The 72,089-nt window shown below is 36.2% G+C and overlaps 1 protein-coding gene across 1 annotated transcript; it reads left to right on the top strand.

The window, feature by feature from the left end:
- Positions 1-28,838: 28,838 nt before the first annotated feature.
- Positions 28,839-30,575, top strand: KCNJ16 (potassium inwardly rectifying channel subfamily J member 16). Its single transcript, XM_036755304.1, has one exon. The coding sequence runs from the start codon at positions 28,839-28,841 to the stop codon at positions 30,105-30,107; it is 1,269 nt and encodes a 422-aa protein (XP_036611199.1). The 3' UTR covers positions 30,108-30,575.
- The last annotated feature ends 41,514 nt before the right edge of the window (positions 30,576-72,089 follow it).

The following is a 72,089-nucleotide window of genomic DNA, read 5'->3' as shown; positions in this document are numbered from 1 at the left end:
GGCCTCAGACATTTACTAGCTGTGGGACCCTGGACAAGTCATTTAACCATGTTTACTTTAGGTTACTCATCTGTAAAATGAACTGGAGAAGGAAATGACAAACTACTCCAGTGTCTTTGCCAAGAAAACCCTAAATGGGGTCACCAAGAGTTGGACACAACTGAAATGACCGAACCACAACAAGATTTCTATTTGCTATTGCCTAAGAATCTGCCCTCCTTACTATTCCATAAAACATGGGATAGTAGTTTTGCAGAGCACCCAGAATCACCCTTCATTATATGAATCTGATATTTACTTCTTGAGATGCTCAAGTCCTGTCCATAATGGTAGCAGTGCCCTTGAAAAGAGAAATACGAATATCCTTCTAAATTCTTCAGTACGAATGGGGTTAGCATTTTGCAATATGTTTCCTATATTTTTTGTAGAGTTCTAAATACATAATATTACTTCTCTCTTTCTCTACTCTGCCTTATTATTCCTCTTGATTTTTCTGTTTATTCTCCATCCACATGGAATCGTTTCTAAGACCCCTATTCACTTAGACTCTTTTCTTTTCTGACTTATTTCCTGAGGATTTTTTTTCACCTTCTCCTCTAACAAGGTAGACACATTAAAACTTTGAAGAGAAAAAAAAATGTGTAATCCCCTTAAAAAGGAAAACCGGCAGAACAGATGCATAGGTGGTTCACTGCAACAGGTCCCTTGAGGTTCATATTTCTAGCATCTGTATATGAACTAACAATCTCTGGTGATTCTCCCTGAGAACTGTTAACAGACATGGAAAACTGTCTGTTTAGGCTCTTGGGAAATCTGCTTTTAAGTCTGCCTGGTATTCCCCCATGTCCTACTTCTCACCTGTGTCAACCTTCTAGGACAACTAGCAATTAGCATTTGCCAAGACATTTATACCTTCCTCCTCACCCATTTTAACCCATTTTAGTTTCCTGGTAGAGGGTACCACTAGGCATCTAATCAGAGTGTTTGAAACCTTGGAGTCACGTTCCCTCCTTCCTTCCAATGAATTGCTAGTATTTATCTATCTCAGCTACATCTCTCACATTTGTCTCTCTCCTTACTCACAAGGCCACCAGGCTAGTCCAGAGTCTCTCTTATCTGCCATATTGGAATAGCCTCCTATTTTCTTTCAGTCATCCACATATCTCTAATCCACACTCCAAAGTGATTGCTGCCAAAGTTGCCAAAGTGATAGTCCTAAAACAGATCTGACTACATCTGCACTCCCCTGCTCAAAAAACTTCAATGACCCCCTATTGCCCCTAGAATCAAATACAAATTCCACTTTTTAGGATTTAAAGCCTAGTTGCACTACCTCTTTTCAAAACTGATCTCAAGTGTCATCTTCTATATAAGATATTTCCTTATCCCCTCTCCCAGCAATGTCCCCTCAAAATAATTTTATGTGTAATTTGCATATATTTTATTTGTATATGTATGCATTGTTTCCCTAATAATGCATTCCTCTAGACCACAGGAATTATTTATTTTTGACTTATGGCCTAGAGCCTATTATACTTCCTGCCACGTAGCAGGTACTTAATAAATTATTACCAATTGACTAACATAAGCCCCACCTTAACAGAATTCTCCCACACCTCACTGATCACTTGATAAGCAATATTAAACTCACTATTTCTTACCTGTTCCTTGTTGCTATTGGGAATCCATCACTGACTTAACAAAAGTGAAATTAAATGAGGCCAAGTATTCCATGTCGTTCCAATCATTTGCTCTACCTTGCTCCCCATATCTTTTTGCAATGTCTACCTAGTCAAATTTAATGATTATTGAGAGGACTCCTATGCATATATGATTATCAATGAGATAACTTCATAGAACAAAAGCACCCCCCCAGAAGATCCTAGGGTGTGACAATAAAGATAAGTAATAATAACATTACATTCTTTAAACTTGTAGGGCCCTTTTCATCTGGACATCTCAAAGGAAAGATGGAAATTTTTTCCTTCCTCTCCCAGGCCCAGTTTTCTTTTCATCTTCAGTTTAATCTAAAAAACAGATCCTCCTTAGTCATCTGCCTATGGCATGAGTTTCCCCTTCATTATTGATGCTAGGATTCCACTGTAATAAAGTCCTTTTTGTTTTGTTCTTCCTTCTTCTCTACCCCAGCCTGACCCCCACCCCACCTCAAGCTAATGTTTACTTTTTGAGATGATCAAGTCCTGTCCATAACAGTAACAGTCCTTGAGAAGAGAAATACAAATATCCTTCTGCCTTCTTTGGTACAAATGGGGTTAGCATTTTGCAAGATGTTTCCTAAACAAGGCGGGGGGATAGAGAGAAGTAGAAGAATTGAAGTTCTGAGCCTCTAGCTAACAAATCTGGATCCTGCCTTTACAAAATGACACCCCTCCCTTGAAAGAGTTTGAAAATAAGATGTATATGCTTTCTTTGCTTCTTTTCTCATTCAGCCTTCATGTTTGATCCCACTTCTACTATAACTGTCAAGCTTCAGCTAACAAGGATGATTAATTCCCAGATTTTTTTTTCAGATCTGTGTGACCTGAAGTGTTATCCTTTCTTCTTTCCTCAGGATGCCCTGTGACATCATAGGACCTCAATTGTTTTCCCCCTAGTGTTGTTATGACATTGGTTCCTTTCCAAATGGTTTTCAAAGACACTAAAGCTGGAAAGCTAGCGTGTGTCCAGGCAAACTCACTGGTAGAAATGCAAATTTTCCCAGAAGCTGCGTCGTGAGACTCTATCACCTAATTTACTCCTGCTGACTGCATTTGCTGCTGCTATGAATTCTGCCTTCTGCTACTTTTCTATGCTGTAATCATAATTTAGGTTGCTTTGAGCTTCTATTAACTGTAAGTAGCCACTTGTCTATGCAGGTGTTCTTGCTTAGACCTTATGAGTATGCAAAGCAGGTGACTGCTGAAGAGGTTTAGGGATGGGAGGAAGTTAATCTTCCCCCTGTCCCCACCCCCACCCCAGCCCCCCACACATGCACAAAGATACTACCAGCTGGCTCACCATTTACTGGTACCTAAACTTATTCTGTTCAAGTTATATCCTTTTACCTTCATCCAAATAGGGCTTCAGTTCTCCATTACTATGGTATTTCATATCCTTAAAAGGTGACACATATGCTTCATTAGTCATTTATATTTAAGTGTGAATTAATTTCACATCTAATCCTTTGAACAGACATTTGTAGAAGGGAAAGGAAAGGGAGAAAGCAGAGAAAACTGAGTTCTGGAGAGATGGGAAAAGAGCATGCCACGAAAAGGAAAAACAGTGTTCCAGAAAAGGAAACTGAAAGCATGAAAAGCCAACTATTTCACAATTTCCCTACAAGTGTCTACTGATATTAATAACATGACTATACTCAGTTGCCTCATCTCAGTCATTGTCATAGTAATTCACGGCTATGATTATTGCTCTTAAGCTGGCCATTGACTACTAAAGAATATACATATATATATATATATGTATATATATATATATACACATACATATGGAGAGAGAGAGAGAGAGAGAGAGAGAGAGAATCTGATCTGCCTGGTTAGATAAGGTCCTATATTACCCCAAATGCCCTATGCTATGTATAATCCCAAGAAGAAGACAGGCAATAAGCATTTTTTAAATGCTTACTATGTGCTAGGCACCATGCTTAGAAGGCAATCTAGAAGATACAAATTACAGGGCTTATCTTCATGAGTAACCCTGACATGGTGAGACAAGAAGGCATGAAGCCCATTTTCAGGAGCGGACTACCCATTTCAAAAAAGGCTGCACTCCAACACTTACCTGTACCTTGATCTTTCTAGTGTCATGGATTTAAATTCAACTCATCGAAACAGATCTAGAGTTAGAAGTGACCTCAAAAGTCATATGGTCCAAACTCCTTTTCCAGATGAGGAAAATAAGGCACCATGGGCATACCAATAGTGTCCCAGATCCCTTACCTATAAAGCGAAGGGACTAGACTTGGGGAATTCCAAAATCCTTCCAAATCTAAAATCCTATGGTGTGATAGACAGTTACCCCAGAACAAAGTGAAGGCCTTGAGAAGAATAACCAGGTAATTTTTATTCTGCCAAGTGAAAAAATGCATTTTGTCTCTAAAGGATGCCAGTGACCAGAACTATAAAGTTCCACATAGGAGTATTAAACATGCTACCACATACTTATCGGCAATAACAATTTAATATACCAGCTCTTCTCTTGAAAGCATAGGAATTGGGGAACATAAGGTGGCCCCAAATAGCAAGACATCTATCTGTCTTTGAGAATTTCCAAGAATTTCCTCAACTTTGCTGTAGATGCATGCTCCAGATGGATGGGGAAAGAGGAAACTACTCACATGTACCTACCACACCAGATCATGGAATCAAATATTTAGATCTAGAAATGCCCTTGGAAATTATTTAGTCCAGCCACCTTCATTTTATTGATGAAAATTCTGAAGAACAAAAAGACCATGCCCTCATGCAATCTCTGTTGGGTCCTATAACTCCAAATCCAAGGGTCTTTCTACCATTCCCCAGAGTAGTAGGTATAACAAGGAAAGAAGAAATGATTTTTAAATGAGGAAGCATACATGACTTTGCAATTAGTTTTGTGTTAATGATACTGTTGCTTCTTTTCATCAGGTAAAGGTCTGCGGTTCACAGGAAATTCTTTCCACTGAGATTTCTAACTTGTATGTTCTTGCTCAGGTTCATTAGTGGAATTATTCATGAATTATTCCTTAGAAATATCTATCCTATTTGAATACATAATGGGTGTTTGGCTGGAGGCAAAAGGGAACTTTTACAACTACAGAGATGCCCCTACTCATTCTTTTCTTGCACAGGGGGGACTATATTATTCCTATGGGTTAAGGTCATAAAGCCCATCTTTGCTAGCAAAATATTGTCAACTACACTTTAAAGAATCCCCAGAAGATGTTGAGAATCCCTCTCACTGAGTCTTGCATTGAAAACCTTCTAAGAAATTGTTTCCATTTGGGAATATGAAATGCATTTGGATACCTCCAATCTACTCCATTTATCCATATGAGGATTAGATATTTGCCTTAGAGATCTACCTTGACAACAATTAAAAGAAAAAAAAAACCACAGAAACCTGAGACATCATTTCCTTAAAACTCAGAATATATGTCTAGGTCAACTACCATGCTCATTTTCATATCTATATGATTTAAATTTAATTAGTTAGGTAAACCTGCTTCCCCCTTCCTGAATCATATGTGTTATTCAAAGCCAAGTGGAAATTGTTTCATAACCTCTTTAATACAAAAAAAATCAGCCATACAGACACTAACTTCCTTCATTAGCATAGATAATCAAGAGTTGATATAAGCAGGGAATTGAAGCAATTGCTTTAATAAATGATAGGAAAGATCATGGGAGAGCGAGGTTTCTTGCATTCTACTGCAGCATATTTTCAAATTACCAGTAAATTTTCCATTCTTGGCATGCCTCCTTCGCCGAAGGCTTAATGCATGCAGGGCATACACAGGGCAGCTAGGTGGTACAGTGGAGATAACACTATGCTTGGAACCAGGAAGACTCATCTTTATGAGTTTAAATCCAATTTCAGACTCTTACAAGTTGTGACCCTGGGCAAATCACTTAATCCTGCTTGCCTCAGTTCCTCATCTGTAAAATGAGGTAGAGGAGGAAATGGCAAACAATTCCAGTATCTTTGCCAAGAAAACTCCAAAATGAGGCCATGAAGAGTTGGAAATGACTGAACGACAACAAGATATATCACACGCTAACCTTACCATCCAGATTTCCAAAGTGATTGGTAAAATGATTTAGGTCACCTGAATTGACCTTGTGGACCATCCACTAGGCTCAAATGAAAATGATCCTTACCCTTCAAGTTGAATGGACACTCCATGTGTTGGTATTTGTTTTGATTGCTTTATTACAATCTTTTAATAACACTATGAAGTTAAAAAAATTAATGAAACATATGGAAGAAATAAAACTTTAAAATTCAAGCTAGTTACATTTTGATTAGGAAAAAGCAACAAGAATATAACAGGGGCAATAGCTATTCTTTGGACTTGTCCCTCCTCTGCCCATTTAGATCCTTATAAAGTTTTGTTCCTTCAAGTTTATTTTAAATGATTATAGTTAATTTGTCTGTTGTCCTTCTTACTCTATGTCCCTCATTTTGTGTCTTCTCACTGATGTCTCTCCATGTCACCTTGTCTTCTTCATATTTGTCATTTTTGTAACATAAGTCTTCCATTATATCAATATATTATAGTTTATTCAGCCTCTCCTCAGTCATTGCTAATTGTCCCCTATTATAAGTAAAAGAGGTAGGAACATTTTAGATTTGATAGATGCTTTTTTTAAAAATCCTTTTAATAATAACTTTAAGGTATTGTCCTAGCAATGAGACCTCTGGGCCACAGAGCAAGATAAGTTTTGTGACTGTATACTGATAGATCACTTCCCAAAGCTTTCACCAATCTATTGATACCCCACCCACCCTCACCTCCCTCAAATAATGTCTGTTTGCAACTGAGCCAACAATAAGTTTTACCCATTTTGGTAAGCTTTGCCAATTTTATCAGCATAAAGTGGCATTGTAAAGTTGTTGTGATTTGCATTTCTTACATTATAGCCACAAAGAAAGCTCTCTGTGGGTGGATGATAAGAGTCTTTATTCCCCTCTTCAAAAACCAGCACTTTTATTTGCATTATTTATAGCCAAAGTTTAAAAAGAAGTCTACCTAATTTGCATTTCCAATACTGGTACTCATCAGTTAGGAAACTTAAAGCCCTGAGCTCCTGACAGAATAATCCATTCTTCTGAAGCTCTGCAGTGGCAACAAAAGCTTACCTGATAGTAGAAAAGGGGATTTTGTTGAAAGCCTAGAGAAGTGTCAATTTTATACAATGACTAATGTCAACCACCAAGTCCTCTATTATGTGTTTGAAGCAGCAGATCTTTCAAAGCTCTAGCTTGTAAAAAAAGGAGAAGTTATTAGAAGTATAAATGAACACTATAGGATATTTATCAGTCCGAAGCATTGTCTTGAGATACAATCTTCCAGCAACAATCTGAAGTTCTTTTGTATGTCTTTTCTTCAGTGCCCATTTATTCACCCACAACCCAAAGGAAACCTAGAAAGAAAAATAGCTATGGAAAATACCAGCTGCTTTATTTTCAAGTTGAATTTGCAGCTTTGGTGTTGACTGAAATTGAAACACTTAAACATAGGAGAGTGTCAGCCTAAGGAAAATTGTTGCCCTTGTGCCCCAAAATAGCTCTGCCTAAGTACCCTTCATTAGACTAAATATGCCTCCAGAAATAAGAATAAATCAAAATAGCATTTGAATAACTTCAAGCATATACAAGCATATATATAACAGGAGACCTTCGTCAAAAAACTTGCAGGTAGTTCTAACATACAGAAATGATATCTTCACAGGGAAAGGAATCAGACTTCTTTGGGAATATTATAAATTCTAAAACTGAAAAAGTCACAAGTCAGAGTTTGTAAGCTATACTCAAATTAGGTTTTTTGGTTTGTTTGTTTTAAAATAAACAATAAGGTTAGGTAAGGAGAATGTCCCAAACACACACAGAAACAAAGAAACAAGCAAATGTTGGGACAAATTCAGAAATAATCCGACAATTGCAAGGTGTTTGTGGTATCCATTTGAAATCTGCCCCAATGATTAGTTTACTCATGAATCTTCCCCAGTTTCTTTTTGCAGGGAGTAAAACTGAACACCTTGGTAGGGGTGGGGGGGGGGGTGACAAATACCTAAAACAAGAAATACAAAAGGGCTTCTGACTTTTAGTCATTTCTACCTAGTTTTTTAGATGACAAACCCAACTACTAAGTTAGCTGACTGGGGGGACATAAACCTGCCATTCTTGACTATTAATTGGGAAAAACGCTAGAGATGGGTTCCAGAGGAAGGTTTTGGAAGCTCTGACCATGGAGCTTTTAAGAAACAAAAACTAAAACCAGACAATTACCAGCCTTGGAGGGTTTAGAAATCATCTTCCTGCCTGAATTCATCTCATGGCTAGGCTTGGTTATGACAAAGCTCTTCTCAGCAATATAATTCAACAGCACAACAGAGAGCATTACATGAAGCAATCCAATGATTCAGTTGACTTGATATGAATCTTAAAAATCTTAGTGTATACCCTCAGAGCTCATTGTATTACTTCACAATGTGGTCACTTCAACTATATATTGTTGGGTTTTGTGATTGCTTCCTAGTGCCACATGGTTTGGTTTGGCTTGGTTTTCCTTTTTTTTTTTTTAGGCACACCTAAAATACAGAAAGATAATTAGGGTTTAGAGGAGAGAAAAAGAGGGATAATGATAGAAGTATGGATATTTAAAAGGGGGAAATTTCATAAATACAAAATTTTTCCCTCCCCTTTCCATGTTATTGTAAAAAATAAGATTGAAGAAATATCCCTCTAATATTCATGGGAGAATCAAACCAGAAAAGAAAGGAAAAATAGGCTTTATCAGTTGAAGATTTGGATAGGATTGGGGATATGATGGCAGAGCAAGGAAGTGTTTTGGGTCCTGTTTAATTCTAATCCTGCTTTCTATCTCGCTGATATGTTAACAAATGCTTTCATGGTTTCTTCCATAGGCCTCCAGTGGCCAAATCTTCCCCACCCCCTCTCTACTCTCTGCTTTTACCCCACTTCCTATTGGTTTTTACTTGGGTCTGGTTTTACTTAGATGAATTAAATGTCACTATATTTGTTTCTGTGAGTTGTTCCAGGGCAGACTGAAGCACTGATGCCTGACTTTACAAGTCTGTAAGACCGTCTGCTACCCTTTGCTATTTATAGTTATGTTTTAAAGGTTCTAATGAATGCTTTTAATATTGATAGTTGATCTTGTCTCCCTTTTTTGAGGCTCAGTATTGGCAATCCTCAAAGTATTATATGCCATACAATAGTTCCAGTTTCTGCTAGATTTTGTTTTATATTTTGGCTGAAAGTATTTTATTTTTGTAAGGATGAACTGAACATTTTGTAAGAATGAATGAAATGAAAGAAGGAAACTATATGGCCTCTCAAACATTTTTTAAGAAAAACAACCAAAATCACACAAAAGTGCACCTAGATCTCTAAGACGGCCACTGCTGCCAGCTTTGGTGATATACACTTGTAATCCTTCTTACTGGGAGAGGAGGCTGAAACTTGTAGATCACCTGAGCTCTGGAGTTTTGTGCTGGAATATATTTAACAACTTGATCTCTGAAAACACATGACATACAGTTAAGATTAATTTGCATTAAGGTTTTCTTCATCACTCTCTTAAATCTAGACAACTAATGCAATAAAAAATCAAGACCCTATTTGTAGCATTTTCTAATTTCCAAACTGTAAAAACTCACACTGAAGATTTAACATTTTTCTTATGGGAGCCTGTACAAACTGGCTGCTGAGCAGTCCTGGACCACAAGAGCCAATAAAGTGGGGGCTACCTAAAGAGGGTTGATCAGGTTGGAAATGTAGCAGGTCAAACACTTATGCCTATTATTGATGTGACATATATAGTGTTTTAAGAGTTCCAGGACTGAAGAGAAGAAGAGTCAGCTTCCTAGGTTCAAATCTGGTCTCACACACTTACTATTAGAGTGACCATAGCAAGTCATTTAATTCTGTTTGCCTCCTCTATAAAATTTGCTGTAGAATGGAAAGGCCAACCACTTTAGTATGTTTGCTGAGAAAACCCCAAATGGGATCACAAAGCGTTGGTCATTGCTGAAATAACTGAGCAACAGCATTCCTTTTGTTACATTTGATCTTCACAAAAACCTTGGGAGGGAGGAAAGATAATATAATTCTAGTTTGTAGGTAAGAAAATTACTTGCCCAAGGTCACGCTGTGAGTCATTGACAGTGCTTGATACTAGAATTCAGGTCTACTGATCCCCCAGCCCTGCTCCATTTCCACTTGGACATTCTTTGCCAAATGCCTTGCAAAGATTTACAAATAAAAATTTAAATTGATGCTGACAGATATTGAGATCTGTGATCTTTCAGCAATTATTCCCTTCTCTGTTGAATAAAGTTAGAGCTAAACCAGTTATTCCATTGGTGTAGGAAGCTCCTGGGAGAGGAAATTCTATAGTCCAGGGATGGGGAACCTGCAGCCTCCAGGCCACATGTGGCCTCTAGGTCCTCAAGTGTGACCCCTTGACTGAATCCAAACTTCACAGAACAAATCCCCTTAATAAAAATAATTGTTCTGTAAAACTTGGACTCAGTCAAAAGGCCATACCCAAAGACCTAGAAGGCCACATATGGCCTGGAGGCTTCAAGTTCCCCACCCCTGCTACCAAAGCAGGTCAGTACTTCTGCAACTTATAGCATCCTCAAGCACTACTTGGATCACATAGCTAGCATTTGTCATGGGCAAAACTTAAGTTTAAGTCTTTCAAAATACTGTGTTCTAATAACCTTTTGAGAGTACAGATTGTGGGTATTTTACCTATTGTTTTTCTGGAGGCAATCAGGGTTAAGTGACTTGCCCAGGGTCATCCAGCTAGTAAGTGTCTGGGCCGGATTGGAACTTAGGTCCTCCTGACTCCAGGGCCAGGGCTCTATCCACTGTACCACCTAGTTGTCCCAAATAGCTTACTTTTTGCAGTTCTGGAAACTGTGGCTAAGGAAGGTAAAGATAAAGTCTTAAAGTATTAGTACTAGGACTCAAACAGAGGTTTCCTAACTGTTTACTTCAAGTAAAATACTCTTTTCACTATAACAAAGTGATCCTCACAGTAAAACCTGTGAGATTGGCAGTTATCTTTATAGATGAGGAAATTGAAATTCAGAAATGTAGCCAAGTTGGGCTTTGGGTGTGGTGTGCAGTATGTCCATATCTTACCATTACTTGCCAATTTTCTCATTAATTATCTCCAGGTTCACAGACGATCTGGGTTTTTTCATGGCCTACCTTTTTTTTAACTTCTGAAGCTCAAATTCCTCAGAACTTTTTTTCCCTGCCTTGATGAACTCCCTAGAAAGTATTTCTTGTTTTTTAAAGGGTCACCAGGGGAATAGTTAAGCCTTTAGTTGTATTATAATTCTTTTTTAAATTTTTAAACGTCACAGTACTATGGCTTTATTAATACGTTTTCATAATTCTCTGTCTTAACTCATAGTCTCTTTTAGCCTAGATACCTGAGGAAATTATTGTTTTAAAGCTTCAGTGTTCATTTTTCCAGAGAGCTTTTTCTCCTATTTCCTTGTTGGTCCTGTGCTTAACTTACAAATCCAGAATCATACGGATTGCTCCTAGGGACTTTTCATTAATTGCAAGAAATTTCAAAACCCTTGACATTGTAAAATTAACTACTTCATGGCATTTCAATATTGATCTTTCATTTTACCAAATATTAAATTGCTTACAACATATTAGCCAAAACGACCAGGTCTACAAAGACAAAAACAGATCAGTATCTGGAGACCAGTAACATAGAGCAAACAAAAGAATAAATTACAGAACACCTTGTATACTTTTTGCATACTAAACAACACCTTTCTCCCCCATTAGTATAGAGGATGCTGGCTGGGGAAATAGAGAAAGGTGTCTAGGGGAGCTCATTCCCATCTGCTTCAGTCCTTCCCCCATAGTGCCCCACTATAAATCTAACTCCCCTTTCTACTGGGCCCTCTGATGCCCTCTAATTCTATCAAGTTTATTTGAACAATTTCTTCACACGTCATAAAGGGACATCAAAGTATAAATATTCCTTTATACCTTTATACCTTGTTGTATCTGTTACATGTTCCTTACATTCTGCAAGTTCATCAACTGGGTTGGATATCCATTGCTCGGTAATACCCTGATCAGCTCCCCAACCGTGCTTCATTACACATTTTTTAAATAGCTACTAAAATCAAGTTAGTGTGCTAGATGTGAAGATGAAAACTGAAATAGCCCTGGAGAGATAGGAGAAAGAGGCAATTCTAGGGAGGGTATGAAGCCAGGAAAAGCTCAGAAATGTTTGTTTTTCTTCCTAAATCCTAGGAAGGTTAAAGAAGTGCACCACAGAAACTGGTACTATGGTATGGGAACTTTAAGACTGGCAAGATGAGAGAACACATGGTTGCATGATTTGGACCTGGTAGAGGAGATGGGGTTGGTGGTCAGTTGGGTGGTCAATTGATTCCTTTACACTGATTCTGGAGTCTAGAGAGTGGAGCATTAAACTCTACCCAAATCACAGAACTTTGCAACTCACCCCACTTTTCATCTGTAGCTCTGCTTGATCTGAACTCCAAGACACAACACCCACCCCACCCCTTTCCAGGTTTCTTTTGTGTGTTGTCTTCTATCGTTAGATTAGAAGCTCCTTGAAGGCAGGGACTGTCTTTTTTCCTCCCTTATTTGTATCACCAGTGCCTGGCACATAATAGGTGCTTAACAAATGTATATTGAATTGAGTTGACTCCTCAGTCTCTCTAAAAACATGTTAAGGTCTACCCAAGAGTAAAACTAAAATAAAAAACTTCCTTTATTTTCCTATCTACGACATTCATCTACTGTTACATCACTTTGTTGTCTTCTGATTTCTGTATCTGTCATTCTACCAACAAAGCAAGGTCATCAAAGGGTGGAAGATCAAATGCTTAAGTGGAATAGTTAATGCTGAACAAGAAAACATACACTTCTTCCTCTTACATGTGGGAGGAAAAAGCACAAGTAAAAATACTGAGAAATTTTGAGATGGAGGGAAAGGAAGCTAAAGGAGTAAGAGTCAAATGCTTTCCATATTCTCAATGTAGCAGGAGACAAGAAGATCTCACGAGATAGAGGGGGACAAAGCTTAAGATAGATACTTTGAGGATAATGAAAAAATCAATTAATTAAAAAGTTATAGCCATCAGATCCTAATTTTTTCTGATCTTTGAGTGGAGAATCTTACCTTGGGTATACTTTGTTTAATGTAAAACTGTGATCTATATTTTATTTCATCAATGTAGGTTCTATCTGTATCCACCAACATATACATCATAAGCACTTCATACCTTAGCAGAGAGTTTCATAAATTGTTTGAAAAAATTTATAACCAGGTGGCCAACATAGTAATGATTGTATTTTTTATTAACTTAGTTGAATTGGTCCTTCAATGACACCCCATTACAGACCTATACTTGAAGCCCTTTTACCTTGGAAGGACCTCTCAAAACTAATGGAATATTGAAGTAACCTTTAATGAAGTAAGATTGTCTTTAGGGTGAGGCATCATAGTAGGCTTCTAGTAGAAGAATGATAAAACTTTGTTGGATCCACCATCTCTTTTGTGTAAACACTCCCCAATCATTTGAATCACAATCTTTCTAAGACCCCTTATCCTGTCTCATTCTCACCCATATCTGTCCAGCAATCCTCCAAAAGTAATTCATGCTATATCCTGGGGAACTTCTGATTATTGTCCTGATATTTCTTGAATATTAGTGAAGTACTTGGGCTATTCATCCCTTATCCCCCATTTTTGTTACATGACTGGCCTGCCTCTTTTTCCAGTCATACATGTCTTGTTGATGCTTTTTATACAACCTCTGGCACAAGCAATCATTGGTAATATGCTTCACTCTGCTTATATTTGCCATGTGTCTTTCCATTGCATGGAAGAATAGGAAACTAATAAAAAAATGAGTTTGAAAGAAAATCCATTATGAAAGTGCTTTCAAAGTTTCAAGTCTGCACGTTTCATTATTTCCTCTTGCTTTTATGTGAAAAGCATCCAGTGTTATATCATTTTCTTGAAAATAGGTAATGGTGGAAATCTTTCACGCATCCGTTCCCCCACTGAGTGAAAGGAAACTGATGCCAAGTCTAAAATCAGTGTTTGTGTATTCTCTGATTACTGATACAGTCAATAGAATTTCTTCTAGTCTGTTTTCTTTACAATTCAATTTTATCTTTTCAGAATTGTATAAAAGCATACATCACATTTTTTTTTGCGTTTACAAACTGAATACTGAGTGAATCATCATTAAAGCCTAAATCAATTCTGTTACAGAAATAGGAGCATTCTGATTGTAGTTTGAGTTGAACCTATTTATGGCTAAGATATGGAGATCTGGAAATAAGACCTTACTTTTGCCCTGATGCTATTATCTCTCAAATTCCTTTTATCCATGAAATCAGATTATTCTTGTATTTGTTAGCTTTTAGACAGTGTTATAATATCATATGGTTCTCCTAAAAGGTCAAGGGGATGATATGCGAAGCTTTAATGATTCTTCAAATGGTAGTCCACAAACTATAACCCTAAGAATGGTTTTCACATTTTAAGTGACTTTTTATTATACTTATAAATGTAAAATTACTCTGAAGGATGAAATCCCATCATACTCTTTCTCTAATTCTGCTCCTATCCTTCAGAATGATATTGGCAGAAGTCACAGAAATAGTGACTGTAACAGCTACAAATATGAAGTTCTGCAAATTTACATATATATATATATATATGTGATATGTGTGTGTATATATGTATATATGTGTGTGTATGTATCTATGTATTTGTGTATATATGTATATACATGTGTGTATGTGTATAAACTGGGATCAACTAAGCATTTGTGCTTCCTCAATCTTTATACTTTTTCCTGATTAGCTCTATCACACTCCCACAATATTTGTGTCAAACCTTCCCTGCTCTTCTCAAATCACTTATACCCTATACTCCCCCTTTTCTCAGCAGAGGACTTCAATTTACATTTTATTCCAGAGCTCTCTTCCCTCACCAAATCAACTCAACATGATTTATAATTCCCTCTTCTTTTGCTTTAGTGGTTCTCTTTCTTGCCAATGACAAACCTTCTATTTGTCAATTAGATGACGCAGAGCTGGACCTGGAGGGAGGGAGACCTAGGTTCAGATCTTACATACTTCTAGCTGTGTGATACTGGGAAAGTCACTTAACCTTTCTCTGCCTCAATTTCATCAACTGTAAAATGGAGATTATAATGGCACCTATCTCAGAGGATTTTTGTGAGGTTCAAATGAGATCATATTTGCAAAGCAGTTAGCATAATGCCTGATACATAGTAGAGGCATGATAAATGCTTGTTCCCTTCACTTTCCCCTATTTGTGCTCCCACTTATTCATTCTTTTTTATGCTTCCTTTCTTTTAAAATTATTAATCTAATAAATACAAATTAAATTGATCATTCCTATATATGGCATAGAACAAATGGAGAGGATTGCATGATATATGGCAAATTTATTAGAGCTCATTTTTTAGAAGTTCATAATAAACATTTAATTTTAAAAACTTCTGCCCATCAGTGATTTTTTTATTCTTTTTTTGGAAGGGGGGAGAAACCATATTGCCACCCTCTCCCTTGTCTTCGATTTAAAAAGAAAAGAAAACAAAATTTATCATAGCAAATCTGAATAGTGAAGCTAAATAACTTCTCACATTGGTCATGCACCAAAATATACGTCTCATTTGGCATCTTGAGTCCATCACCTCTCTGTCAGGTGAACAGCATGCTTTATTTTCAGTTCTGAGAAAGAGAAACAGAGAGACAGAAAGAAGTAGCTGAGTGGTTCGTGCTGGACCTGGAGTCAGGAGGAGATAAATTCAGATCTCAGCTTAACCTCTTATTAGTTGCATGATCCTCGGCAAATCACTTAACCTCTGTTTGCCTTAATCCACTGGAGAAGGAAATGCCAATCCACTCCAGTATCCTTGCCAAGAAAACTCCATGGACAGTGCTGGCATGTTATGGTCCACGGGGTCATGAAGAGTCAGACACAACTGAACATTGAACAACAAATATCCTTTGTATATAAATATCTATCATATATATAAATATACATATGTATGTATATATATCCTACACATCCTAATTTGATACATATATATCCTACAATCTTAACATGTATCCTAAATATAATTTATTGTATATATGTATGTATATGCATGTGTGCATATATATCACAAATATATATATGTAATATATATGCATAAGCACCTACTAATGGATAGACATACGTGTGTAAATATGTCTATATACGCATATACACACAAACATATATACCTTCCAGAGTTATAGTGAAGATCAAATGAGATAATATTTGTAAAGCACTTTGCACAGGCCTGGCACATAGTATGCACTATATATAAATGCTTTTTCCTTTCCTTCCAATTCATAGCTCCACTAACAGTGTGTTAATGTGGCTGTTTTTCCACTGCTTTTCCAATAATTTTTCATTTTTCTCTTTTGTCATCTTTGCCAATCTGATAGGCATAAGGTGAAACCTCAGTTTTTTTTTAATTTTCATTTATCTAAGTAGTAGTTATATGATGCATTTTTCCTCCTATGCTTGTTGATATCTTGGATTTCTTCCTTTGAAAAGTGTCAGTGCATATCCTTTAATCATTTATCCATTGCAGAATGCCTTTTTTTAGTCTTTGAATCAGGTTTTTATGTAACAGGCATTCTGGCAAGTTATGATCCAGCTGGCTTGTGAAATAGATTTAAGTTGATATAGATCCTCAAATTTATGTTGCCTTCTTTTTAAATCAATACTGAATACCTTTGAAGATTATTACTTTGCAGTCTACTACTGTACAGTAATATAGTTTGAGACTTAGTATTGCTTCCTTCACTTTTTTTCATTGTTTCCATTGAGATATTTTTTAGCTTTTGTTCTTCCAGACGCATTTTATTATACTTTTTATCTTAAAGGAATTCTGTCTTTATACAGTAATTCTTTAGTTGTTTGTTATGATTCTGATTAAATAAGTAAATTATTTTAGGATAATACTGTCATTTTATTATATCAGCTTAGAATATCCATGAGCAATTAATTTTTACCATTTACAGCATTTATAAAAATTCTATAGAATGTTTTATAATTGTATACTTATGGTTCCTTCCTATGTAACTTGGTAGAATAATTTTCAAGCATTTTATGGATAATATTATAGTTATTCTCTATTTCTTCCTGATTGGATTTTCTTTGGGGGGAGTGGGGTTGTAATATGCAGATTCATGTAGATTTATTGTATATCATGCAACTTTACTAAAATTATTACTTGAATTAATTTTTAGCTTACTTTTGGATTTTCTAAATAAATCATTAGAGAGATTTTATTAAATGTCAGTACTTTTATTTCCTCTTTCCCTATGCTAACTCAATTTCTTTTTTCTTTAATTTTTAATTTATTTTTAGTCTTCAACATTCACTTCCGTAAGATTTTGAATTTTAAATTTTCTCACCCTCTCTCCCCTCCCCCCTCCACAAGATGACATGCAATTTGATGTAGGCTCTACATATACATTCCTGTTAAACATATTTTCACAGTAGTCATGTTGCAAAGAATTAGAACCAATGGGACGAACCGGGAGAAAGAAGAAACAAAACAAAACAACAACAAAGAGAGCAAATAGTCTGCTTCAATCTGCATTCAGACTCCATAGTTCCTTCTCTGGATGTGGATAACATTTTCCATCATGAGTCGTTTGGATCAATTTCTTTTTCTTCTTTTATTACTATAGCTAGAATTTCTAGTATTGTTTCCAACACTAGTGTTGAAAATAGATGTCATTGCTTTATTCCTGATTTTAAAAAAAGGTTCTAGTTTAAATTACATAAAACTGTGGCTCTTGGCTTTTTTAATAGATATTTATCCTATTAATACTTTTACTTTTTCATTCAGAAATGAGAATTGTATTTTGTCAAAATTTTCCCCTGTTTCTATTGTTATAATCATGTGTGAATATATATATATATACATATATATATATGTATATATATATATGGATATGTATGCGTGTGTGTATATATATTTATAAAATATATATTATATATGTAAGAATTCAGAGCTCTCTCTCTCCTGTCTTTAATCCCTTTCTTGATGATCTCAACAACCCTCAAAGAGTCAGCTATCAAATAGCTCCTATCACTTTTCTCAGCTTCAGTCCCCCATTTTCAAATTTCTGCTGGATACCTCCACTCACTCACTGGAATCTCAAATTCAACATGTCAAAACAAAATGCATTATCCTTTCCACTAACATGATTTCTTCTAATTTCCTGAGGTTTTCATCCTAGGAGTCATCTTCTCTCAATCATATTGCACATTCAATTGGTTGCCACATCGCATCCTCTTTTTCCCTCATATCTCTTCCATACACCACCTTTTCTCTGTATCAAAATTTAGGTTCTAATTTCTATTATGGGAAACTGCAATAGCCACCTAACTTCCCCTCCTCTCTCACACTTCTCCTCCAAACTGTTGCCAAATTTAAATGATTAAAGGACAGGTTTAATCATGGCACTCACTTTCTCTGGAAGCTTTGGTTGTTCTTTATTACAGCTAGGATAAAATATGAATCCCAGTGTTTGGCATTTAAAGACCTTCATAATATGCCATCAGGCTGTCTTTTCAGGTCCCTTATATAGATTACTCCAAGTACTACACTCCAGCCAAATTGGCCTATTTGCTGTACCAGGTACACAGTTTTCTATCTTCAGGCATTATGACTTTGGGTGAGTTGTCTCCCATGCTTGGAGTGTTGTTCCTGATCATCACCAGCCCCTTTTCAAGGTTTGGCTCAAGCACCACCTCTTATAATTCAGGATGTGGCATGTAGTTGTTCATCTTGTTGTTAGTGATGTTCCCTCCCTCTCTGTCCCTCCCTCTCTCTGTCTCTGTCCCTCTCTGTCTCTCTCTTTCTCTCTGTCTCTCTCTCTGTCTCTGTCTCTCTCTCTCTCTCTGTATATACATATATATATATATACATACATATATTTGTGTGTATGTGTGTGTATGTGTATGTGTATGTATATATATATATATATATATATATATATATATATATATATATATATATATGCATTTATGTATGTATCTCACCAGGAACAAAATGGGTACTTAATAAATGCTTGTTGATTTATCCTCTGATGAAATTTTGCTGAAAGTAAACCAAGATAATTCATAAGCTAATATATTCATACATTCCTCCTGATGGAAATAGAGAAACTGGGGAGTAAAATTTGAATGCTTTGATTTTCTCAGTAATATTAGTGATCTAGGCATTTGCAGAAATTGTTCCTTTCCTATCTTTCAATCCATAGCTCCATTTGCAGAGGTTGGTGGATGAGATTGAATTTAGAATTAGGTACTGGGGGACAGTAAAAAGCCATTATTTGTCTCTTATAACATTATTTAACCTTGCATGTATTTATCTCATTTACCCACTCTAGCTCAGGGACAATGTCTTCCAGTTTTCATATCTCCTATACCTTTGATACTTCATGAATATCAGCTAGTAAACAAACAAAATATTATCATTCCTCCCTTGCTCACCAAATTGTTGTTTAATCATTTTCAGTCACACCCAACTCTTCATGACCCCATTTGAGGTTTTCTTGGAAAAGATGCTGGAGTGATTTGCCATTTCCTTCTCCAGCTTCTTTTATAGATGAGGAAACTAAGGCAAAGAGGGTTAAGTGAATTGCCCAGGGTCACATAGCTAATATCTGTCTGACACCAGATCTGAACTGAGGTCTTCCTGTTTCTAGGCCTGGCCCTCTATCTACTGTGCCTCCTAGCTGCTCACCAAATTACATAGTATTAATTACATCTCAAAAACACAAAGTTATTGGTTCTAGAGGTTCAAGGGACTTTACAGAAGTTGCCGTAGAGTTTCTAGGAATGCTTTTTTTCTTATAGAATCAGTTTGGAAAATCAGAGCCTTATTATGAAGTAAGAGACTTATGAGAAGTTGAATGTGGCTCTTCAGATTAAGGATAATTTCATTTTTTGCCTTCATATCCTGAGCACACGTATAGTTCCTGAAACATATTAAGTGCATGTGCTACACCCACACACAGGATATTTATTGCATTGAAATGAACCTAAGAAAGGTCAAGTGACTTGAATATGTTCATACACCTGAGTTCTCAGAGAAAAATTTAAAATCCAGTTCTTCTAACTCAGATTAAATTAATTTCCCTTATTTAATATATGATATGATATGATATGATATATTATAATTTACTTAATTACCTCAAGGTATTAATTAATTATGTTCAGTAATGCCCACCAAGGACCTTTGCACTTCTTTTTTCCCCTTGAAAATGTCAGGTCCTTTAAATCAATTAATTGCATTTCAGGTCATAAGATCACAGATATAGAACTAGAAGGGACCTTGCAGTGCATTGAATCCAACTACCTCATTTTATAGATGAGGAAACTGAGGCACAGCAAGGTAAAGGGACTTCCTCAGGGTCAACACTTAATAAATGTTTTAGCTAGGATTTAAACCCAGGTAGTATTTCTGACTCTAGCACCAATATCCACTATGACACCTAACTTCCTTGTGGCTTACAAAGTCACAAGACCATCATTTATATCTGGATCAAGAGGTGTAAAAGAGTGGTATTTTTTATTTTAATTTTATTGGCACATTTTGCAAAAAATATTGAGATCCTTTACTTTTTCATCACTCACATTTTCCAGTGTTTTTTTCCTCCTCTTCCTCTTCCTCTTCTCCCTTTTCCTCCTTCTCCTTCTCAACCTGCCAGAGAGCCATCCAATATAAAAAAAGAGGAAAGAAGAGAAAGAGAGAGAAGGGAAAGTAGTAACAAAAACCTGATAAGCTATATATTTCTGCACAACATACATTCAGAATTATACATCCATAATACTTCACCTTTGCAAAGAAGCCAGAAGGAGGTACATCTCTTCTTTGGGGCTAACACTAGTCATTATAGTGTCACAAAATTTCAGTTTCAAGTGTTCATTTTGTTGTTCTTTATATTATTTATGTTATCATAGTTGCCATACAGGGGCAGCTAGGTGGTGCAATAGATAGAGTGCTGGGCCTGGAGTCAGGAATATTCATCTTGAATTTAAATCTGGCCCCCCACATTTACTAGCTGTGTGATCTTTTGCATACATTTTTTGCCTCAATTTCCTCATCTGTAAAATAAGCTGGAGAAGAAAATAGTGAAACACTCCAATATCTTTCCCAAGAAAACCCCAAGTGGGGTCATGAAGAGTCAGACATGACTGAAAATGGATGGACAACAAAACTCATTATGTATCTTCCTTTCCTATTTCACTTCACTTTGAATCAGCTCATGTACTTCTTCCCAAGATTTGCTCCATTTTTCATATTCCTCATTTCTAACGGGATAGAAACATTCTATAACCCAGCTTAGACAATACCAGCCCCATAGAGATGCTTAATAAGTGCCTGACTGACATTCAAGTAGTGAGTCATTAAAGAAACATTTATTAAATGTTTACTACATGTCAGGCACTATGATAAGTTCTGGGGATATAAAAAGAGGCAAAAACTATAACCCCCTCCCCCCACACACACACTCCCAAAGGGCTTATGATCTAATCAGGGAGATAAAATGTAAATAACCAGGTGCATATAAAATATACAAAGAGCAGAGAGAAGGCAATTTCAGAGGCAGGAAACCGAGGGACAGAAAGGCCTCTTTCTGATCAAATCTCAAATGCGGGATTTGTGTTGTTTCGTTGTTCTTTTTTGTTGTATTTTTAATTCCGTGATTTTTAAGAATGGCTGTTTCTCTAAGGAGACATGAAAAGCTGTAGCAATTAAAAAGCACACACTTCAATGATAGCTAGACACCACTGTAGCCTTTGGTAGGGGGAGATCAAGAATCTCAATGATCATTCAAATTCAGAATGAAAGAGAATGAAATGTACTAAGGCAGATAGAACTTTGTGGTCAAAAATGAGAAAAAGAGAAAAGAAAAGAAAAAGAAAAAGAAGTGTCAAGAACTAATCAACTATTGAAACAAAATCAGTTAACTAATCCTCAGAAAATATGCAATAACTTTCAGAAAGATCTGACACACAGAGGGCTAGTTTGGCATATATTTCTTGAAGCTGGAAGAACAGTGAGAAGGATCGTTGTTGTTGTTAACTAATTTTGTCATTATTTTGTCTAGCTCTGAAAAGCAGAGTTTGACTCAGCTTGATTAATGTATTATGCAATTTGTGAATTATAGCATTTTATTATATTGGCATGGAATAGAAGTGAGTACTGAAAATTTCTTATGTTATTCCTTATTTCTTTAGTATGTCTTAGTAGATCAATTCTCAGATATTTTATGATTTTGAAGTCGTTTTTAATTAAACTGTTCTATTATCACCTTCTATACTGTGTTGTTACTGAATGGGAATGTTGTTCATTGTCATGGATTCATTTTGTAGACTTCAACTTTACTGAAGCTATTGTTTCTCTTAATTAGTTTCTTTGCTGATTATCTAGGATTTTCTAAGTCAATCACTAGGTTCTCAGCAAGGAGCGATAGCTTGGTTTCTTCTATACCTATACTTATTATATTCTTCTTGTATCATTATTAGTACGTGAATTTCTAGAATCATATAAAATGACATCAGGAAATGGGTCATCAGCACTTTACTGCTATATTAATTGAGAAGTCCATTAGTATTAAATATAATAGTAGCTCTTGGTTTTAGATAGGTACTTTTTGATCATATTCAAAATGCAGCCCTCTATGGCATAGAGTCTGTTCCGATACATTGCATAATTGTTGGCATAAATGAATATTGTGCTTTTCCAAAAACTTTATTCTGCAGCTATTGATATAATCTGGTGATTTGGGATTTTGTATCTTAATATAATTATCCTAATTATTTTATTAACGCTCAACCATCCCTATATGCATGCTATAACTACAATTTAATAATTTAAATTCTTTAATACATTTCTATAATCTTTTTGCCAGGATTTTACTTAATAAATTTGAATAGATATATATTAGTTACCATATTCCTATTGTTTTACTTTATGCTTCCCCATTTTAAATGATCATATCATATTTGAATGCCAAAAAGTTTTGCTAGAGAGCTTTATTTCTTATTTTTGAGAATAGTTTGCTTACTATGGGCAAAAAATTGATAATCTCATGCAATTTCACAATTTCTCCTTCCATATTTCCTTTATTGTTCAAATTTTCTTCTCTAGAAATTGGGTTATTTTAGTTTTCTATTTGATGTTCTTTTAATTGAGGGATTTCTTATTTGTGTAAATTATTTCTATTTTGAAGTTCAAATTTGTTCATATAGCTGTATAGTAGAATCTGATAATTATTTTTCTTGCTCCTAAATTTTTTGTAATTCTACTTCATTCATTAAATATATATACATATATATATATATGTATATATATGTATATATATATGTATATATATGTGTATATATATATACATATATATATATATTTCTTTTCCCTGACTTTTAGTCAAGTTGGTAAAAGCTTTAATATTTTTGTTAATCTTATAAAAGAACAAGATTCTACTACTATTTGTCATTTTTATAGACTTTTTGCTTTCAAATCCATATATTGCTTTCCCAGTTTTCAAGATATCTTCTTTTGTGTTTATTTTGGATTTGTAATTATTTGGTTGGTTTTGGATTTCATTTTCATGTATAGCTTATTTTTTCTTCTATTTTGTTGATGAATGCTTTTAGAGAAGTCTATGTGTGTGTGTATAGTGTGTATAGACATATATGTATATATGTATAGACTTCTTAAGATTCATTCAGAAAATTTTTCATGTTATCTTTTTCATTGTCTGCCATATAATTATTTTTTTCTATGATTTATTTTTGTCCCACTCATTGTTTATTTTCATTATTAAATCTCCACTTAGGTCTGTCTTTTAATTGTGCTCCCTGTATTGAAATTTTTAAAATGTAATTATAGTATTCAAAGGATATGTTTAGCAGTTGGTTTTTTTAAACATGTATTCATAATTTCTCAGTGCTCTATTTCTGTGAGCATGTCATATGATTCTGAGAAATAGGCATATTCTTTAGTGGTTCTAACCATAAAGTGTGTTTCTTTAGTTATTCATAAACTTTTTCTTCAAGATATTTCTTAAATACAGTTTTGTGATCTCTTTTATGATTTAATGATTATAATTATAGTCTTAAGATCCTTTATGTTGATTCACCTACTTGTGCTCTGAGTTTAAATTGAATTTTTTTCCCTTGAATTCTTTGGCATTTCAGCCATTTTTCACTTTTCATTTTTTACCATTCACTTTTCAAACTCCTCCACTTTTGCTGCATAATGTACCACCTAATCCTTGGCTGGAAAGTGCTTCATTCTCCTTCTACTTCTGTGAATCCCTTCTGGGGACATGAAAGTCATAAAGGGTGTGCTACTGAGTGAGCACTTAAAGGATTATTGTATGTTTGTAATCCTGAGAAGGCCAAGACTAGTGAATTGCATGAGCTCAGGAGTTCTAAGATATAGTAGGGCTAAAGTGGATAGACTATCCACATTAAGAGCAGCACCAATATGGTAGGCCCCAGGAGAAGGCAGGGAGGGGGGGCACCCACAGGTCTGCCTAAGGAGAGACAAATCAGCCCAAGCTAGAAACAGAGTAGGCCAAATCTCCCTTACCAGTCACCAGTGGGGTCAGGTCTGTGAATGACCAGCTTGAGTGAGATGGAGAGCTAGAAAGAGAAAAAGAGAGAGAGATGCTAGAGAAAGAGAGAGAATAAGGAAGGGAAAGAAAGGGAAGGGAAGGGAAGGGAAGGGAAGGGAAGGGAAGGGAAGGGAAGGGAAGGGAAGGGAAGGGAAGGGAAGGGAAGGGAAGGGAAGGGAAGGGATGAAAAGAGCAAGGAAGAGAGAAAATAATGATCAAATGTAGCTCCTAGTAGTCACAGAATGGTTTATATTTTTTGGTCTGGATGTATTCTTCTCCACTTAGTTTATCTAAAATAGTATTCTTCTCCAGTTAGTTTATCTAACATTTACATTTCTGGTAAATTTGGATCAGTTGTGTTGATGAGAAGAAAGCAAAACAGAGTAACTGATGTTTTTTATGTTTTCAGTGTTCTCTGAAGGAAACCTCAATGTAACTCAATGCCACTAATTGAGAATTAAACTCTTGTCATAGTCAACCTATAATAACTCCCTAAAGAGTAGTTTAGAATGACTTTTATTTTCTTCTTCTGTGAATGAATTAGTTCACTGGTGTAGTCTGAAACCAGAGTTGGAGAATGGGGGTAGAAACGGAATTAGGGGAATGAAGGGAAGGAAATGATGCATTCTACACTTTGTAGGTTTATGTGCTATGGTTTCCCAGACTTATTTGATTCATTTTCTAGTTCCCATAAAGGAAGCACTTTTTAAGCAAAAAATAAACAGCACAGGTTCCTAGAGCTCAGGAAACATGCCATGCAAAGAGAAATACTCCACAGCAGCACTTTTTTTTGGTGGTAGCAAATGGGTAAGCACTGTGATACCTGAATATCCAATGAAATGTTATTGTGCCATAAGAAATGACATAAGAATTCGAAGAACACATAAAAACAAATGAATTATTATAGAGCTAAGTGAGCTAAATTAAGGGGAAAATCTGCACAAATATTATAACAAGGTAAAAGATTAAAACGCAATAAAAGAAAACTAAAAGTATTGTAATTCTATTGGGACTAGAGAAGAATTGAGAAATTGCACCTCCCTCTGTTCATTGCTTATGTGGAGAGCTATGGTTGTGTAGTATTGCATATTTCTGTCAGACATGGTTAATCTGTTGCTTTATTTTTTGAGCCACTTTTTACTCTTTAAAAATATTTGTCATAAGAGGTGACTTACTGTGTGGGAGAGGGAGAAGGAAACATTCAGAAATAAATGTGATAAAGAAAACAAAAGGCATCAAGGAAAAGAGGAAGAAGAGAGCTTTATTCCTTTAGGTCCTTTAAGATGCTTTTTGATTATGATGATAACAAAGTTGAGAAATTAGAGATGATGACTTTAAACAAAAATGTCAGCATTTAATTTTATGTAACAAGTCTTTGAAAGAAACCAACCAACCAACCTTGAACTCAATGATACAGTGGCAAACATTTAAAATGGGATTGATCTCACATGTGTATCTGACAAGCCCAGAGCAATATGTTGAGTGTTGACTAGTCTGACAATAGGATCTTCTTTACTCACTCTGCCCACTGAAAAATGGTTGTCATTAAGCATTGCTAGTTTGTGTTTTGTTTATTTATTTGTAGCTACTTTATTTAGCATAATTTGTATCAAGCTATAAGACCCTGGGAATCCATCTTTTTATTGGAACACGTCCATTGGGACATTCATCAGTTAAATAACTAGGGGATAAAAAGAAAAGATAATTAAAAATCTTATTTTTTAAAGGAGATTTGCAAATGTTCTGATGATTCTAAAAACAAACCACAGCCAGGGGTTGATAGGTTCATTCAAAGGAAGAGAAAACAGAATTCCTTTGGTCCTGGCTTGTTTCTATGATAATGTCAAATTCTGGAAAGAGACCATTCAAATGTTCAGCTATGGTAACTGACATCTAACATATGAAATATAAGCCCATAAAAGAGAATAGCTTGATTTGAGCATTACGAGTTAGTACAATGGCTCAGAAGGAATTGCTACTGAGTACTACCTGAATTCTAAATGATACCAAAGGAGAGCCATTTTAGAGAAGAACTTCTTCTGTTGATGGCATGAAAGAACAAGAGTCAAGAAATTACTCATGATTTATGAACTGTTTCTTTGCTCTAACTCTCATCATGTTTGTGGTTCATCTAAAAGAATGGTAGTTAGAATCAGTCAAGATAAAATTAATCATAATTCTAAATGTATTTCTCAATTCAAATTGTATTGGACTTTGATAAAACTTTTAAAAAAAATTTCACACATGGTATAATGGGGTAATATGGAATGGGGGAGGGGCTTGGAAATAGTATTACACTTCTAGTCCTTTGATGATGTCATTATGAAACGTCAGGTCAGTCAAATGATTTTCTTCAACTGATAGCTCATGATATAGATAAAATATTTCTAGAATTTTTCCAAGTTCCATATTAAAATAAGCCTTTTGGAAACCCCGAGGGCCTTTAACAGCAAATTAGTCACATAATTTATGCATAAATATACCCCTCAAAAACTTTATTTTAATGCCAACAAAGGAGATGATATAACTACTCCAACTGATATGGGGGAAAGTACAAACAAACAAACCTTTAATGTGTGCCTAACTGGTTTCTTGGCATGGGAAAGATTTTCAGCTTGTAAGCATGTAAGCAGAGTCCATCCCACACAAATGTTCCATCAAACAAAGTGTTTATTGTAGAGTGGGCCTGATCCTGAGACAAGGGAGTAAACTGATGCCTTTTGGTAGGTACATTAACCATTTCAGAGAACTCAGAAACCTGGGTGCTCAGTAACAGCTTGTTAAACCAAACAACCCTCAACAGTTTTCACATCAGAAAAGGTTCTTTGCCAACTAGGATCTAGTGATAGCAATTTACTTCTTCCTAAGTCTCCATGCACGTATAGATAGGCCAAAAGCACAATCAAAAGGAGCAAACCATTTCCCAGTTGCAATAACTACAGAATTAAAACTCTCTAGAAAATTAAGAATGGTGTCATGGGGTTATTGTGTTTTCTTCCTTGATATTGGTAGCTGAAGGAAATTTCTATTTTAAAATGCTTACTTTCACTTTCAGATGTGAAATTTGAAGCTCACTGCTTTCTATTTGGGGGACCAAAATTATTGATGAGTTATACTTTCTACAGTGATATTATAATGACCATTTAAGAGATGTCAGTGAGAGGAAAGAGGTAGTCGGAAGTAGAATGGGGAGTTTTTACCAATTAAATTTGGGGAGATGTAGAGAAGCAACCACAGTGTCTGAGAGTAGAGCAAATCGGGTATGCTCCCTTTAAGAGAGAGAGATGATTAGCCCCTTTGGCAAAATTTTCTCCTCCCTTTCAGAGGGGAAGTGAAGAGCTGGCAGTGTCAAAATATGAGTGAGTGTGATGGAACAAAAGCAAAAGCAATTTTACACCTTACTGAAAGACACCTGGGAGTGGTTTTACCTCCCCTGGGCTCAAGACAGAATCTCTCAAACACGCCTAAAGGTGGATCTTTGGAAAAGCAAGCTCCATTTGAATGAGATGTAACTTAGTTCCCTGTCAGGGAAAGTGCAGCAAGAAGCAAGATAGTTTCAGGAAGAGTGGGAACGGAAAAGGTGCTGGAAAGTGACAAAATTACTATTTGATCAGCTATAGAGACTGGGCATCTACAGTTGTATGTAAGTTTCAATGGAGTCTGGAGTGGAGAAAATATTTCATGTTTGTGGGATAGTTTTTTTTTTTTCCCCTTACAGCTGAGTTTTGAGAGATTTGCCTAATAAGGAAAAAATGTGCATAATGTCAAATGTAAGCTTAGAATTTTGGAAGGTTTGTAGAGCTCTTAGACAAAATCTTGGAATAATTGTATTACTTCTTAATTGTAGCTAGCTAGAAACATTTCCAAATGTTTTTAATACAAGAGGATTGTATTATAAAGGAAGTCAAAATATTTTAGTCATTTCAGGTCAGAGAAAGCAGAGTTGTGCTTCAGAGTAATACATTCTGAATAACTATGATGTTTCCCAAAATAACATATATATGTGTATATATATGTATATATATATATGTGCATATATATAAATATATACACATACATAATAAGGTTGTTATTTTCCCTTATTGGATGTCTGCTTTGTTGTTGTTGTTATTGGCTTTTTTTAATTGTGTCAGATTCTTGAACTTAAATACATAATCAATCCTGACTGCCTATGCCCTTTAAATGGAGTTATATAACTTATATAATGTGTTATAAATGCACCAGGAATGACACTCTGCTAGAAAGAGGCCAATTGCCAGATAAAAATTTATTTCTATCTCCCTTTTTAGGTTTTGATTGAAAGCAAAGACATTGAACTATTACCCTGCCAGATGATCTGAAAGTATAAGAACAAAATGAGTTATTACGGCAGCAACTATCGGATTGTGAACATGGAAGGGAATGTGCCCAAGTACACTAACTGCCACCCAGAGAACATTATAACTGAGAAGCAAAGAGCAAGAAGACGATTGCTCCACAAAGATGGAAGTTGCAATGTGTACTTCAAACATATTTTTGGAGAATGGGGAAGTTATATGGTTGATATTTTCACCACCCTTGTGGATACCAAATGGCGACATATGTTTGTGATATTCTCTTTATCTTACATTCTCTCTTGGCTGATTTTTGGCTTGATCTTTTGGGTGATAGCCCTTCACCATGGGGATTTGTTAAATGATCCAAATATCACACCTTGTGTTGATAATGTCCATACTTTCACAGGAGCATTTTTATTCTCCCTTGAAACTCAAACCACTATAGGCTATGGCTCTCGCTGTGTAACTGAAGAGTGTTCTGTGGCAGTCCTTGTGGTTATACTTCAGTCAATTTTGAGCTGCATCATAAACACCTTCATCATTGGAGCTGCTTTGGCCAAAATGGCAACAGCTCGAAAGAGAGCCCAGACCATCCGATTCAGTTACTTCGCCCTCATAGGCATGAGAGATGGAAAACTTTGCCTCATGTGGCGTATTGGCGACTTTCGACCAAATCATGTAGTAGAAGGAACAGTGAGAGCTCAGCTACTGCGATACGTGGAAGACAGTGAAAGACGTATGACAATGGGATTTAAGGACCTAAAGCTGGTCAATGACCAGATCATCCTTGTGACACCAGTGACCATTGTCCATGAAATTGATCATGAAAGCCCTTTGTATGCTCTTGACCGTAAAGCAGTAGCCAAAGACAACTTCGAGATTTTGGTGACATTTACTTATACAGGGGATTCCACTGGGACTTCACACCAGTCAAGAAGTTCTTATGTGCCTCGAGAAATTCTCTGGGGCCACAGATTCAATGATGTTTTAGAGGTGAAGAAAAAATACTACAAGGTAAACTGCTTACAGTTTGAGGGAAGTGTTGAAGTATATGCTCCCTTCTGCAGTGCCAAGCAATTGGACTGGAAAGATCAGCAGCTACACAACCTTGAGAAAACATCCTCAGGCAAAGGATCAGGAATCACTGAAACCAAGGTTAGACGAAGGTCATTTAGTGCAGTTGCCATCGTGAGCAGTAGTGAAAATCCTGATGAAATGACCAAGACCGTAGCTGCTGAAAATAATGAAACACCTTATCAGAAAGCTCTTCTGCAACTAAATAGAATCTCAGTAGAGTCCCAAATGTAGCCTGCACTGGCAGTGGCAGTTATAAGTGGATTACTCTCTCCACCAAAGTTTTCTCAAGATAGCCACAATAAGGCAAGTGGCTTGAAATGATCTGAAAAGAGAATGACAGTCTAGATTTAGAAAGTCAGTTTTTGTTACTATATACCTGGATAGGGACAAGAATAGAAGAGGAACATGATTAATAGAAAATTCAATATTCTTTCACAATCAAAATGTTTTGAAGTCTAATAGACATGTTATATTTAGGAAACAAAATTGACAGTTCTTAACTGCATCTCCTTTCACTGTCCCTGACCATTATCCAGTGAAGGAGCCATCAAACAGTAAAGTAATAATAATTAGAATTCATTTATATAGTGCTTTATGATTTACAAAGCACTTTCTTAATAGTAATCTGGGGAAAATGGCACAATTATTATACCAATTTTACAGAAAAAGCTAAGTATCAGAAAGGCTAAGTGACTTGCCCAGGGTTACATTTCTTCTAGTAACTATGGTAGTTGATATTGGAATGAGAATTTTAACCTATGTATATTGACTTCAAGTCCAGGATTCTTTCTTCTTTATCTTCTGCTTATCAAAGTGCCTAAGACACCAGTTGTACTAAAAGGCTTTGGTAAGTGCCATCTGATCTCCCCTTGCTTGATTAGCCCTAGGTTGCTCAAAATGATTTTTGCCGTTACTGACCCTTGAGACAAGTGGAGAAAGATCCCTTTCTTTTATTCAAAACAATGTTTTCCCTCAGTTTTCCAGTGGCATGAATGGTGAGATTGAGCTCATGATATGAGATTGAGGTGATTGATATGCTTTGAGACCATGGTGGACTCATGGGAAACTTAAAGCCAATGTTTTGTGGTCCCCCTATTTTTTGACCCATGATTGTCATCAATAGCTACTCTCTTCATGGTAGTGATAGAGAGAAGGGACAGAGACAACAAATTATATGTTTGTTGACACCCAAAAGTTACAATAGGGAGGAGGATTAGGGAGTGGTAGATGCAGTGACAGCTAAGACTGTTTTTATCTTTTGCTTGGAATTAAAACATTGTTGTGCATACCTAAAATTTGTAATCATGGCTGTTTATGGACATGGTTTGGAACTTGGTTTCATGGCCAAGGAAAATATTGCTCTCTATAAGACTCTTGCATCTGCCACCATTGAATAACATACAATGGCTGAGTTGTAGATTGGAGCAAACTTTTTTCTAATGGCTGAAGACTCACATTTTGATTTTCAGGTTAAAGAAGTTTTATTTTCTTATCTATGAAAAGTCTAAATTGTAATTTTAAATGGTTACTGCAAACAGTTTATCCTAAACAACATTTTTATCCATGAGAAGTGTGGATAAAAATACTTGAAAGCTGTATTTATGTATGACAAATTGAGTGATTAAGAGGTGATTATGGAGAGAAGGATTATTTTAAAGGGAAGGGAAGATAATCATGATGATTTCTTCTATAATAAATTCAATTATCTAGAAAGAAGAGAAATGTCATTGTAAAACTTGCAGTGTACTCTTATATTAAATCACTGAGTACCTTCAGAGTTCTCTGCAGTATTGAATTGATTTTTATATAGGCTATAATCTATTTTTACTGTCCCTAAAATTATTCATCTAGAACGAGAATTGATTTACATAAAGTGAAATTGGGATAATTAAGATAGGCTAGATAGAAACTTATGGATTTCTCTACGCCTCCTTACAGGCAATTAAAGGTCATTAAGGAGCATAATCAAACTAGCTCCATTGTAATATGAATTAGAGGAATGTACAGGTCACAACCTGCAAAGAAAACTCTCTGCAAAATTGTTATGAAGTCTAATTCCCCTGATCCAACATTTAGAATTCTTGCTTCTTTCTTGCCTAAGGATACCTAGGTAATATTTGCTTTCATAAATGTATGTGTCCAGGGTTACTAGCACCAATTATCCAGCTAAATAAGCCCACAAAATCTGCTTAGTTGAAAAATTACTTTTTTTCAGCCTGCTTTATCTAGATTCAGCCCAAATTCTCTTGCATTTTTACTTAGATAGATTTTGCCCATTCATGCTATTTGTTTCTATTGCATTTTGTTCAAAATTGGCTTGTTATATCTCCTCTGCTAATAAATTGAATTTTGGAATATAAGACTCCCCAAATACATCCATTTAGCTTGAGTTCAATGTAAGCCATATCTTAAGTCATAGCATCTCTTGTCTAGTTTTAAATTTCTTTATTGGTCTATCTTCATACCTAAATGTATTATATAACAGTAAAAATATTAAAATAAAGAAATTAAATAAAAACAGTGCTTGTGTATTGCTATCTTTCACATATTGTAAAAGATATGATACTTCTATAGTTTATCATGCAGTAACACTAGGAAACTCAGGGCAACCCTGTACCCAAATGACTCCATGAAATTGAACAAAATGACTTGTAATAAGGTAAGTGACAATTGTCTTAATGCATTTTTAGTGTGCCCGCTGCAAGACTTGCCTAACACCAAAGCATCAAATCATATTTTTATTAAATTATTTTTTCACTTTATTAGATTAAAATCAAGCGTTAGCACAAAAGCACTCACTGTTCTAGATAATATTGTTCCCAGAGCCTTAACTAGGGTTGGACGTATAGAACTTTTTTTCTAGGGCGCCTAATTTAGAAGGTACTGACAGCACTTACAATTGTTTAGCCGAATAAAAATGGCAAACCTTAGCAGCTAGTTAGCAAGACTAATTACCCGAAATGAGAAGCTTCCAGTTAGAATTCTGGGTGGGTTAAAATGCCCCACAAGGTGGCCACTTAAGTAGTGGTCTTCCACTGTTGTCTCAGGGTCTCTGTTCTATGTTCTCAGCATAGAGGAACACCCACTGCCCTCCCCCCCCAAAAAAAAACAGCTAAAAAGCCTAAATAATGACATGACACTTGCTTTTGGTGTAAAAATTCATTATTACAGCCTTGGTGTTCACATGGACTATTTGCACTGTATTGAAGGTTTATTTGGAATGGGGCTTCAAAGGCAGAAGCTAAGATTGCCAGATGTTTCAAAGTACTATTTGCTTCTAGCCAACAGTCAAATGATTTAAGCCATTGGCATGCCTATTGATTTTATGCTGGGAAGATATAACTGGTTCTATATTTAAAGTACAGAATACCTGAACACCTCCCTAGTTATCCATCTTTTTTTAATTCCAGTTACCTCCAGCACTATTAAGATTGTTTACTAATAGAACCAGGTCTGTGCCGGGAAAGTAGATCAGAAGACTTATCTAACTTCCAAGGGGGCTTTCGGAGGATACTAACCCTTTGAAGATTATTTCCCCCCTAGGAAGTGAGGGTAAAGAAGCTTAAATTACCTGAAAGAGTTGTTCCTATATTAGAAATTTCTTTGAGATACTAAAAATTGAATGGTCTTGAGAAAGGAACTAGTGATTTCATCTTCTTGCCCTCCCTTTTTCCTTCCCCTCTGCAATGGAATTACATCCAGTTTTGCAATCTAGACTTCAGTTTGGGCTAGGGATCTAAAAAAGCTAGACTAATCTTATCACTGGAACCATAACTGGCAGCAACCCAGTATTCCAGCGAAAGGCGTACTGTCAGTCCTAGGCAAAAAGAAACCTAGATGAATGTTGTATTTCATGATGTCCAGAAAGCCATTCTACATTAATTCAGAAAATCTGTAAGAAAAAAACATCTATAAATATATAGCCCTCCCTGAAAAAAAAATGAACATGCTTCCCAATTGAGCACTTTTGTTAAATATCCTTCTGAATTGCGCCAGGGAAAGTGTTCAGGGCTCCTCTTGTATACCTCCCTTTCTAAGGTTAGGATATGGGAATTCTATTCAGGGTAGAAAATCCTCTTGCCTATTGGTCAGATCCATCAATCCGTTGTAGTCCCTACATAAAGAGTGTATTGCAAAGGCATGTGTCTAGGCTTGTGCACTATTTGAGGTGAGCTCTGTATTTAGACTTTCGGAAAGTACCTTCTACGCCTGGCATGCTGCAATTTACTGTTTCAAAGTAACAAATCGCTATCTCAATTCCAGAATCAGATTCACTGGTGTTGCAGTTTATTTTGTTATTGTTTTTTTGTTTTTTGTGGGGGATGGGGGGTGGGAGTAGTTAATAATTTTATTCGTGCCCTAAGAGTAAATGAAAGCACAGCATTGTAGTGATGAGGGTACAAGACTCACAGAACACTTTGCAGAGAAGCAATGGACCAGAGCTACAGAATCAGACAGCTATAGCTGTTGTTTTGTTTTGTTTAATGACTATATATATATATATATATATATATATGTATATTATATATATTTGTTATAAGGAAGGACTTCTACTTAAGAGGGAATGAAAGTTAGTTGGTAGTGATATATATGAAAAAGAACATTGAAAAAGCATTCTAAAAGTTACACAAATTGTACACAGAGAAGAGAGGAGAGGTGCAAAATAGAGCTATTTCCTATTACCTGGTTAAGCTCAAATAGGTTTATTAAAAAAAACACTATGTGGTAGAAGTTCACAGTTGTGTATGTGTGTCTTGAAAAGTGTGACTGTTCATTATATTGAATTCGCAATAAAAATGTTCTTTTTTGTTTTTATTTTTTAAAGAACAAAGTGATGGAGTTTGGGAGTCAGAGGTAGATCAGTGAGAACAGGGATCTCAGAATGGATGTGGTGAGCTGTTTTGGAGGAGATTCTCATGAAAATGCAGCCTTTGAAATTTGAAGCTGTCTATGTGACCCAATTCAGATGACCTTGTGGGCAGAGAGCAAACAGACATCCAAAGGGATCAGTTTCCCTGAAGGGATGTTTTAGCTGTGTTGCTGAGAGACCCTTGATGGCCTAGATTGTTAAGGGACTTTTCCAAGGGTAAGAACTACTTATCTCGAAATGAATTCTCAAGTGATCCTTTGGCTGCTCTCATGTTACAGCATAAACTGAAATCAATCCAATTGCAGTGATTGTAGGGGAGAGAGTATTGGTTTCAGGGGGAAAAGACCAAGGGTTGAAACCCAGTTCAGCATTTACTATCTGAATGATCTTGGACAAGTCACTTTATAAGTCCGAGCCTTGATTCCCTTATTTGTGAAATGGAGTTGGGCCAAATAATCTTCAAGTTCCTTTCAAATTCCATTATATTGTGATTCTATGTAGTTCAACCATGAAATCTGACCAGTACGTAAATGATCTCTTGTCATTACCACCTTTCTTCTCCTTTATTTGGGGATTTCTATATCTCTTGGCTAAGAATTTCAGTATAGATTTTGGGAAACTTGAACCTAGCGTCTTTTATTAGTTTAGTATATCTTCTGGTTTCATTGTAAAGATAAATATCTAGAAAAAAGTTTTTCTCTTCATGTGCTCTTTAGCACCAATTTCATTCTTTTCTTTCCTCCTCTCCTCTCCTCTCCTTTCCTCTCCTCTCCTCTCCCCTCCTCTCCCCTTCTCTCCTCTCCTCTTCTTTCCTCTACTCTCCTTTCCCTTTCTTTCTTCTTTTGTCTTTCTTTCTTTCTTTCTTTCTTTCTTTCTTTCTTTCTTTCTTTCTTTCTTTCTCTTTCTTCCTCCCTTCCTTCCCTCCTTCCTTCCTTCTTTCCTTCCTTCTTTCCTTCCTTCTTTCCTTCCTTCCTTCCTTTCTTTCTTTCTTTTTCATTCTTCCTTCTTTCCTTCCTTACTTTTTTCCTTTATACAATCAGGATTGTGCTTCCATCACTGAAGCAAATTCCCAGTGTGAAAACATTCTCCATCCATGGAAATTGGCAATTCATCTGTAAAGAGCTTGGCAATGTTGAGTGACTTATCCATGATTCCAACAAGTATCAGAGGCAGGCCTTGAACCAAGGACTTAGCTATAAGAAGATTATGTCAGTGTATTAGGGACCCCTTCAATTTAGTGTGACTCCAGAAAGTATAATTCTGAGTAATGAAAATTTGGCTCAAGTCCCCATTTATTTCTTTACCAAGAAACTAAATTCAATGATCAAAATAACAAAACTTTTTATTTTTCTAGGCCAAAAAATAAGAGGAACCTTAGAAATCAGTGCTTGTCTTCATTAATCCCAAATATAGATCAATACCCTCTAAAATAATGTATTATAAAAGTATAATTTAATTTACATAATTTAGCTCTACAAATACCTTTTTAAGGGCATCTTTTTTTAGAAAAAGAAGGAAGGAAACAAGTATTTATTAAGTACCTATTATGTATCAGACACTTGTGCTGAGTACTTTACAAATATCATGTCATTTAATCCTTACAACAACTCTAAGAAGTAGTTACTATTATCTCCATTTCTCAGTTGAGGAAACTGAGGCAGAGATTAAGTGATTTGACCACAGTCACTCAACCACTTAGTGTCTGAGGCCACATTTGAACTTAGGTCTTCTTGATTTCCAGGCCCAGCCTTCTATCCTTATATGATTATACTCCCGTACTATTACACTACTACTACTACTACTACCACCAGAGAGAGACAGACAAACAGACAGACAAATAGAGAGATGGAGAAAGAGAGAGAGAGGAATAAAGACAGACAGACAGACAGATAGACAGACAGACAGATAGACAGACTGAGGCAGAGATGAGAGATTGAGAACATTTCTATTGTCACTCAGGGAGAAGTATACCAACTCTTCCCTCACCACCCACCCAATTTTTTTTTAAAATCCATTGTTCATAAGTTTATCTCCTTATTAATTCTCTCTCAGATTATTTCCTTATTAACTCATTTTCTATATTCAAAGTTAATGTGTAGCCCAATATTTTTTCCTCATCACCTCCTGCTTTCGTGCTCTCATACAGGGGAACTTTAATGTACATATTGACAATACCACAAAAATGCTGATGTTATAGGTCATTAATCTATTCAATTTCCATAGCCTACTACTCAACTCTGCCTCAGCTATCCACAGAGATAGTTATTTTGGCTTTATCTTCATTCACAAGTGTTGCACTTCCATGTTCTTGACTCTGAAATATTTCTGTATCTGATCACAATATATTATCGTTCTATCTTTCCCTGTCTTGCGACCCCAATCCTGTTTTTGTTTCCTTCACATAATGACCTACATTACCACTTCCCCTCCCTAATTTCCCAGGCTACACTACCAGGCTACACAACCAGGCTATACCTGGCTGTACTCCCTTCTCTATTTTGACTTCTTTAGTGAACCAAATTTACTCCACCCTTGAATCCCTTGCTCCCCTGTTTTATCACCAATCATAACTTCCCCAAACCCATACTTGGATTACTCCTTCTCCTCTACTTTCGTTCACATGCTGCTGAATGGAGCTGGAGGAAATCATGAAACTGGTAACTGGATCCTCACTTGGAATTCATATCCTCCAATGTCAACTGGGTCCTGACTTCAGAAAGGCAAACATTATATTTCTCCCTGATTTGTTCTCTATCCTGCTCTCTACAGTGGCTATTCTAAACTTTGCCATCTCTCATCAGATCTCCTACTGCATTCCCTCTCATCCCACATATTGTCATCAGAGGACTTCACCTCATGTTTCATTTATAGAAGTTCAAATTTCACCCAAAGTTCAAGCCTTATGGAAATGCCCTTTTGCAAAAGGCTTTTACATAAGGCTCTCCTAATTGTCAGAGAGGATGATTTGGGACCCTCCAAGCTTCATAAGAAGTTGAGTTGGCAAGACTTTAGAGGAGATTTCTTCTTTTTTTCTGCCTTCTGGATTTGAGAGAGAACATATAGTTTCAAGCTTTATTCAAGAACAGGCATCTGGAGGGAGAGAAAGACTTTGGGAAGAAGCCAACATATAGAGAAGCTGGTACCTCCCCAAGAATGTTTCTATATTCATTTTGCCACATTAGAGACTTGGGAGACACACACAACTTATACTAGAGACACTAGAGAAACATACACCTTCCCTATCTCTCCCCAAACTGAGACCATTTACTGAGGCCTCACCTTTCCCCCTCCTCCTCATCACACATCATGCAAACATCTGCCCCCCACTATCTCCTCTTTCACTCTTCTGTCAGTTAAATAAGGGATCTTTCTCCTTGACAAGGTAAATCCCTTTAAATGTGTCATTGATTCTATCTCCTTCTAGCTTCTCCAGCAAATTAATTCCACTATATTCTCCACTCCATTTTCTCTTCAATCTCACTCACTCCTCCCTTGCTGCCTCCAAAATATAACCATGCAACCTCTATCCTTTAGAAAAACACAAAATACCTAAATTGACCTCACAGGGCATAGTTTACTTTCTATTATGAACAACCAAATGCAGAATATGAGAAAAATCAATTTAATTGCTATGTAATTTATTAGAAATACCAAATTTCATAGAAAAATTCAAATAGGCAGTAAAAGAATACATAGCCAGCTGCAAATGACATTGCATCTTAGTTGATTCCTTTTCTCTCCCTCCCTTTACCACTCTCTTCCATCATTTGTCAGGGGGTCAAGTAGGTAAAAGGAATGATGATTTCCCAAATTTATTGGTCTGGGTAATCAAGAAGAGAAAGAAATTGTGAATTAGACTTTGTTAGTTCATACCAATTATACTTCCTAATTTGGTTAGATCTGTTCTCCCACATTCCCTGCCTGGCTCAGCAGGAAAAGTATGGAGACCAATTTTACTTGTAGTCCTTTCCCTTCTTCTCAGCTTCTTTGCTTTGAGTTGCTCTTGGAAGGAAATCCCCCTCAAAGCCCAAGGTCTTGGCAATGTGAGGAGCTTTCGGTAGTGAGTGAATGGGCACTCGTGCAAACACACCAGTATACCACATCTCCATGATATCTCATTGAGAGAGGTTATCTAAGCCAAGTTACAGATAAATAGATATATCCATCCTTTTGGAAGGTAAGTAGATTGTAGGGTGTAGAGTAAGCAATGAGGTATATCTTCCATTAGGTAAGCAGTTAGAAATCCATTTTTATTTTTCTATATTTAGCTTCTCTGAGATCATTTAAAAATACTCCCCCCTCCCAATTCTAGGTTTACCTCTTTCAGTAAGCAACTCACTTCTAATTCATCTCACTTCATTTTCAGTGAGTTTGTATTACATACTACACACTAATTTTAACATTGATATAAGGAAAATATGTCAAAGAATAGCTATTGAAAAATAAAGCACAATCTTTTAAAAGATTACCTATGAGTGATGTTTGTTTAAGCCCTATTCTGTTGGATCAGCCACCCCGTGGTTCTCCTTTATTGGTATAGTTGAGTAACCTCTTATTGAATGGAACTTGGTGAACAGATCTACATTTATGAACAGATCTATCTACTTAAGAAGCAAAAGGGGCCTATGGTTGTTAAACCATGGCAAATTATTTGAAAGAAATGTTGTCAAAGCATTGTTCAATGCACGGCAAACTCTTAACACTTTTCTTGATCTTCTTAAACTCTCAAGCTTGAACTTTTCTTGCTTTGGCTCTTTGATTCTCTCATCCCTTCTCCTGATTCAACAAGTTCTAATATGGCTTTGTTTCATGCTTTCCAACAATGCCATTCTGGCTGTTGCTCTGGTTTTGATACTCTCTTCAGTGGCTCTTGGTTGTGACCATGCCGTCCTTCTTCTATTTTTATATTGCCTCTGTTTCCAGAATGAATGCTGCTGCTGGATGCCTATCTGACTTTCACTTACATGTCACTCTACTGGAAAAGAAAATTATTTTAATTTGTTTTGCGATGTTGAAAGATTACATGGCCCACTAGTGTAGTTATTCCCTCTATTGCTTTAAATTTCAGCCCCTCTAAACAGATTCATCATACAGCAGGCAATCATCTGGTGATGAACCTAGTCTGACAGGGACTTACTAGTATTGGGTATCACAGACATAGCTTTTGAGAATTCAGGTTCACCATTACACAATACAATGAGGCATAAAATAAAAGGGAGACGTTAGCAGAAGAACAAAGTGTTTCTTCCCCTTAAATTTGTACCGGGTTCAGAAAACATTAGCTAACTATGGGAAAACAATTTAGACCTTGAACCGAATTCCCCTAATGAGTAAGCTACTCATTTAAAGGTAATTCAATACAACTTCCAGAAGTTGTATTAAGAGGCATTTTGACTATTATAATATTCAAGTTAATTATTAAGGACCTATGAAGGAAGACACTATCTGCATCTAGACAAAGAACTGAGAAATAGAAGTATGCATATTTGTGTGTGTATGTACATATGTGATTGTATGTATATCATTGTCCTTTCCCAGGCAGCTAGGTTGCACAGTGGTTAGAGAGCCACACTGGAATCAGGAAGGCCTGAGACTAAATTCAGCCTCAGACACTTAATAGTTGTATGACTAAATGACAAGTCATTTAGCTTCTGTTTACCTCAGTTTCTTTATACTTAAATGAGGGTTATAATTGCGTCTACCTCCCAGCATAGTTGAGGAATGAATGAGATATTAATCGCAAAGCTCTTAGTACAGTGCCTAGAACGTATATAATAACCCCTATGTAAATGTTGGTTTATTATTATTTTCATCATCATCATCATCATCATCATCATCATTATTGTTATTGTTTCTTCCATACTGTTTCAATGATCCATAATTTCATTAGCATGAGCACACTCTACACTGACTCCGATAACAAACTTCCAGTTCCTGAGTGGGTGTCTACTGTTCTCTGAGGAGGACCTTTGAACTTAGCTAGATAGATAACAGAAACATAGTCTGTCATCAACCAGATAATTGAAGTCTTTGTGGTTCAGCAGAACCTGATAGAGATTGTATTAAATTAGCAAATCTTTGTCATTTCAGTGCAATGATGAACCATCAAAATAGGATTTGTTGTTGTTGAGTCATTTCAATCATGTCTGACTCTTCGTGACCCCGTTTGGGGTTTCCTTGGCAAAGATACTGGTTTGCCATTTCCTTCTCATTTTCCAGATGAGGAAACTGAGGCAAACAAGGTTAAGCAACACAGCTAGTAAGTGTCTGAGGCCAGATTTGAACTCACAAAGATAAGTCTTCCTGCCTCTCTGCACTCTACTCCAGCACTCTCTCCAATGAACCACTTAACTGCCCCTAAATAAAATTAGTCAGGCTCTAGTGTTTGCTGTCAGCACTTGTAAAAGTTATTCTTCCAAATCCCCTCACTCCCACAAATGATTTCTAACACTAATTCTGTCATTTATGTTTTCAGCATCCCTGGGCCAGTCACTTTACTTTGCTGCACTTTGGCCTCCACATCTGTAAAAATAAGAGTGTAGGTTGAGAAGTTAGGTCATTTTTAAGGATCCTTCCAGCAAACCCATTTTGTTTATTTATTTATTTTCTTACTCACCAGCAATGATTTTTTTTTTCCTTTTCAGAAAATGTATCAGTGTATATACCATGTAGTATATGATTTTTGTTTTAAAAGAGTAAGGTGAAAGAGTGCTACATAAAGATATTAAATTCTAATAGATTTACCTTATGAAATCTATTAAGAACTGATTTCTGCATTATTCTAGCAGGAACAGATAAAATGCAAAGTAGAGCTTTAAAAATACAATGCTTAAGTAGAAAATTGATAGGGGCAAAACAAATTACTTATAGGAGGTATACCATAACTATCACCTTTTCTATCAACTTTTCCTAAAGCACTAAGTTATAGAATTTATTGAGGAGGAAGGGGAAGTAAAGATTCAGCAGTCATGTGGGCAAAAAGAAAACATAAGGTTGCTTTTGGACATTACTAAGTAACATTCATGATTGTTCCTCAACAAAGTGTCTATATTTCTTCTAGTTTTTTTTTGATTCACCTCATTTCTTGATCATTCCTGAGAAGGTGGCCTGAAGATCCAAACAATTTCCTCAATGAAGTGCAGGGGTTAAGGGGTAGGGCAGGTAATGTGAGTTGAAACTGACTATTGCCCATGTGGTTATTAAGCAGCCCCAGAGAACTTTCTGAAAGCAAGATTATTACAGCTATTTCAGAAACTTTGCAAATAACTTATACTGAATATTGATTAGACAGAATTTTCTTATGTTCACAGGAAATCCCAGGGAAATTACTTTTAGTGTTATTATTTCAAGCAGTGCCACAGAGCCATGAAGGAAGACATTTTCATTTAGAGACGAAACTAAACCTGTCAAACAAGAGAAATGCAAATACACTCCTTACCTTCACCCCTACGAAAGTGAGCTTTTCCACATGTAAAATATTTTCTTGTACCTCTCCAAACAGAGTGGACTAGGTTGCTAACTATTCCTTCACAGATTTATTGGGGTGGGATATGCTTGTGGCAAAAGGGACAAAAAAAGAGCCAAATCTTCTATTCTTTCTGAATATTACACTAAACCTACTTGCCATATTATTAATAATAACAGTAACTAAATGAAAAGCTCTCTGAGTTTAGGTCTGTTAAGGAGGCTGAATATTCTGGGTCACCATCCCGCCACCTTGTGGTCACAGGAGAACACAAGCTTTTCTTTCAGCAAATTCAAGATTTCTTTGCATGACAATTAAAGTGTTCCCAAGGAATCATTTTTAGAAGCACTTTCCCATAATGTCTGTAGATTAAAGATAATTCATACAGTTCACTCTGCGAGTATTAAATCAGGGACAACTATTTTCCTATAAAAGAAAAAGGAGTTCATGCACTAGCTCTCTTAGGCTATTGATTCTTAAAAAATAAAATTTGAGGTTATTTAGTTTGCAACCTGAACCATATAAAATATATTATAACCAGAGAATTCTGGATTGTGTCCATTGGGATCCCAGGAAATAGCACAGTAAATTTTCAATTCTTAATTGAGGGAACAAGTTATATAGAAAAGTTGAACACAAACTTCAAAACATGATTAATGATTTTACTTTTCATTCTAATAGAATTAATGGAAATTTAAAAGTTACAACATTTATTTTGAAGACCCTATATGTTTTCTAAATTCCACTTCTTCCAGCAATCACAAGTTCAAAGCACAGTGACCAAGGTGGTAGCTACCACAAACCACACTAATTTCATAGGTCCTAAATCCATCTTGGGCTACAAATCCATCTATAAATGGTCAAACTTATCTATGTTTATTGCTTATTAGCCATAATGATGATATAGTATTGTTGTTATTATTTTAACCAGAGCTATAGAGCCATGCAGCAAGACATTTCCTTTGCACAAAGGAAAATAATACTGTGTTATTAGTAAACACACCTTTATAAATGCTTTTAGAAGGGTAACTAGGAATAGTTCAGTTCGACCATACAAAAGTACTTTAATGTCTAATATGGTAAGGATTCAGAATTTCATTGTTATGGGAACTTCCTTTACTAATGCAAATAGCAACCCGTCTACAACTTAGTAGATAAGTCTTAGAGAGTTGTCTGAGATTCATAGCAGTTAAGTAATTTGCTTATGGTCTCACAGCTAGTAAGTTTTATACACAGAATTTGAACTTAGGCTTTTATCATTCCAAGTCAAGTACTCTATCTTCTATAATATACTACCTCAAGAATTTTAGAATTAATCAGAAAAAAAAAGAAATCCCGGGTAAAAGTCTATACTTCTCCAACAAGAGTCCAGTGTCAACACCAGAGTTACCAGGCCATAATCTTAAAATAGTTCTTTTCTCTCCCTTTTTCTTTTTCACCTTCTCCCTCACCTATAACGTCAGTCTGCCTTCCCTTCAAAGCAGGGTCAAAGAAAAAAGTGACCATTGAAAACATGCAGTAAAAATTTTAAATAAAGAGAATACAAAAGTGTCTATGCTTTCAACTCTATGATACAATGATGAATCAAGAATGTTTATGGTCACATTTTCTTCAATCTCATTTATAAGAGACAAAAGTCAAATAAATAACCACACTGATATCATCATGGTGCCATCAATTGTAGCAGATTTTTCTCCACATATGACATGTTATTGACCATGAATTTTAATAATGGTACACTTGACAGCTTAACAAATCTAGGGTTTAATTAAGATATACTATGGTTCAGAGCTAAAATATTACCTCAGGCAATCCAAATGAAAGTGGTAATTCATTGTTTATGTCATTCAAACTTTATTTCTACAAATGTAGAAATGAGAGTCTAGGAGATTTTTTCTGTGAAGTTTGGATTCAGTCAAAGGGCCACTCTTGAGGACCGAGAGGGCCACATGTGGCCTCGAGGCCACAGGTTCCCCACTTCTGGCTCTAGATCTTGTTTTGAGCCTTACTGGCTCCTGGTAAAGGAAAACATCTTACTCAACGAGAATACCAAAGAAGAACCTCTGACTTAATACCATTTGCTAGCTCTCCCTCTATTTCATTTTCCATTGCAACCAACTGTTCAGGGTAATGTTTAAAATGTGCTGGGACTCTATCAAAATGACTGATCCAGTCCTATGGATCTGTATAATATTTCATAGGCTTTTAGTATACCATATTAAAACATCATAAAAAGAAGCAGTGATGAATGTAAGAGTTGGTGAATGTGGGGTTCATTTAAAATGAGTTTATTCTAAATGAATAGCCACCTGGTTGCTTGGAATTGGAGCTGAGTCAACACCATGCTAAAACTATATTGAATGGAAAGTGAAAAGTGCCATCTATTGATTGGCCTACAGGATGTGAAACAATCAATTTGTCTAAATTTTTTTCCTCAGACTGGCCTGTTTTTATTTTTTTTTTCATTTGGCAAAAGGAACCAGATGTTTAGGCATCATTTAGGTCTATATACCTTTATTTCCTCTCTGGTAGAACCCAAACTACTAGATTGAAGTAGCTTTACTTCAACAAAAAAATGGAAAGGATATTTTTTTAGCTTAGAATACTCATTAATGCCCCCTAACCAGAGCTGGGCTTTTATAGTCCTTATTTTGCAATTAGCTATATAGGCTACATTAAAGTGTTTGCACTAAATAGAAAATATATTTTATATAGCATATTCCTATTTGCAAAGATAGTGTAAAAGGGAGAAAGCTAATAAACTTAGAAATAGTCTTAAATTATTAATACTTTTGTGCTTTTATAGAACTATGCATTAGTCCATTGATGCAGATTGCAAACTTTCCATGTCTTCTTATCCTCTCTGATTCATGTTCATGTCCCTCAGTAAATCTACCCAACATGTTGGAGGATCTCTTTTAGTTCTTTTAATATCTAAAATGCCTTTTGATATGAAATGTACCCAGTTGGGTTATGTGACCAACAAGATAGAGAATTAATTGTTTTCTCCAGTCTCCTCTAACTATCTAGGAAAGTACAGGCACTAGTTCTCTGATTTCATTGATATGGGCAACTTCCGGATGAGAAACTTCCTCTTACCACAGCTATACACTTAATTTATTGCAGAGCTTAGAATCTATTCATGAAAAAACAAAACAAAAAACAAAAAAATCCCAAAGGATTACATGCTAGCTGCAAGATAAATCCAGTTGGATTCACAGGACAAAGTAGAGCTCCAATTAAGCTCTGAGTTCTAAGCCAACTTTAAACATTTAATGAATGTACGACTCTGGACAGGTTACTTATCCTTTCATAGCTTCAGTTTTCTCACCTCTAAAATCAATTTTCTCAGTGTAAAATGAGGAAGTTGAACTGTATATCTCCTGGGTTCACTTCTAGCTTTAGGTTTATGATACTATGATACTAATAAACTGAATATGCAATTTGAAAAGTAGAACTCTCTTAAATATGCCTCAAACAAGGAGAGACAGAGACAGAGAGTGAGAGAGAAAAGATCTTGAGCATTAAAAGAGAAATCAATTAGAAGCAAAAAAACTATAGAAAATTTTTTCAAAGTAACAAAAGACTATTAGAACTTGTTTTTAAAAAGCGTTAGCCAAATTGGTTAAAAAAGAGAAAAAAATAAATATAATTAAACAGAAATGTTATGAAATCATGACAAGCCCATTGAAAAGAATTATCACCACCTACTGCATACAGTTGCATGCCAGCAAAACCGAGAATTCCAAAGAAATAGAGAATCTACAAAAATGCAAACTATCTCAAATTACAGATTTTTTTTTAAAAAGGCCTTAAATAATTCTTAATGCTCAATGTAAACTGAAATCCTAGAAAACATAAGACTGTAGGTTTATAGATTTAGCTCTGGAAGGGACTTTACAGTCATCCATTCCAACCTTCTCATTTTACAGATGAGGAAATTCAGGCCCAGACAAGTTATGCAATTCGCCCAAGGTCACACAGATGATAATAAATAATAAGCTGCAAAAATTTAAACCCAGGTTTTCTGACTCCAAATCCAGCATGCTATTCTTTATGCCATATTTCCAGGTATGCACAGAAATTAGGTTTGGGGGTTCTTCTTTCTGAATCACTCATACCATTCAACCATTCTGATCTCAAAGGTAGAGAGGATTTTTGTGCTTTGAGGGCATTTGTAAGTTAAAGGGCAGATGTTAGACATTTGAATTCTATCAAACACTAAGCTTACATATTGATTGTACCTACAGACCTAAGTATGGGCATATACGTATGCTTTTCTTCAACTACTGGCAGAGAAAATCACCCTTCAAAGTATTGAACACAAATTTCTCTTTTCATCACTGAGGATCTTCAGTGCTAGCTGGCAGGATTTTGTTTCTATTTCCAATGCCTGCTGATGAGCGTGATTATTTTTCCAGGGGCCTATTTGAAAAGGATCTCTTTTTGCCTGTTATAGTCATTACATAGTGAGAAGAAAAATCATCATAGACAAAATTAAAAAAAAAACTGTCCCCTTTTCAGAAGTTTATGTAAAACCACAAACCAAATAGTAGACTCTACCTCACCATCCTGTGATGGTGAGCAACAGCAATAATTATGCACCACCAATAATTATAATCCTGGGAATAATAGTTTCAAAAAAGACAAAACATTTGCTGCAATGTTTGTAGTTAATGAGGGAGAAAGGAATAATCATTGAAGTGCCAGTTATGTACCAGGAACTGTGCTAAGCGTTTTACAAATATTATCTCATTTAATCATCACAAGAACTTCGGGAGGTAGGTACTGTTATTATCCCTATTTTACAGTTGTGGAAACGGAGGTAAACAACTGTGAGGTAATTTGTTCAGGATCACATAGTTAATAAGTGTCAGAGGCCAAATCTGAACTCAAGTCTTTCTTATTCCAGACCTGGCACTTTATCTACTATGCCACCAAGCTGCTTAATTAATCGAATGAAAATAGCTATTCAAAGACATTCATCAAGTAAAATCCATTCTATCTTTTTTTCTACTTCTTCTACTATCTTCACATCCCTTTGCCTCATCACTTTGCCAACTAATGACATCTTGCCACACACACAGAGGGTAAACCAAAAAAAAATAGAGGTGTGTTTTTGCTTGTGATCATAGATATACAGCGTTGTGGGTGGAAAAGACCTTAGAAATCATGTCATGTAGTGTAAAACCCAAGAATTGGACTAGATTATTTAATCCAGCTCTAATATCACATAGTTCTATAGTTCTTAAAATATATTTTTATATTGTCTGTTGTTTGGAATAATCTTTATCACTCTTTCTCACCATTTATGTAGACAATATGGTGCTGACTATATATAGAGGTTTAACAGTTGAAGCATTTGGTTCTCCAGAAGTTTTTCAGCAAATTTAGGCTTATTATGTTTTATTGCTGTTATCCTTCTGGTTGCATTAGCAAACACTCCATTCTCTTTTTCTCCCCTTAAACTCCAAATTTTCAGGCTGAACTTACAATTTCCACTTATATGTGCAATATGATTACCTTGGTTGGTCATCTGATATCATAGCTGCCATTTTAAGAATTGGTCTGAACATCTAAAAACAGATCAAGAAGAAAACATTGGCATATAGAAACTTAGCTGAATTCAGTTCAATGAAATCTTGAAATGAATAATCATCTCAATGCTAGAATTTGAGTTTCTGAATTTGCCCCATGGAGATGTCCATTTACTGAAATAGCCAAACAATAAAACAAAAAATTAGAGTGTACAAAAGAAGACAGAAAATGGAGGTGTCCAACCAATGGATGGATGGAACGATATAAGTGAGTACAAGTTCTAAAACTAAAGAAGTTTTTTTTGTTTTGTTTTTTACCTGCCACCTAAATGTTAGTTTTAAACTAACCTCAGACAGATTAAGAGTGAAATATAATGATATACTGGCACATAGCAGTTGTATAATAAATGTTTATAGAGTGATTGATAAGGAAGAACAATTTGTGTAATCTCATGGAGCAAAGTAGCATGAATTTTCAGAAATAAACCAAGCTTCCTTAAAGAATTGCATTCAGGTTACCACTAGAGTCTTAGCCTAGCATCATAAGGTTAGCCTTGCCAAGTGATATTGCAGCGAAACTTGCAGGTTGTAAGTGGATTTCTCTATATTTCCCTGTAATTTCTTTTTCTTTCTCTACTTAGAAAGTCATTTAGCCTCTCTCAGCCTCATTTCTTCATTTGTAAAATGAAGATAATAATAGCACCTACCTCCCAAAGTTGTTATGAGATCAAATGACATAATAATTATAAAAGCACAGTGCCTGGCACAAAGAAAATGTTATATAAACGCTAGCTATCATTATTTTCAGTATTATTATTATTATTTTCCCACAACTGAAACAATGTTTCAAAATTTTTTTCTTTAACTTGATCTACTCCAAAGAAACATGGCGACTTCAAAATTAAATTCCTGGATAGGTGGAACATTTTCTTCCAAAAAACTGGAAAAAATAGATTACATTCCCCTAGAAGACAATGAATATGTTTACGAAGTTCTGTTCTTAGAGAATATACTATATAGGCAAATACAGCATGCTTAATTCATATTTTTTTGGTAATGCTAAAGAGAAAATGCTCAGGAATTGTGCATGATTTTGTGTGTGTGTGTGTGTGTGTGTGTGCGTGTGTGTGGTAGTCTTCAGTGCTCCTGATATTATATTTTGAATCACTGAACTCTTTTTGGGGAGTTCACTGGCATTGTGGCTGTTTTTCTTCCTTAATGTTATCTAATACAGTAATTCTAGTGCTAGCTTCGATGAAATATTCAAATGCTCAGACACTTGTCTAAAATTCCCCTCCCCCTCAACTACTAAAATACTTTTTGACATAGGAAACCTGGATGAGAAAATCCCAGTTGCATAGTTCAGGCAAGCAACCAAATGAAAAAAGATGAAAAATTAAAGTTGATGGAACCTTTTATAAATGCCAAAACTGGTGATATCTATGCAGCTTGCATTTTGGTTGAAGATTTTGGCTTAACTTTTATATTATTCAAATTTGTTTCAATACTGTTAATGATGAAGTTTTTCCATATTTCATGATGCCATTTGGGAGCAATTAATTTCCCAATCAGATTTTTAAAAAAGGTAAATGATATTATTTCTTATGTTCGAAATTAGACTATTTGAATACATGTTCATGATCATTCTTACCATAACTTTGTGAGGGTGTTGTTATGCTTCTTCAGTAATGACACCAAGAAGTTGTCACTCACCTGAAGTTACTCATTCTGTTAGAATTAGAGTAAGGACTAGTACAATCCAGTGCCAGGAAAAGGATTATGCTGTCTCAATGATTTAAGTTTAAATTCTGGGTCCTGGAGTAAAAGTATCAGAAACTCTTTGTTGACCATGATAGAGCTATTACTAAAGGGGAAGGACTCCTCACTTTTTGATTTCCTCCCTGGTGGGGTACAAGAATTCCATGAGAAATACCTACATGAGTTTTTTTTTCTATTTGATTTAACATCATTGGAATTACAATACAGTGGGAAGAGACTTCAAAGAGCAACATTCCACTCCCTCACTTTACAGATGAGACAATGGAGGTCCAATCAGTTAAATAATAAATAAACATTTATACTATATGTCAAGCACTGTGTAAAGTGCTGGTGCTACAAAGAAAGGCAGAAGACATTACCCTGCTTTCAAGGAGTTCAGAGTCTAAAGGGTGACACTACCCAAAAACTCATAATCAATATGAGAAGAAATTGAACTTGACATTTCTAACTCCAAATCCAATGCTCTTTCCACTGCAACACAACTTTCTCCAGCATGCTTCTGATTCCTAAACAAACATTTAAAGGACATGGAACCTCAGAGGTGGAAGAAAGCTATCTGAGATGCCATTTATTCCACCCTACCAGAACAATAATTCTCTCTACATTGTATCACATAAGTGGATATCCAGTACTCAACAGTGGGGAGCCAATGAGTCAAGGAACATCTGAGATGTCATTGTTTATTTTTACAATTTCAGTGTGAGTATGATGATGCTATAAAATCATGGTGCAGCCTATTGAAGTAAAAAATCTGCCATCCACAGAATTTTCCTACTGCAAAGGCTTAGGTAGTAGTACTCAGTCAACAAAACAATAAACACTAATGGAGGTACAAAGACCATCCTTGTTATCCTGTATAATGTCCAATTCCTAACAGTTTATCACAGAAGCTCTACTCAAAGTACTAGAGCACTTCCTTGCTATTTCCTGTCCTTACGAGGGTAACAGTGGAGAACTTTGGACTGTCCACCTGCCATCCTTTTGTGTCTCCCCATAACAAGCCCAAATTTGCAGATAATACAAATCTGGAAGGAATTGCTAACATACTACATGACAAAGTCAGAATTGAATCCAAAAGACTTTTGAGGCTAAACACTAAATGGAATCTAAAAAGAATAGATGTAAAATCTTGCTTTTAGGCACAAAAAATCAACCTTACAAAGGGTACGAAGGAAGAAAATGCTTAGATAGAAGTTTAATTGTTCTGAAAAAGAACAGGGAACTATGTAGCAATAATAAAACTCAGAAAGAAATAGAAAGAGATATCCTCTTCAGAGTAACTGTAGGATGCATAAGATACCTGGCCTCAATCTACCACAGTTCATTTAATACACATATTGATACAATTACAAAACGCTTTATAAAAAACTTAATTGAAGGAATATTAGATTCTCATCTTATGCCAATCTTTCTTAAAATGCTGATCCAATTTAATGTAATTTATAGATTTAATGCTATATCAAACTACAAAGTAGATATGTTGTAAAGATAGACAAAACTAACAACATTTCTTTGGAAGAACAAAAAAAAATTCTAAAATATTAAGGCGTATAATAACAAAAATAGTAATGAAGCTGAAAGCATCTCCATGTCCAAACTACATTATAAATCAGTAACCATCAAAACTGTTTGGCACTCACTGGTTAAAAATATCAAAATACAGCAATGAAACAGACTAGATAATTCATACTCAGAAATAATTGAACTCAATAGACCATGTTAAATCAACGTCTTAACAAGAATTAGACATGAACTCCCTATTGGAAAAATTTCTGAGAAAACTTGAAAGCAATCTGTCAAAAAATGGTATATATTAACATCTTATACCAAATGCTACATAAACTCAGAATGACTACCTGACCTATTAAAGATCGTGTGTGTGTGTGTATGTATAGTGTGTATGTGTTAATATGCACACATGTACACATACACACACACACGAGAAGAGCACCAGATGAGGTATCTTTTACAACAATGAATAATGGAGCAAAATTAATACTCATACTAGAGATAGAGCAATTACAAAAGACATAATTTCAATTACATTAATTTGAAAAGGTTTTACATTAATGTTATTAATTCAACTTAGCTAAGAAGGAGTCAGTCAGCTGGGAAAACATCTGTGTACTAAATATCTCTAATAAGGATTTGAGATACAGGATAAATAGACAACTAACTAATCTGTAAGACCAGAAGTCATTTGCCAATAAATCAGTGGTCAAAGTATATTTTTTAAATCATTTCTTAAAAGAATTACAAACTATTAAGAAGCATATGAGTGTTCCCAAAATCACTCAAAGAAGTGAAATTCTTGTCAAAATAGATCTGAGGTTTCATGTCACACTGAACAAATTGACAATGATGGTGAAAGATAGGAAGAGTTCATATTGAAGGGCTTGAGGAAAAATATGAACAGTAATGAATCATGGATGAAGCTATAACTCGATCCAGAAATTCTAGGAAATAATTTAGAATTATGCAAAAAAGGTAAATAAAATAGTCATACCATTTGACCCAGAAAATCTGCTACTAAGCATTTATTAAAAGTAGGTCACTGACAAAAAAGAAAGGCACTCTATGCACAAAATATTTATACTTGCACTTTTGAGGTAGTAAAAATCTGTTAGCAAAATAGATGCCCTTTGATTGAAAAATGGTGAAATGTTTTTTTGTTATATTATATAATAGAAAATTACATTGCTTTAAGAAATGAGAAATACAGAGAAGTATGGAAAGATTTATATGAACTGATGCAAAGTGAAGCAAACAGAACCAGGAAAGCAATATATATATATATATATATATATATATATATACATATATATATATATATATATATATATATATACATATATATATATATATATAATGACTACAACATAAATGGATGGAACAAGACAATTGAAACTATACTGCAGTATCATAATAAACACACTGGGTTCAAAAGAAGAAATAGATGACACTTCCACCATTTCTTTGTAGAGGTGGGAACAATGAATGCACAGTGCCTGACACATAGTAGGTGCTTAGTTAATATTTAATCATTTATTGATTACTTGATTGTAAAACACTCAATATATCAGGTTATTTTTCCATATATTAGTTTTTCTGAACTGTTTTCCTTTCCCTTTATTATATTATTTTATGAAGAATTAATCCCCAAGACAGGTAAGGTACAGGCATACATTTGAAAATATAGTTGTTGAAGAAATAAAATATATCAATTAAAAGTTATATTTTTAAAAAAAAATAAGCTCCTTAAAGTCAGGGACAATCTCACTTTTCTATTTGTTTCCTTCCAGCTTAGCAAAGAGCCTTACAGACAATAAACACTTAACAAATGCTTACAAATAATGACCACATCTGACAATGAATTCACAGTTCTCTCTCATCAATCCCCTGTGGCTCTGTTGAGAAGAAAGAGGTCTGTTTCATTTTCTTTTCTTCAGAATCTTTATTGGCTGGTTATTCATTTACTTAGATTTTGACTTCTTTTTCATAATACTTACGTTGACATTGTTGCAATGGTTGTGTATGCTGTTCTTCTACATTTACTTATTTCCATTCACACCATTTTATACACATTTTCTGACATTTCTGTGAATTTTTCATATGTGCCCAATAACATTGCATTACGGTCTCTATATCATAATTTATGGGGTCATTCTCCTCTTCAGCAAAGACCACCCTTTACTACTTCCTTTATTTCTTAGAAACTTTTTTTCTAACGTTGGGGAAAAAGAGGAGAAGGGTAGCCTTCATCTGGATATCTTTCCTGACTTAGCCACAGGGACCTTGGCTATGCAGACTACCCTTCTTTTTGGCAAAGGAACTTTGAACAAAGCAGTTGCAATCCTGCATGCTGTAAGTTATAGTCAAATGATCACCTTCTAAGTATTCAAATCTTTACACTTGGGTACTATACACAGCAGAGTGGACACATTGGTTGAGACCACAAATTCATAATTTGTGGACTTTTTGAGAGTGCTCTGAAGAAATCTCAAGAGCAAAGAGACTACTTTCTAGAAGTTATAGCCCATATCTCTGGAGTTGAGATGTGGACCATTAACCCATCTCCCAAATTCTCACTAACTAACAAGATCTTAATAATATCTATGGCAGGTAGGGATGTGCCAGTCATTTGGGAAGGTTTTTCAAGACAGAATCAATAGCCATAGAGAGGTGTGTGTGTGTGTGGGGGGGTGGTTTGGTTCCTTGTGAGGAAAAGAATAAAAGAGCCATAACACACTAGGTCATGTGTAATTTTATACTGTTTTTACTGGCTCTTAACCCTTTTCCTTCCAGGAATTGTTAAGTTCCTTCAGACTCATATATCAGCTTTGTGGGCTGGTTCTCACCAAGGATGACTACAAAGTCTCTCCACAGCCCCATAGAATGGAAGCCAGCTAATACAACTGATTCCCTGGAAATTACGTAAGATAAGTAAATACCTTTGGTGTTTGTTTATTCATATTCAATGAGAATTTCATAATTTCCTCTCTGAGTGACTTTCACACAGTCTCTTGACCGTAAAACATGTCCTTGCTTAGAAATGTTATGAGGAAGGAAAGAAAGCTGTCCAGTGTAGAGAAGCAGAGCAATCTCTACTCAAGAGGGTCTTTCAGTTTCTGTATGCATATAAGAGACTATATATGACCAGGCTGTTTTCTTCTTACAGAGATTATCAGAACTGAATAGAGATGCCTGAAGTAACAAAAGGGCATCTTACCATGCCCAGGATTCTTTTGGGTTAAATGTTGGAACCTTCAATTTAACCCACTGGTACAGAAGAGGGAAGTCCCAAGAAAAGATTTTTTTAGAGTGGACTATCTGACCTTAAGGAACAGGAGTTGCTTTTAGCTTGTTGGACTGCACTTGTATTTCTGCCATGGATTGCTTTGATAGGCAAAAGATTTTACTTTCTCCTGGGAAACCAAAGACATGCTGAGAAAAGGAGTCAAAGCTGGATAAAATACTGAAATATAGAGGATCATAATATTTAGCACTCACCTAAATAATCAGTGATAGCTTCACCTTCCCTTCATAGGATTTTAATACATGCAAGGGAGAGGAATGGAAAAAAAAGAGGTAGAGGGAACTGATGAACTTGGAAAGAAGACAACACAGAGAGAAAAAAATAAACTAATTTCTGCACTTAATGTATTTAGCAAGCCACTGTGACTCATCTTGAGCCCAGGATTAAGAAGACTTGAACATATTTCTAATTTGCAACATGGACTGAAATTATGGCTGCAGCATTGGTGATTAATTCAGCTGTGTTCATAGATGCTTTGATCAGGTAGAGCTTTCATCTTGTTTCTGAAAGGAAATGCAAATAAAATACTACCATTTGTTCTTCATGTAGGGAATTACTTAAATAATTTTCTTTGCATACTTAATGCTGTTGAAACTGAATTTTATTTACGGCTCCATTGGCATGGAAAGTCACCTGTCTAAAGAGCATGATAGACATGCTGTTTTTGAAGATACAAAATACTGTTTTTCTTTTCTTTTGATGTTACCATAATTTTAGTTTATAAGTGTGTATATGTTGTCAAGAACTTGTGTTCTTCATTTAACTCTGAATTTGTTCTCTCCCCCTCATCTTTTCCGTGCTATTTAAAACACTCTCATACTATACTCACTGAAAATATTCAGTAGTCACAAATTCTTGGTTGTCCATTACATAGTTTGAAAAAGCTCTGTGGAATCTCATGCCAAGGCAGACATAGAGAAATTTCAATTTAGATTTCATTCCTTTTTACCTCTTTTGAGAATCCAAATTTAGATTTGTCAGTGCTCAATCGATGGTAACTTTTTTTGCCTTAGGTTAACACATTTTACTAAGGACCTCCTTTCGTGCCCTCTTTATCTTTTCATAAGAAAAATTTTGTATATTTTGCAGTGATGTCTATTCAATAGAATTGACATTGGATTTGAACTTTCCTCATATCGGAAATATAGTTACATTTCAATGATCTTGTTGAAATCAGAATTACATGCTTACAACTTATAAAAGAGGTTCATTCACTTTGATAAGAAAGTAATTTCTCCTGATGAATTTTTTTTTCTATTCTTTTTTCAACCACTATAATATGAGTATTCCTTTTCCCTCAGTTGATGAGCTGACAAATGGTGGTCAGGATGAATTAGGTGTTTTAGACTGTCAATTCCTACTTCACCGCAACTCAGTCAGTTATGTGAATGAGAAAAAAAATAGATTTAAGTACAAAGTATTGAAATGAGTTGTTTTTAACTGATTAAAAATATTTGGAAATTATATCCATATCTATGTAAATATATTTCTTTCTATCTTTCTATCTATCAATCAATTCAGAAATACATTATAACTTCACCACTGTTCTACTGCCAAATTACGTAAACAATTTCCAAAACAGAGTTCAGAGTGACATTTTATTTGAATGACTAAGACTAATTACACAAGACAACAATTTTGACCCTAGTTACTATTTGTAAAATACCTGAGTTCCTGAAAAATGAACTATGATAATAATAAGGTTTCCAATACTTTTGCTTAAGTTCATTTTAGTCCACTTTATTGGCATTATTATTATTGTTAATAGCTAACATTTTATATTACTTTAGCTTTTGTTAAATATCTTACACACATTCTTCTATCTAATCCTCATAACAACCATGTGACTTACTTGCTATTGCTATCACCCTTCTTTTTACCAAATTGAAAAAGAAATAAAGCTCCGAAAGATTATATGACTTGCCTAGGGTCACAAGGCTGTAATAAGTGTTTGAGATGGGATTGCCCTCAACCCATGAAGGGAAGACACTTTGATCATCACATAATCAGGATTCCATTGGAAATGAATTTCAGAGATGTTGTGGAAGTAGAATTAATAAGATTTTGCATATTATTCATTATTCAAGATGAGGGGGAGAGAAGAGATGAGGATGACTGAAATTTTGAACTTGGCCAACTAAGTGGAAATGGTGGTGGAGGCTTTAATAAATTAGAAAAAAATGACAGACAGAAATGATTAGAGTAGGGATTCTTAACATTCCCCATTTTTTTGGTATGTGTTGTTGTTTGTTTGTTTTCAATACTCTTAGATCCCTTTGGCAATCCAGTGAAGCTTAAGCAAATTCAATCATAGATCCCTGGAGCACTATGTTAGAAACCTTTCCTCCTCTGTTCATGAATGTTTGTGTTGTATCTCTTACTGGTTCCAAACAATATTTAGTAATCAAAACTCCAGGGAACAAAATAATCTGGAAAGTGCCTTGGAGTCAACTAGAATGGGATATTATCTGGCTTTGTTACGACTATAGGGTGATTGATTTTAAATTAGAACTTATCTATTCAAATGAGTTTTTACTCTTATAAATAGTTAATGTGGATAACTATATACATGTTTTATTCCAACAGTACTCTTAGTTTTCCAAATAGATTTGAAAACTGCAGCCTACAACCCATTATGATGAGAAAAAAAATGGAGGTGAATAGCATTCCTAGTGATGCCAAATCTATATTTTCATCTTCTGATGATTTAATTTTTAGAAACATCCAAAAATAATTTGGAGCCAAGATTAGAAATGAACACTGGTGGGGCAGAGCCAGGATGGCAGCTGGAAAGCAGGGACTAGCGTGAGCTGCCCACCAAGTACCTCCAAAAACCTATAAAAAATGACTCTGAACCAATTCTAGAATAGCAGAACCCAAAAAACAGAAGAGGGAAAGAGGGCTCCAGCCCAGGACAGCCTGGATGGTCTCTGGGTGAGGTCTATCCCACACAGAGCTGGGAGCTGGGAGTGCAGCACAGCAGAGCCCAGTGTGAGTGGCTCGGACCAACCAGACCAGGAGCCGGGTGAAGCGGGCCCTAGCGCCCTGGATCAGTGAGCTGCGGCAGTTACCAGAATTCTCAACCCACAAACACCAAAGACAGAGGAGAAGGTTAGTGGGAAAAGCTGCAGAAGTGGAAGGAGTTCCCGGTATGGCCACCACCCCCGGGGCAGCGGAGGTGGGGCAGCTACAGCTGCTGTTGCTTCCGGGCCTAGACCCACCTGGTGGGAGTAATTAAGTGGCAGATCAGAGCAGGAGTGCAGTCTGCTGCAGATCTAAGCCCAATTCAGGTTGGGGGTTATTGGGGAAGGAGGAGTGCTGGTGTGGCAGAGCTGGTGCATCCCCCCCAAAAATGGAACATAGAACTCTTTAGTCTACAAGCAGTCATACCCAGCCGAAAAACTCAAGGGTCAAGTTAGTTGGTTGGGAATATGGCCAGGCAGCGAAAACGCACCCAGATTCAGTCTCAGACTTTGGATTCTTTCCTTGGTGACAAAGAAGACCAAAACATACAGCCAGAAGAAGTCAACAAAGTGCAAAAGCCTACACCAAAAGCCTCCAAGAAAAGCATGAACTGGTCCCAGGCCATGGAAGAGCTCAAAAAGGATTTGGAAAAGCAAGTTAGACAAGTAGAGGAAAAATTGGGAAGAGAAATGAGAAGGATGTGAGAAAACCATGAAAAACAAGTCAATGACTTGCTAAAGGAGACCCAAAAAATACTGAAAAATACAATGAAGAAAACAACACCTTAAAAAATAGACTAACTCAAATGGCAAAAGAGCTCCAAAAAGCCAATGAGGAGAAGAATGCCTTGAAAGGCAGAATTAGCCAAATGGAAAAGGAGGTCCAAAAGACCACTGAAGAAAATACTACCTTAAAAATTAATTTGGAGCAAGTGGAAGCTAGTGACTTTATGAGAAATCAAGATATTATAAAACAGAACCAAAGGAATGAAAAAATGGAAGGCAATATGAAATATCTCCTTGGAAAAACCACTGACCTGGAAAACAGATCCAGGAGAGATAATTCAAAAACTATTGGACTACCTGAAAGCCGTGATCAAAAAAAGAGCTTAGATGTCATCTTTCAAGAAATTATCAAGAACTGCCTTGATATTCTAGAGCCACAGGGCAAAATAGAAATTGAAAGAATCCATCGATAGCCTCCTCAAATAGATCCAAAAAAGAAATCTCCTAGGAATATTGTCACCAAATTCCTGAGCTCCCAGATCAAGGAGAAAATACTGCAAGCATCCAGAAAGAAACAATTTGAGTATTGTGGAAACCCAATCAGAATAACCAAAGATCTGGCAACTTCTACATTAAGAGATCGAAGGGCTTGGAATAAGATATTCCAGAGGTCAATGGAGCTAGGATTAAAACCTAGAATCACCTACCCAGCAAAACTGAGTATCATGCTCCAAGGCAAAATATGGATTTTCAATAAAATAGAGGACTTTCAAGCTTTCTCAGTGAAAAGGCCAGAACTGAATAGAAAATTTGACTTTCAAACACAAGAATCAAGAGAAGCATGAAAAGGTAAAGAAGAAAGAGAAATCATAAGGGACTTACTAAAGTTGAACTGTTTTGTTTACATTCCTACATAGAAAGATGATGTGTATGATTCATGAGACTTCAATATCATAGTAGCTGAAATGAATATATATATATATATATATATATATATACATATATATATGTTTATGTATATATATATAAGTGAATGTGCACATGTGTATATATGTATGTATTATATATATATATATATATATATATATAGAGAGAGAGAGAGAGAGAGAGAGAGAGAGAGAGAGAGAGAGAGAGCAGAGACAGGGTGAGTTGAAGATGAAGGGAAGATATCTAAAAGAAATAAAATCAAATTAAGGGATGAGAGAGGAATATATTGAGAGAGGAAGATAGGGAGAGATAGAATGGGGTGGATTATCTCACATAAAGGTGGCAAGAGGAAGCAGTTCTGTGGGAGGAGGGGAGAGGGCAGGTGAGGGGGGAATGAGTGAATCTTGCTCTCATCAAATTTGGCCTGAGGAGGGAATACCATACATACTCAATTGGGTATCTTACCCCACAGGAAAGAAGAGGGAAGAAGATAAAAAAGGGGGGGATGATGGAGGGGAGGGCAGATGGGGGTGGAGGTAATCAAAAACAAACACTTTGGAAAAGGGACAGGGTCAAGGGAGAAAATTCAATAAAGGGGGATGGGTTGGGAAGGAGCAAAATATAGTTAGTCTTTCACAAAATGAGTATTGTGGAAGGGTTATACATAATGATACACATGTGGCCTATGTTGAATTGCTTGACTCCTTAGGGAGGGTGGGTGGTAAGGGAAGAGGGGAGAGAATTTGGAACTCAAAGTTTTAAAAACAGATGTTCAAAAACAAAAAAAAAATTTTTTGGCATGCAACTAGAAAATAAGATACACAGGCAATGGGGCATAGAAATTTATCTTGCCCTACAAGAAAGGAAGGGAAAAGGGGATGGGAGGGAAGTGGGGTGACAGATGGGAGGGTCGAATGGGGAACAGGGCAACCAGAATATACGTCCTCTTGGAATGGGGGGGGAGGGTAGAAATGGGGAGAAAATTTGCAATTCAAAGTCTTGTGAAAATCAATGCTGAAAACTAAATATGTTAAATAAATTTAAAAAATTTTAAATAAAATATAAGGAAAAAAAAGAAATGAACACTGCTGATCAAGCTGGTAATATACCATTTGTAGTTAAAAAAATGTGTGGCTGGAAAGTGATGGTACTGTTTGTGTGTGTGTGTGTGTGTGTGAGAGAGAGAGAGAGAGATGAAGAGAGACTTCTGAAATTACTCTCACTACTTTTTAGCCATAACTCATGAAAATCAGTTTTTTTCCAGAGTTAATTTTTATGCCATGCTCTGTTTCAATGTAGAAACATAAAACAAGGTATGGTAAGACTGTCATGATTGATTTGTAAATAGTCTTTCTGATATCAATCAATAAGCAAATATTTATTAAGTAACTACCATTTGTCAGGAAATATGCTATATATGAGGAATGCAAAAGCCAAATGAAAAAGATGCCTGCCTTCAAAGAACCTTTTTTATTGGGAAAACAATGTGCTTATAGTATAGCAGGTGTAATCAGGTGAACCCCTGATCTTTTTGACTGGGACACACATCTTTCTGGGAAGATGCAATGAACTCTTGATTGGTTTGCAATGACTGACTGTCTATGTTGAAGATGATTAAGCACTTATTTCAGAGAATGGGCTCTCTCCTCATCCTTTTAGATACCTGCTCTTTGGTACATGATTTGTTTCCTTTGGACTTCCACCCCAGAGGCAATAATAAATTGCAGGTGAAGGACATGGAAACTTGAGATGGACCTTGAGTCCTTGGTTGCCCTTTTCTACCTTTCTATTCTCTTCTCTGCCAACAATCTCATCACAAGTCAGCAATCACTCATTCTATGAAATGAATGTTTTTAGCCTTGACCGCAACCTCACTGATTGAGAACACCTAAATTCTGGGTTCAGGCATCAGCTGACCAGAGGAAGGGAAGGTCCACAATGGTATTCTTCTCATAGAAGTTAATCATCACATTAATCATCTTGCATCTGAGTCATGTAATGGCTGGTCAGTAGTGAAGGATCTTATAACATGAAATTTCTGTTCAGCAGTCTCATGAAGTTATCTACACTTGTTTTCATAGTTGGGTACGGGAAAAGAAGGAGTATGATGAGTGTTGTACATTTCTTGTCTTTGTTCTTTGATTCTTTTGTATCATAAGCAATATAGGAAATAAATATACCTGTTATTCTTATTGTACATATAACTGTAAGCCCCCTACTGGCTTATCACTTTGTTAATTCTTCATCTCTTCAGGTTCAAAAAGCAATTCTAGAATTCATTCAGGAATTACTAGTATGGTGAAATTTTCTCAATAAAAAGTTTGAGCCCCAATCATACCATAGAAAATTGGGAAAATCTCTTTTCCTATAAACTATCTACCTCTCTCACTCTCAAACCCTAAACTCCTAGACATAAGCAAGTATCACTATCTGGCCATGCTAGTTACTGACAGTATCAAATAACAAAGAAACAGATAAACATTTAAATGGTGTGTGTGTGTTATGCTGGGGATTGCAGCCTGAGTCACCTCTGTGCTTTGGGAAAATGAGGGAAAGAGTAAACTGTCAATGGGGATTTCTTCATGAGCTGCCACAAAGGCTGGTTCAGCCTAGTCTCAGATCCAGACTACTTCTGCACTATACTGTTTTCTGTATTCTTCCTCTATGGTCTGCATATTAGACTGTGTGTCATCTACTCAGGTCTCTAGACTTACCCTACTTTTAAAGACTCTGACTCGAGGGGAAATCTTCCCTACTCCATAACTGCCCTTGTGCTCTTGAATTCTCTCTGATCTTTGGAAACTCACTAGCCCAAGATCTCTATGATCGCAGTGAAAATTGTTCTTTAATTCTCTGTGGAAGGTGCCATTTAAGCCAAATTACATAAGGTATTTTTCAGGTGAGGAGGTGGAAGCAGTTAGGGGATTCAGGAAAGGCCTGAAATGGTGCTTGAGCTGAGCTATGAAAGAAACTAGGGATTTTAAAAGGTAGAAAGGCAAGGAGGGACTTTAAATGCTAATCAGAAGATTTTGTATTTGATTCTAGGTGCGATAGAGAATAACAAGTTAATAGAACAGGAGGATAACAAGGTCAGATCTGTTTTTATCATCTGTGTGAAGAATGAATTGGAAAGGGGATTGACATTAAGCAGGGAGATCAGTTAGGAAACTATTGCAATAGTCCAAGTGAGAGGTGATGTGGGCTTGAAGTAGAGTGGTAGCTGTGTTTTAAGCCTCAGGGAGGAGCCCTTTAGTTCTCGTATACTAGACTTTGTACTTAGATGACTAGAAATACAATTCAACGGTTAAAGCCATAGGCCCTTGCACCAATTTAATTTAAAGAATGTTTTTAGTACCTAATCTGTTCACAGCAAGGTACTAAAGCTCTTATGGTGGACTCTTCACCATTTAAATGACCTAGTGGTTCTTAATGGACAATCCTGATGTTAGTGATGTGATAAAAAAATCAACAATCATCCACCACCCTGAAGGAATGATCAAATATGGATAATCAAGACTAGAAATGTTAGACTTTGCCTCCTACCTTCAGAAGGATCAAATCCCATGGGACCATGGACCATGTGTGGTCCATACAGTGGGTGATACCATTTATTTTTTGCAATTCACACTGGGTCTCATGATATACAGCAGTGTCAATGAGGATTTATGCAAGACGGTAGTGATTTCTTAGCTATCCTACTACCAATGATTCATGATGAGAATATCTACTTCCAAAAGGGTCATAGACTCTGCTACTCCCTGATTTTCTTGGTGCTATCCTTTTTTTATTTATTTAATATATTTAGTTTTCAGCATTGATTTTCACAAGAGTTTGAATTACAAATTTTCTCCCCATTTCTACCATCCCCCCCACACCAAGATGGCATATATTCTGGTTGCCCTGTTCCCCAGTCAGCCCTCCCTTCTGTCACCCCACTCCCCTCCCATCCTCTTTTCCCTTTCTTTCTTGTAGGGCAAGATAAGTTTCTACGCCCCATTGCCTGTGTATCTTATTTTCTAGTTGCGTGCAAAAACTTTTTTTTTGTTTTTGAACATCTGTTTTTAAAACTTTGAGTTCCAAATTCTCTCCCCTCTTCCCTTCCCACCCACCCTCCCTAAGAAGTTAAGCAACTCGACACAGGCCACATGCGTATCATTATGTACAACCCTTCCACAATACTCATGTTGTGAAAGACTCACAATATTTTGCTCCTTCCTAACCTATCCCCCTTTATTGAATTTTCTCCCTTGACCCTGTCCCCTTTCCAAAGTGTTTGTTTTTGATTACCTCCACCCCCATCTGCCCCTCCTTTCTATCATCCCTCCTTTTTTATCTTCTTCTTCCTCCTTTTTTCCTGTGGGGGTAAGTTACCCAATTGAGTATGTATGGTGTTCCCTCCTCAGGTCAAATCTGATGAGAGAAAGATTCACTCATTCCCCCTCACCTGACTTCTCTTCCCTTCCCACAGAACTGCTTTTTCTTGCCACTTTTATGCGAGATAATTTACCCCATTCTATCTCTCCCTATCTCCCTCTCTCAATATATTCCTCTCTCATCCCTTAATTTGATTTTATTTCTTTTAGATATCTTCCCTTCATCTTCACCTCACCCTGTGCCCTCTCTCTCTCTCTCTCTCTCTCTCTCTCTCTCTCTCTCTCTATATATATATATATATATATATATATATATATATATATATATACACACACACATACATATATACATACATACACACACACACATATATATATATATACACACACATACACATATACATATGTACATACATATATATATATATATATATATATGCATATTCCCTTCAGCTATCCTAATACTGAGGTCTCATGAATGATACACATCATCTTTCTATGTAGGAATGTAAACAAAACAGTTCAATGGCATTCTTCTCCTCATTGGCTTTTTGGAGCACTTTTGCCGTTTGAGTTAGTCTATTTTTTAAGGTGTTGTTTTCTTCATTTTTTTTCAGCATTTTTTGGGTCCCCTTTAGCAAGTCATTGACTTGTTTTTCATGGTTTTCTCACATCCTTCTCATTTCTCTTCCCAATATTTCCTCTACTTGTCTAACTTGCTTTTCCAAATCCTTTTTGAGTTCTTCCATGGCCTGAGACCAGTTCATGTTTTTCTTGGAGGCTTTTTGGTGTAGGATTATCACTTTGTTGACTTCTTCTGGCTTTATGTTTTGGTCTTCTTTGTCACAAAAGAAGGATTCCAGAGTCTGAGACTGAATCTGGGTGCATTTTCGCTGCCTGGCCATATTCTCAACCAACTAACTTGACCCTTGAGTTTTTTGGCTGGGTATGACTGCTTGTAGACTAAAGAGTTCTATGCTCCACGTTTGGGGGGGATGCGCCAGCTCTGCCACACCAGCACTTCTCCTTCCCCAAGAACCCCCAACCTGGACTGGGCTTAGATCTTCAGCAGGCTGTGCACTGCTGCTCTGATCCGCCACTTAATTCCTCCCACCGGGTGGACCTGGGGCCAGAAGCGACTGCAGCTGTACTTCTGTAGCTGCCCCACCTCCATTGCCCCCGGGCCGGTAGTCAAATGGCGAACTCCTTCCACTTGTGCAGCTTTTCCAGCTAACCTTCTCTGTTGTCTTTGGTGTTTGTGGGTTGAGAAGTCTGGTAATTGCTGCAGCTCACTGATTCAGGGTGCTAGGGCATGCTCTGCCCGGCTCCTGGTCTGGTTGGTCCGGCCGCCCATGCTGGGCTCTGCTCCGCTCCGCTCTGCTCTGCTCCCAGCTCCGGGCGGGATAGACCTCACCCAGAGACCATCCAGGCTGTCCTGGGCTGGAGCCCTGCTTCCCTCTGCTCTTTTGTGGTTCTGTAGTTATAGAATTGGTTCAGAGCCATTTTTATAGGTTTTTGGAGGGACTCAGTGGGGAGCTCATGCTAGTCCCTGCTTTTCAGCCACCATCTTGGCTCCGCCCCCCAAGGAGTAGTCTTGGTGCTATTCTTGCTAATTGACAAAGCAAGTGTCATTAGTCCCTCAATATTCCCTGGTCAAGCAGGTGACATGACAATCTGTGAGCCCTATGGGGAGAGGAAATAATAGTAGTAGTAGTAACAACAATAAATAATAATAATAATAATTTTAAGAATAAACAGCTAACATTTATGTAGCCCTACTATGTGCTAGGTATTGTGCTAAGCGATTTACAATTATTATCTCATTTGATATTCACAACAATCCTGGGATGTTGGTACTATTATTTTCCACATTTTTTTTAGATAAGGAAACCAAGACAAACAAGAGTGAAATGACTTGCCCAGGGTAACCCAGTGAATAAGAGTCTGAAGTTGAATTTGAATTCAAGTCTTCCTGATACCGGGCCCTGTGCTCTATTGGCTATGCCACCCCGTTGCCTCAGTGCAATTTATTTCCAGACATTCCCCTTCCTATGTGACCAGGAACCAACATGCCTCCCAGAATCCTCTCCTTTTTCCCTCCAAACTCTCCTCTGTCCCCCAACCACAGCAGGAGATGAGCACTGCTTCTCTCTTCTGGAGACTAACACTGCTCTCCTTTGCTTAGGGCTGTGTTGCCTATCACCATATCCATAAGCCAAGGGCATCATTGCCTTTAACTAGCTCCACATTGAGGAGATCAAGAATGGCTCCACACCATGGCTCAGCTGACTCCATCTGTCTTTAGTTGCTGAATGTTCATAGTCAGTAAATTTCCTACTCCTAATAAATCAGGAGGAACTCCTCTCCGTTCCCTTGGGTATGTAACCAAAAGCTGAAACACTGTAGCCAATCTTTACTTGCTCCTTTTTGATCTACCCCTACTTCAATCATGAGGTCAATCTCAAGGTCATTCGAATACAACCCTGCCAAATATTCCAGGCCATGATTGACTCAAGCCATTCTGATGATTCAAATGTGGAACTGGAACAAAATGAGATATTTGTAGATTAAATACTTTTAAAAAAGGAAATTTACTTAGTGTTAGCATCTAACGGATTTCTAGCAAGTATAGAAAATTGATTCACTTGGGCACAATTTCCCTGCCTCCACATCTGCCATGATAGCTGTAGTCAGAAGTATGTGTCAAGCTTTAAGGGAGATCCTTTGACTCCTCATTTGTTGGCTTTTGTATTTAGATGACCAAAAAGCTACATTAATGATTTAAATCTTAGTTCCCTGGATCAATTAAGTCTCTGGGACAGTTTCAAAACTTTTCAAAGAAATACTAGTGTAGCCTTTGTGCGATAGCTATTACTCTTATGACTCCATATGAACAAAGAAAATGGGATATAATTTATCAATGAGATAGCAATTGAGGTGATATATGAGATGGAGGGTGAGGAAGAGTGAGGAGTTGAGGACGAATCTTAAACTGCGAATATGGATATCTATAAGGATGATGGTATCTTCACTAAAATTAGGAAGCCAAGCTAATTTCCAAAGACAGTTTTTTTTTCCCTTGCAAATAAAATCCTAAAACAGAAGTTGTTTATATGATGGTAGACAGGTGTGTGGGATGGGAGGGTGGGAATACAAAATTGAACAAACTGAATTTCCTAGATGGGAACAAGACACTTGACCCTCTAATGGTATGCATGTGGCTAAAATAGCATTTTTTCAGTGGTGAATTTTAGAGCCCTACCTAACAATATTTTCATTTGGAGGTTATAGCAATAGATCAGGGAGGTGGAATAAATACTGAAATAGCAGAGGCTAGAAGTGGTATCGAGGACAATCCTTAGGTCTAATTTTGCTGAGACAGAGAGCAGGGTTAGCAGTCCCAATCCTTGCAGGAATCAATAAATCCCTGATCAACAGCAAGATCCTAAATGGGAAGGCCATCATTTCTCTGGAAGGAGACAGGTAGTGAGTTTTATCTTTGATCCTTTGGAATCATATGTTTGTCCTTGCATTGATGAGAGTTAAATGTCTTCCAAATTTTTTATCTTTGTAGTGTTACTATTATATAAGCTGTTCTCCTAGTACTGTGAACTTTACTCTGCTTCAGTTAACAGAGGTCTTTCCAGGTTTCTCTAAAATGTTCATTTCATAATTGTTATGGCATTGTAATACTCCCTTTCACTCATATGATTTCTTTAACTACTGACCAGTATGTGGGCACCCCTTTAGATTTTAGGTTTTTACTACTATTAAGATAGTTACTATAAAATGTTTTTATACGTAAAGGTCCTTTTCCTCTTTCTTTTATCTTTTAGGGGTACATGCTTAGTAGTGGTATCCCTGGATTAAGAAGTAATGATTTTTAGGTATAAATTCCAAATTACTTTCCAGGATAGATGTAACAATTCAAAGCTCTACCAATAGTCAGAGTGCTTGTTTTAATCTCATTCCTTTTAATATTTGCCATTTTCCACTTATGTCATCTTTGCCAGTCTGGTAGATGTGAAGTAGAACCTCAATTTCTTTAATTTATATTTTCCTTGTTATTAGGAATTTGGAGATTTTTTTCATATGGCTGTTGATAGCTTGGATTTCTTCCTTAGAAAAATGTCTGTTCATTTAGCTATTTGAGAATAGCTTTGAAGCTTGTAAATTTGAATTAATTCCTTGTATATCTTGGGAATGATCCAATCTCTTCATTTCATAAATGAGGTAATGGAGGCCAAGAGCTCTTCCATTTACCAGTCTTATGATTATGGGGTAGCCATTTAATGTTTTTGGCCTTCAGGAATGACCACTTAACCTGTGGTCCATGAACTTTTTGTTTAAATATTTTGATAAGTATTTTGATTGATATTTTTATTTCAGTATAATTGGTTTTCTTTTTAATCCCACATATTTTATGCTTTTAAATACATCTTTATAATAAGGGTCCATAGGATTCACAAGATTGCCTAACAGGGCTATCACATATTCATACACATACACCCCCCCACCCCCATCATCTCCACCCCACCATCCCCTCACCCACACCTCCTCCTATGTATGTATGTATGTATATTAAGGATCTGTGCTATATATGCTGTGTTTACTACCCTAAAACAGTGAGTTCGCTGAAGACCTATTTCATTATTTGTTCTAATAAAGTATAAATATAATGGAAAATAAATATATTAATGTCTAAGATAATACAAATAATTCCATCAATACTTGTGAAGTACCATTACTATATGCTGAGGTCACATTATTACATAGCTTTTCACGTAGTATAGCAACAATTTGGCTAGCAGCTGTTATGGAGGTGAAAGACCAACACAAGCCCAACAACAAGAATGCTGCCAGCACAGGTTCTTTGATCTGCTTTACTAAGGAAAGTAACTTTAAGAGGTTGACAATCTCACTTTAAATCATACATATAAATATCATTCACTTAGATCAGGAGGAAAAGCCAGCAACCTGAACTTCAGAGCAAATACAAATAAATTACAAGCATACACCAAAACAGACCAAATCACAATTCATAGTTACCAAAGAACCAATGGGTCTGGGTTAGCAAAGCTTACTACATCTTGTGCAGAGTCCTATGCCAGTCTTCTAAGTGACCAAGAGCCCCCAAACAAAACATCTGGGTTTCTTCAAAGCCAGGGGGCTCTTAACAATGGCTGCACAGAGTCAACACTCCTGCAGTGAGTGAGAGCCCCGGACAAAATGCCAAGCTTTGAATTTTTATACTCTTTTCATGGCCCAGAGAATTCACACCTAATCATCAAAAGGGTGTGAGCCTGGGGCTTAGCACCTAGTTAGCAAAAGGGTGTGAGCCTGGGGCTTAGCACCTAGTTAGCAAAAGGGTGTGGGCCTAGGGCTTTGCACCTAGTAGGGCTTAATCAAAGGCATTTGATTAATTTAGCCTTCTAAAACAGTAAAAAAAACTCCCACCTTAATTATCAATACACTTAGAAACAAGTTAAATTGTTTAAGACTCTTTATTAATATTTTCCCCTAGGTAATTATTTTGGAATATGTGCATACCATCAACTATGCAAAAATTGTCAAACTTCAATTATTAGGAAACAAATCAAGAACATTTTTTAAAAGCATGAAAACCTTCTGAGCAAATGGATATGATATATTCCATTAATAAATCTTTTCTTCTTTAATCATTATTTACAACTATTTACGTATGATATATTTTATATACAACTTCAATATGTCTTGTTATCTGATTCCTCAATTCATAACAACAAATTAGAAGTCAGAAGGTCAGAAACTGCCCTGAGATACTTAGAATTATGTAGACTATCAGATCCAAAATCATCTAGTAATCATATAATCTAATCCCTTTACTTTCCAGCTGAAATACAGAAAGAGGTTAAATCATTTATTCATCTCACAGGCAATTTGACAGTGTGTGAAAATCTACTTCTCCTGATTTCTAAGTTCAATGTGTTTTCCAATAGACCATACTGCCAGACAGACTGATAAGAGTAAGAAGTTATAACAAAAAGCAAGAGTATGGGAGAAAATGGGGGGAAAGCCTACAAAAAGCTTAAAACTTAGCATTCTAGAATATAGACTATGAATTAGAAGAGATTCCAGAGCTCATCTAATACGTGTCATACCTGAATGGGAATCACCTCTATATCCCTGGTCAGTATTTATTCAGCTTCTGCTAAATAAGCTTGTTCCCACAATAGGGAACTCAGCCTCCTGAGGCAGTTCATGTCATTTGGCGGCAGCTCTTATTATCAAGAAGTTTTTCTTCGTAATTAACAGAAATCCCTTCCCATTAATCCTCTAAGGCTAAGCAATACAGTTCTAACTAAGCCTTCTTCTATATCCCAGTCCTGGAAATATGGGAAGACAGCTGTCGAATCTTCCCTTTTATGGGCTAAATATCCCTAGTTCCTTTATTAAGATATGATTTTCAGTCTCTCACCATTGGGGGCTCCCCTGTGGGAGCTGAATGAATTTATTAACCATTCAAGACAGAGGAGAAGGAAAAGGTAGTGCTATCTTTATCCTTCCTAAAATATGCCATCCAGAACAGAACAAAATACTTGAGAGGTAGTCTGGTCATGGAAAAATATAGCAAGTTTTTTTTTTGGAAACATAGGATCATTTAGTATAAAGGGGAAAGAAGTCCTGAATATTTTTATGGACCCTCTGGGCACCTCTGGGTTAGAGTGTTTAGTATCGTACAATTTCTGATGTGCATAATGATGATCCTGGGTCATAAAGAATAGGCTAAATTATGTTCAGATATATTCTTCTTAAGAAAACAAGAAAGTATGCAATGCATTTTAGAAAGGTTTCCATTCGAAATGGTTACAAGGCTTAAGGTTAATGTTTCGCTTCTATGGATAATTACCTAATATAGAGCACTTCCTTCTTCAGTGATTCTGGATAGATTCAATTCAATCCAGCAATGATTTATTGAGTTCCTACTGTGCAAGGCAAAAGGAAGCATGGGTAGTACATAAAGGGGCAGATTTGGTTCAAGTCCCAACTCTTACAGATATATAGCTGTGTAACCTTAGGGCAGCGGCTCTCAAAATTTTTGGTGTCAGCAATTTTTACACTCTTAAAAATCATTGACAATTTCAAAGAACTTTTGTTTCTGTTGGTTGTATTTATTGACATTTGTTGTATTAGAAATCAAAACAACTGGATATTATTATGAAATTTTTGATCTCACAGACCCATGAGAGATTCTCAGAGGCTGCAAGTCCAAAGGTCCTACTTTGAGTACCTCTGCTCTAGGTTAATTTTTTAACCTCTAAGTTAAACCACCAGGCACTCTCTAACTATATAAATTGCAGATCTGCATTGCTAAAGGATCTTTCTTCACTAGGAGCTTCCTTCATGGATGAAGTCACAAGTACAGAATAAAAAAAAAATTAAAAAAAAAGATAGGAGGATGAGAGGCAGGCAGTCAGCAAGCGTTTGTTAATAACTTGCTATGTGTTAGGCGCTGTGCAAAGCTCTGAAGATACAAATACAAGCAAAAACAAAGACAGCATTTACCCTAAAGGAGCTAATATTGTAATGGGAGAAAGACAACATCAGAGGGAGAAGGGGTAGAATCTGAGTAGAGGCATGCCTCCATGAAATCTTTCCCAGTCCACAACTATTTCTCCCTTCTGTGAACTCCAGTAGCATGGTAACTGTCTTTCATTTTAACACTCTTAAGTGCTGTGTAGCTAAGTGGTACATTAGATAAATCCCTGAGCCATAAGAACTTTGCTCAAACCTAGTCTCAGGCACTTACTATGTGACACTGAGCAAGTCGCTTCATCTCTGCCTCAGTTTCCTCAACCATAAAATGGAGATAAAAAAGCCTCTATTTCCCAAGTTTGTTGTGTTGATCAAATCAGACAATTATATAACTTACTCAATAAAACCCAGTAGTGCCCTATTGTCTCTAGGATCAAATATCATTTCCCCTGTGTAGCTTTTAATGCCTTTTACAACCAATCATTCTAGCTTTAATGTATATTATTCCCCCTTCCACACTGACTTATGGCCAAACTGACCTCCTCTCTGTTTCTCATGTAGAGCACTCATATCCCATGTCCCTGGTTTTTCAGCATTTGGCCCCCATGCCTAGAATGTACTCACTCTTCAACTTTAGCTCATAAATCTCTCTTTAACATCCTGTGCTACCAGGGTACAGTATAGTGTACCTAATGTATCCAGCATATGGGTACCCAACACAATAACTAGCTCATTTTAAGTCCATAGGGAATATGATCATCCCTAAAGTCAATGTGGTGCCCTCCTCTGTGGCTTTAGGGACCTTATTTTAGATGAAAAGTTCTGAGTTGAATCACAGTTATTCCCAACTCCCAAATGTTAGGAAAATTCCTGACATTTAGACAAAGGTTAGGATCTTTTCCTAAAATAACATTTATGTCTATCTCTAGTTAACCCCTGATCTCTTTGTGTTTAAAGCAAAATGTTAGGATACAAGAAATGTTCGAGTAATGAAGCAGGGGTTATATTATACTATCTTTGGAAAGAGGCACCAAGAAGTGAAGCTGGAGAAAGAGAGGATTCCCATCAGTCCTTGAATAGGTAGGTACACTGATGACATCAGCCTGGGTCTTCTGCTCCAAATTTCCTGGATAGCCAGTGGCCCTCCTTGGTAAGTCCCTTCTCTGCCTCAGCCCAGTCCCATGTTCTCTCTCTCCTTTCACTGGTTGTCCTGGGGCTATTGGGACTGCTTTGTATAAACCT

The sequence above is a fragment of the Trichosurus vulpecula genome, chromosome 4, assembly GCF_011100635.1.
Source record: "Trichosurus vulpecula isolate mTriVul1 chromosome 4, mTriVul1.pri, whole genome shotgun sequence".
In the NCBI taxonomy this organism is placed as follows: domain Eukaryota; kingdom Metazoa; phylum Chordata; class Mammalia; order Diprotodontia; family Phalangeridae; genus Trichosurus; species Trichosurus vulpecula.
The sequence above is the reverse complement of the archived record's forward strand: the minus strand, read 5'-3'. Positions and strand labels throughout refer to the sequence as shown.

Excerpts from the sequence above, each read along its gene's own strand:
- KCNJ16 (XM_036755304.1), top strand. The coding sequence starts at position 28,839 with ATGAGTTATTACGGCAGCAACTATCGGATTGTGAACATGGAAGGGAAT.